At 50.7% G+C, this 72,089-nt stretch overlaps 1 long non-coding RNA gene across 2 annotated transcripts; it reads right to left on the reverse strand.

The window, feature by feature from the left end:
• Positions 1-5,320: 5,320 nt before the first annotated feature.
• Positions 5,321-50,688, reverse strand: LOC144674383 (uncharacterized). 2 transcript variants are annotated; one of them, XR_013574526.1, is made up of 3 exons: positions 50,628-50,688; positions 23,146-23,242; positions 5,321-5,379 (listed from the first exon to the last, which is right to left on the reverse strand). It is a non-coding gene; the product is annotated as an uncharacterized LOC144674383 (long non-coding RNA). The 2 variants fall into 2 exon arrangements; XR_013574527.1 differs by lacking the exon at positions 50,628-50,688 and adding an exon at positions 23,488-23,535.
• Between the last annotated feature and the right edge of the window lie 21,401 nt (positions 50,689-72,089).

The following is a 72,089-nucleotide window of genomic DNA, read 5'->3' on the forward strand; positions in this document are numbered from 1 at the left end:
GGAGGGGACTGAGAGACACCAGTCAGTGTACAGATATCTCAATGAGAGAGGGAGGGGACTGAGAGACACCAGTCAGTGTACAGATATCTCACTGAGAGAGGGAGGGGACTGAGAGACACCAGTCAGTGTACAGATATCTCCCTTAGAAGCAGGGACTGAGAGACACCAGGCAGTGTACAGGTATCTCCCTGAGAGAGAGGGGACTGAGAGACACTAGTCAGTGTACAGATATCTCCCTGAGAGAGAGAGGGGACTGACAGAAACCAGTCAGTGTACAGATATCACCCTGAGAGAGAGAGACTGAGAGACACCAGTCAGTGTTCAGATATCTCCCTGAGAGAGAGAGGGAGACTGAGAGACACCAGTCAGTGTACAGATAACTCCCTGAGAGAGAGAGGGAGACTGAGAGACACCAGTCAGTGTACAGATATCTCCCTGAGAGAGAGAGGGGACTGAGAGACACCAGTCAGTGTACAGATATCTCCCTGAGAGAGAGAGGGGACTGAGAGACACCATTCAGTGTACAGATATATCCCTGAGAGAGAGAGACTGAGAGACACCAGTCAGTGCACAGATATCTCCCTGAGAGAGAGAGAGGACTGAGAGACACCAGTCAGTGTACGGATAACTCCCTCAGAGAGACAGAGGACTGAGAGACACCAGTCAATTTACAGATATCTACCTGAGAGAGAGGGACTGAAAGACACCAGTCAGTGTACAGATATCTCCCTGAGAGAGAGGGGACTGAGAGACACCAGTCAGTGTACAGATATCACCCTGAGAGAGAGAGGGGACGGACAGACACCAGTCAGTGTAGAGATATCTCCCTGAGAGAGATGGGACTGAGAGACACCAGTCAGTGCTGAGATATCTCCCTGAGAGAGAGAGGGAGACTGAGAGACACCAGTTAGCGCTCAGATATCTCCCTGAATGTGAGAGGGGACTGAGAGACACCAGTCAGTGTACAGATAACTCCCTGAGACAGAGAGGGGACTGAGAGACACCAGTCAGTGTACAGATATCTCCCTGAGAGAGAGAGGGGACTGAGAGACACCAGTGAGTGCACAGATAACTCCCTGAGAGAGACAGGGGACTGAGAGACACCAGTCAGTGCACAGATATCTCCCTGAGAGAGAGGAGACTGAGAGACACCAGTCTGTGTACAGATAACTCCCAGAGAGAGAGGGGACTGAGAGAAACCAGTCAGTGCACAGAAATCTACCTGAGAGAATGAGGGGACTGAGAGACACCCGTCAGTGTACAGATATCTCCCTGAGAGAGAGAGGGGACTGAGAGACACCAGTCAGTGTACAGATATCTCCCTGAGAGAGAGAGGGGACTGAGAGACACCAGTCAGTGTACAGATATCTCCCTGAGAGAGAGAGAGGACTGAGACACACCAGTCAGTGTACAGATATCTCCCTGAGAGAGAGAGGGACTGAGAGACACCAGTCAGTGTACAGATATCTCCCTGAGAGGGAGAGGACTGAGAGACACCAGTCAGTGCACAGATATCTCCCTGAGAGAGAGAAACTGAGGTAAACCAGTCAGTGTACAGATATCTCCCTGAGAGAGAAGTGAATGAGAGACACCAGTCAGTGTACAGATTACACCCTGAGTGAGAGAGGGGACTGAACGACACCAGTCAGTGTACAGATATCTCTCTGAGAGAGAGAGGGGACTGAGAGACAACAGTCAGTCTACAGATATCTCCCTGAGAGAGAGAGGGGACTGAGAGACACCAGTCAATGTACAGATATCACCCTGAGAGAGAGAGGGACTGAGAGACACCAGTCAATGTACAGATATCACCCTGAGAGAGAGAGGGAGACTGAGAGACACCAGTCAGTGTACAGATAACTCCCTGAGAGAGAGAGACTGAGGGACACCAGTCAGTGTACAAATATCTCCCTGAGAGAGAGAGGGACTGAGAGACACCAGTCAGTGTACAGATATCTCCCTGAGAGAGAGAGGGGACTGACAGAAACCAGTCAGTGTACAGATATCTCCCTGAGAGAGAGAGGGGACTGAGAGTCACCAGTCAGTGTACAGATATCTCCCTGAGAGAGAGAGGGGACTGACAGAAACCAGTCAGTGTACAGATAACTCCCTGAGAGAGAGAGACTGAGAGACACCAGTCAGTGTTCAGATATCTCCCTGAGAGAGAGAGGGAGACTGAGAGACACCAGTCAGTGTACAGATAACTCCCTGAGAGAGAGAGGGAGACTGAGAGACACCAGTCAGTGTACAGATGTCTCCCTGAGAGAGAGAGGGATTGAGAGACACCAATCAGTGTACAGATATCTCCCTGAGAGAGAGAGGGGACTGAGAGACACCATTCAGTGTACAGATATCTCCCTGAGAGAGAGAGGGGACTGAGAGACACCAGTCAGTGTACAGATATCTCCCTGAGAGAGATGGGACTGAGAGACACCAGTCAGTGCACAGATATCTCCCTCAGAGAGACAGAGGACTGAGAGACACCAGTCAATGTACAGATATCTACCTGAGAGAGAGGGACTGAGAGACACCAGTCAGTGCACAGATATCACCCTGAGAGAGAGAGGGGACGGACAGACACCAGTCAGTGTACAGATATCTCCCTGAGAGAGATGGGACTGAGAGACACCAGTAAGTTTACAGATATCTCCCTGAGAGAGAGAGGGTACTGAGAGACACCAGTCAGTGCTGAGATATCTCCCTGAGAGAGAGAGGGAGACTGAGAGACACCAGTCAGTGCTCAGATATCTCCCTGAATGTGAGAGGGGACTGAGAGACACCAGTCAGTGTACAGATAACTCCCTGAGACAGAGAGGGGACTGAGAGACACCAGTCAGTGTACAGATATCTCCCTGAGAGAGAGAGGGGACTGAGTGACACCAGTGAGTGCACAGATACCTCCCTGAGAGAGAGAGGGGACAGAGAGACACCAGTCAGTGTACAGATATCTCCCTGAGAGAGAGGAGACTGAGAGACACCAGTCTGTGTACAGATAACTCCCTGAGAGAGAGGGGACTGAGAGAAACCAGTCAGTGCACAGATATCTCCCTGAGAGAATGAGGGGACTGAGAGACACCAGTCAGTGTACAGATAACTCCCTGAGAGAGAGAGGGGACTGAGAGACACCAGTCAGTGTACAGATATCTCCCTGAGAGAGAGAGGGGACTGAGAGAAACCAGTCAGTGTACAGATATCACCCTGAGAGACAGAGGGGACTGAGAGACACCAGTCAGTGCACAGATAACTCCCTGAGAGAGAGAGACTGAGAGACACCAGTCAGTGTACAGATATCTCCCTCAGGTAGAGAGGGGACTGAGAGACACCAGTAAGTGAGCAGATATCTCCCTGAGAGAGTGAGGGGACTGAGAGACACCAGTCAGTGTACAGATATCTCCCTGAGAGAGAGAGGGGACTGAGAGACACCAGTCAATGTACAGATATATCCCTGAGAGAGAGAGGTGACTGAGAGACACCAGTCAGTGCACAGATATCTCCCTGAGAGAGAGGGGGGAATGAGAGACACCAGTCAGTGTACAGATATCTCCCTGAGAGAGAGAGGGGACTGAGACACACCAGTCAGTGTACAGATATCTCCCTGAGAGAGAGAGTGGACTGAGACACACCAGTCAGTGTACAGATATCTCCATGAGAGAGAGAGGGACTGAGAGACACCAGTCAGTGTACAGATATCTCCCTGAGAGAGAGAGGACTGAGAGACACCAGTCAGTGTACAGATATCTCCCTGAGAGAGAGAAACTGAGGGAAACCAGTCAGTGCACAGATAACTCCCTGAGAGAGAGAGGGGACTGAGAGAAACCAGTCAGTGTACAGATAACTGCCTGAGAGAGAGAGAGGACTGAGAGACACCAGTCAGTGTACAGATATCTCCCTGAGAGAGAGAGGGACTGAGAGACACCAGTCAGTGTACAGATATCTCCCTGAGAGAGAGAGGACTGAGAGACACCAGTCAGTGTACAGATATCTCCCTGAGAGAGAGAAACTGAGGGAAACCAGTCAGTGCACAGATAACTCCCTGAGAGAGAGAGGGGACTGAGAGAAACCAGTCAGTGTACAGATAACTGCCTGAGAGAGTGAGGGGACTGAGAGACACCAGTCAGTGTACAGATATCTCCCTGAGAGAGAGATAGGGGTCTGTGAGACACCAGTCAGTGTACAGATATTTCCCTGAGAGAGAGAGAGGACTGAGAGACACCAGTCAGTGTACAGATAACTCCCTGAGAGAGAGAGAGGCCTGAGAGACACCAGTCAGTGTACAGATATCTCCCTGAGAGAGAGAGGGACTGAGAGACACCAGTCAGTGTACAGATAACTCCCTGAGAGAGAGAGGGGACTGAGAGACACCAGTCAATTTACAGATATCTCCCTGAGAGAGAGGGGACTGAGAGACACCAGTCAGTGTACAGATATCTCCCTGAGAGAGAGGGGACTGAGAGACACCAGTCAGTGTACAGATATCACCCTGAGAGAGAGAGGGGACTGAGAGACACCAGTCAGTGTACAGATATCACCCTGAGAGAGAGAGACTGAGAGACACCAGTCATGTACAGATATCTCCCTGAAAGAGAGAGGGAGAACGAGAGACACCAGTCAGTGCTCAGATATCTCCCTGAATGTGAGAGGGGACTGAGAGACACCAGTCAGTGTACAGATATCTCCCTGAGAGAGAGAGTGGACTGAGAGACACCAGTGTGTGCACAGATAACTCCCTGAGAGAGAGAGGGGACTGAGAGACACCAGTTAGTGTACAGATATCTCCCTGAGAGAGAGGGGACTGAGAGACACCAGTCACGGTGCAGATATCTCCCTGAGAGAGAGGGGACTGAGAGACACCAGTCAGTGTACAGATATCTCCCTGAGAGAGAGGGGACTGATAGAAACCAGTCAGTGTACAGATATCTCCATGAGAGAGTGAGGGGACTGAGAGACACCAGTCAGTGTACAGATATCTCCCTGAGAGAGACAGGGGACTGAGAGAAACCAGTCAGTGTACAGATATCTCCCTGAGAGGGAGAGGGCTGAGAGACAACAGTCAGTGTACAGATAACTCCCTTAGAGACAGAGGGGACTGAACAACACCAGTCAGTGTACAGATATCTCCCTGAGAGAGAGGGACTGAGAGACACCAGTCAGTGTACAGATAACTCCCTGAGAGACAGAGCGGACTGAACGACACCAGTCAGTGTACAGATATCTCCCTGAGAGAGATGGGACTGAGTGACACCAGTCAATGTACAGATATCACAGTGAGATAGAGAGTGATACTGAGAGACACCAGTCAATGTACAGATATCTCCCTGAGAGTGAGGAATGAGAGACACCAGTCAGTGTATAGATATCTCCCTGAGAGAGATAGGGAGACTGCGAGACACCAGTCAGTGTACAGGTATCTCCCTGAGAGAGAGGGGATTGAGAGACACCAGTCATGTACAGATATCTCCCGGAGAGAGAGAGTGATACTGAGAGACACCAGTCAATGTACAGATATCTCCCTGAGAGAGAGAGGGGACTGAGAAACACCAGTCAGTGTACAGATATCTCCCTGAGAGAGAGAGGGAGACAGAGAGACACCAGTCAGTGTACAGATATCTCCCTGAGAGAGAGGGGACTGAAAGACACCAGTCAGTGTACAGATATCTCCCTGAGAGAGAGGGGACTGAGAGACACCAGTCAGTGTACAGATATCTCCCTGAGAGAGAGAGGGGACTGATAGACACCAGTCAGTGTACTGATAACTCCCTGAGACAGAGAGGGGACTGAGAGACACCAGTCAGTGTACAGTTATCTCCCTGAGAGAGAGAGGGGACTGAGAGACACCAGTCAGTGTACAGATATCTCCCTGAGAGAGAGAGGGGACTGAGAGACACCAGTCAGTGTACAGATATCTCCCTGAGAGAGAGAGAGGACTGAGACACACCAGTCAGTGTACAGATATCTCCCTGAGAGAGAGAGGGACTGAGAGACACCAGTCAGTGTACAGATATCTCCCTGAGAGGGAGAGGACTGAGAGACACCAGTCAGTGCACAGATATCTCCCTGAGAGAGAGAAACTGAGGGAAACCAGTCAGTGTACAGATATCTCCCTGAGAGAGAAGTGAATGAGAGACACCAGTCAGTGTACAGATTACACCCTGAGTGAGAGAGGGGACTGAACGACACCAGTCAGTGTACAGATATCTCTCTGAGAGAGAGAGGGGACTGAGAGACAACAGTCAGTCTACAGATATCTCCCTGAGAGAGAGAGGGGACTGAGAGACACCAGTCAATGTACAGATATCACCCTGAGAGAGAGAGGGACTGAGAGACACCAGTCAATGTACAGATATCACCCTGAGAGAGAGAGGGAGACTGAGAGACACCAGTCAGTGTACAGATAACTCCCTGAGAGAGAGAGACTGAGGGACACCAGTCAGTGTACAGATATCTCCCTGAGAGAGAGAGGGACTGAGAGACACCAGTCAGTGTACAGATATCTCCCTGAGAGAGAGAGGGGACTGACAGAAACCAGTCAGTGTACAGATATCTCCCTGAGAGAGAGAGGGGACTGAGAGTCACCAGTCAGTGTACAGATATCTCCCTGAGAGAGAGAGGGGACTGACAGAAACCAGTCAGTGTACAGATAACTCCCTGAGAGAGAGAGACTGAGAGACACCAGTCAGTGTTCAGATATCTCCCTGAGAGAGAGAGGGAGACTGAGAGACACCAGTCAGTGTACAGATAACTCCCTGAGAGAGAGAGGGAGACTGAGAGACACCAGTCAGTGTACAGATGTCTCCCTGAGAGAGAGAGGGGATTGAGAGACACCAATCAGTGTACAGATATCTCCCTGAGAGAGAGAGGGGACTGAGAGACACCATTCAGTGTACAGGTATATCCCTGAGAGAGAGAGACTGAGAGACACCAGTCAGTGCACAGATATCTCCCTCAGAGAGACAGAGGACTGAGAGACACCAGTCAATGTACAGATATCTACCTGAGAGAGAGGGACTGAGAGACACCAGTCAGTGCACAGATATCACCCTGAGAGAGAGAGGGGACGGACAGACACCAGTCAGTGTACAGATATCTCCCTGAGAGAGATGGGACTGAGAGACACCAGTAAGTTTACAGATATCTCCCTGAGAGAGAGAGGGTACTGAGAGACACCAGTCAGTGCTGAGATATCTCCCTGAGAGAGAGAGGGAGACTGAGAGACACCAGTCAGTGCTCAGATATCTCCCTGAATGTGAGAGGGGACTGAGAGACACCAGTCAGTGTACAGATAACTCCCTGAGACAGAGAGGGGACTGAGAGACACCAGTCAGTGTACAGATATCTCCCTGAGAGAGAGAGGGGACTGAGTGACACCAGTGAGTGCACAGATACCTCCCTGAGAGAGAGAGGGGACAGAGAGACACCAGTCAGTGTACAGATATCTCCCTGAGAGAGAGGAGACTGAGAGACACCAGTCTGTGTACAGATAACTCCCTGAGAGAGAGGGGACTGAGAGAAACCAGTCAGTGCACAGATATCTCCCTGAGAGAATGAGGGGACTGAGAGACACCAGTCAGTGTACAGATAACTCCCTGAGAGAGAGAGGGGACTGAGAGACACCAGTCAGTGTACAGATATCTCCCTGAGAGAGAGAGGGGACTGAGAGAAACCAGTCAGTGTACAGATATCACCCTGAGAGACAGAGGGGACTGAGAGACACCAGTCAGTGCACAGATAACTCCCTGAGAGAGAGAGACTGAGAGACACCAGTCAGTGTACAGATATCTCCCTCAGGTAGAGAGGGGACTGAGAGACACCAGTAAGTGAGCAGATATCTCCCTGAGAGAGTGAGGGGACTGAGAGACACCAGTCAGTGTACAGATATCTCCCTGAGAGAGAGAGGGGACTGAGAGACACCAGTCAATGTACAGATATCTCCCTGAGAGAGAGAGGTGACTGAGAGACACCAGTCAGTGCACAGATATCTCCCTGAGAGAGAGGGGGGACTGAGAGACACCAGTCAGTGTACAGATATCTCCCTGAGAGAGAGAGGGGACTGAGACACACCAGTCAGTGTACAGATATCTCCCTGAGAGAGAGAGTGGACTGAGACACACCAGTCAGTGTACAGATATCTCCCTGAGAGAGAGAGGGACTGAGAGACACCAGTCAGTGTACAGATATCTCCCTGAGAGAGAGAGGACTGAGAGACACCAGTCAGTGTACAGATATCTCCCTGAGAGAGAGAAACTGAGGGAAACCAGTCAGTGCACAGATAACTCCCTGAGAGAGAGAGGGGACTGAGAGAAACCAGTCAGTGTACAGATAACTGCCTGAGAGAGAGAGAGGACTGAGAGACACCAGTCAGTGTACAGATATCTCCCTGAGAGAGAGAGGGACTGAGAGACACCAGTCAGTGTACAGATATCTCCCTGAGAGAGAGAGGACTGAGAGACACCAGTCAGTGTACAGATATCTCCCTGAGAGAGAGAAACTGAGGGAAACCAGTCAGTGCACAGATAACTCCCTGAGAGAGAGAGGGGACTGAGAGAAACCAGTCAGTGTACAGATAACTGCCTGAGAGAGGGAGGGGACTGAGAGACACCAGTCAGTGTACAGATATCTCCCTGAGAGAGAGATAGGGGTCTGTGAGACACCAGTCAGTGTACAGATATTTCCCTGAGAGAGAGAGAGGACTGAGAGACACCAGTCAGTGTACAGATAACTCCCTGAGAGAGAGAGAGGCCTGAGAGACACCAGTCAGTGTACAGATATCTCCCTGAGAGAGAGAGGGACTGAGAGACACCAGTCAGTGTACAGATAACTCCCTGAGAGAGAGAGGGGACTGAGAGACACCAGTCAATTTACAGATATCTCCCTGAGAGAGAGGGGACTGAGAGACACCAGTCAGTGTACAGATATCTCCCTGAGAGAGAGGGGACTGAGAGACACCAGTCAGTGTACAGATATCACCCTGAGAGAGAGAGGGGACTGAGAGACACCAGTCAGTGTACAGATATCACCCTGAGAGAGAGAGACTGAGAGACACCAGTCATGTACAGATATCTCCCTGAAAGAGAGAGGGAGAACGAGAGACACCAGTCAGTGTACAGATATCTCCCTGAGAGAGAGAGTGGACTGAGAGACACCAGTGTGTGCACAGATAACTCCCTGAGAGAGAGAGGGGACTGAGAGACACCAGTTAGTGTACAGATATCTCCCTGAGAGAGAGGGGACTGAGAGACACCAGTCACGGTGCACATATCTCCCTGAGAGAGAGGGGACTGAGAGACACCAGTCAGTGTACAGATATCTCCCTGAGAGAGAGGGGACTGATAGAAACCAGTCAGTGTACAGATATCTCCATGAGAGAGTGAGGGGACTGAGAGACACCAGTTAGTGTACAGATATCTCCCTGAGAGAGACAGGGGACTGAGAGAAACCAGTCAGTGTACAGATATCTCCCTGAGAGGGAGAGGGCTGAGAGACAACAGTCAGTGTACAGATAACTCCCTTAGAGACAGAGGGGACTGAACAACACCAGTCAGTGTACAGATATCTCCCTGAGAGAGAGGGACTGAGAGACACCAGTCAGTGTACAGATAACTCCCTGAGAGACAGAGCGGACTGAACGACACCAGTCAGTGTACAGATATCTCCCTGAGAGAGATGGGACTGAGTGACACCAGTCAATGTACAGATATCACAGTGTGATAGAGAGTGATACTGAGAGACACCAGTCAATGTACAGATATCTCCCTGAGAGTGAGGAATGAGAGACACAAGTCAGTGTATAGATATCTCCCTGAGAGAGATAGGGAGACTGCGAGACACCAGTCAGTGTACAGGTATCTCCCTGAGAGAGAGGGGATTGAGAGACACCAGTCATGTACAGATATCTCCCGGAGAGAGAGAGTGATACTGAGAGACACCAGTCAATGTACAGATATCTCCCTGAGAGAGAGAGGGGACTGAGAAACACCAGTCAGTGTACAGATATCTCCCTGAGAGAGAGAGGGAGACAGAGAGACACCAGTCAGTGTACAGATATCTCCCTGAGAGAGAGGGGACTGAAAGACACCAGTCAGTGTACAGATATCTCCCTGAGAGAGAGGGGACTGAGAGACACCAGTCAGTGTACAGATATCTCCCTGAGAGAGAGAGGGGACTGATAGACACCAGTCAGTGTACTGATAACTCCCTGAGACAGAGAGGGGACTGAGAGACACCAGTCAGTGTACAGTTATCTCCCTGAGAGAGAGATAGGGGTCTGTGAGACACCAGTCAGTGTACAGATATTTCCCTGAGAGAGAGAGAGGACTGAGAGACACCAGTCAGTGTACAGATAACTCCCTGAGAGAGAGAGAGGCCTGAGAGACACCAGTCAGTGTACAGATATCTCCCTGAGAGAGAGAGGGACTGAGAGACACCAGTCAGTGTACAGATAACTCCCTGAGAGAGAGAGGGGACTGAGAGACACCAGTCAATTTACAGATATCTCCCTGAGAGAGAGGGGACTGAGAGACACCAGTCAGTGTACAGATATCTCCCTGAGAGAGAGGGGACTGAGAGACACCAGTCAGTGTACAGATATCACCCTGAGAGAGAGAGGGGACTGAGAGACACCAGTCAGTGTACAGATATCACCCTGAGAGAGAGAGACTGAGAGACACCAGTCATGTACAGATATCTCCCTGAAAGAGAGAGGGAGAACGAGAGACACCAGTCAGTGTACAGATATCTCCCTGAGAGAGAGAGTGGACTGAGAGACACCAGTGTGTGCACAGATAACTCCCTGAGAGAGAGAGGGGACTGAGAGACACCAGTTAGTGTACAGATATCTCCCTGAGAGAGAGGGGACTGAGAGACACCAGTCACGGTGCACATATCTCCCTGAGAGAGAGGGGACTGAGAGACACCAGTCAGTGTACAGATATCTCCCTGAGAGAGAGGGGACTGATAGAAACCAGTCAGTGTACAGATATCTCCATGAGAGAGTGAGGGGACTGAGAGACACCAGTTAGTGTACAGATATCTCCCTGAGAGAGACAGGGGACTGAGAGAAACCAGTCAGTGTACAGATATCTCCCTGAGAGGGAGAGGGCTGAGAGACAACAGTCAGTGTACAGATAACTCCCTTAGAGACAGAGGGGACTGAACAACACCAGTCAGTGTACAGATATCTCCCTGAGAGAGAGGGACTGAGAGACACCAGTCAGTGTACAGATAACTCCCTGAGAGACAGAGCGGACTGAACGACACCAGTCAGTGTACAGATATCTCCCTGAGAGAGATGGGACTGAGTGACACCAGTCAATGTACAGATATCACAGTGTGATAGAGAGTGATACTGAGAGACACCAGTCAATGTACAGATATCTCCCTGAGAGTGAGGAATGAGAGACACAAGTCAGTGTATAGATATCTCCCTGAGAGAGATAGGGAGACTGCGAGACACCAGTCAGTGTACAGGTATCTCCCTGAGAGAGAGGGGATTGAGAGACACCAGTCATGTACAGATATCTCCCGGAGAGAGAGAGTGATACTGAGAGACACCAGTCAATGTACAGATATCTCCCTGAGAGAGAGAGGGGACTGAGAAACACCAGTCAGTGTACAGATATCTCCCTGAGAGAGAGAGGGAGACAGAGAGACACCAGTCAGTGTACAGATATCTCCCTGAGAGAGAGGGGACTGAAAGACACCAGTCAGTGTACAGATATCTCCCTGAGAGAGAGGGGACTGAGAGACACCAGTCAGTGTACAGATATCTCCCTGAGAGAGAGAGGGGACTGATAGACACCAGTCAGTGTACTGATAACTCCCTGAGACAGAGAGGGGACTGAGAGACACCAGTCAGTGTACAGTTATCTCCCTGAGTGAGAGAGGTGACTGAGAGACACCAGTCAGTGTACAGATATCTCCCTGAGAGAGAGGGGACTGAGAGACACCAGTCAGTGTACAGATATCTCCCTGAGGTGTAGAGGGGACAGAGAGACACCAGTAAGTGAGCAGATATCTCCCAGAGAGAGAGAGGGGCCTGAGAGACACCAGTGAGTGTACAGATAATTCCCTGAGAGAGAGAGGGGACTGAGAGACACCAGTCAGTGTACAGATATCTCCCTGAGAGAGAGAGGGGATTGAGAGACACCAGTCAGTGTACAGATATCTCCCTGAGAGAGAGAGGACTGAGAGACACGAGTCAGTGTACAGATATCTGCCTGAGAGAGAGAGACTGAGGGACACCAGTCAGTGTACAGATATCTCCCTAAGAGAGATGGGACTGAGAGACACCAGTCAGTGTACAGGTATCTCCCTGAGAGAGAGTGGTCTGAAAGACACCAGTCATGTACAGATATCTCCCTGAAAGAGAGAGGGAGACTGAGATTCACCAGTCAGTGTACAGATATCTCCCTGAGACAGAGAGGGGACTGAGAGACACCAGTCAGTGTATAGATAACTCCCTGAGAGAGAGAGGGGACTGAGAGACACCAGTCAGTGTACAGATATCTCCCTGAGAGAGAGAGGGGACTGAGAGACACCAGTGAGTGTACAGATATCTCCCTGAGAGAGAGGGGACTGAGAGACACCCGTCAGTGTACAGATATCTCCCTGAGAGAGATAGGGGACTGAGAGACACCAGTCAATGTACAGATATCTCCCTGAGAGAGAGAGGGACTGAGAGACACCAGTCAGTGTACAGATATCTCCCTGAGAGAGAGAGGGACTGAGAGACACCAGTAAGTGTTCAGATATCTCCCTGAGAGAGAGAGGGGACTGAGACACACTAGTCAGTGTGCAGATATCTCCCTGAGAGAGAGAGGGGACTGAGAGACACCAGTCAGTCTACAGATAACTCCCTGAGAGAGAGAGGGGACTGAGAGACACCAGTCAGTGTACAGATAACTCCCTGATAGACAGAGGGGACTGAGAGACACCAGTCAGTGTACAGATATCTCCCTGAGAGAGAGAGTGGACTGAGAGACACCAGTCAGTGTACAGATATCTCCCTGAGATAGAGGGGGGACTGAGAGACACCAGTCAGTGCTCAGATATCTCCCTGAGAGAGAGAGTGAGACTGAGAGACACCAGTCAGTGCACAGATATCTCCCTGAGAGAGAGTGGGGACTGAAAGACACTAGTCGGTGTACTGATAACTCCCTGAGACAGAGAGGGGACTGAGAGACACCAGTCAGTGTACAGATATCTCCCTGAGAGAGAGAGTGGACTGAGAGACACCAGTCAGTGTACAGATATCTCCCTGACAGAGATGGGACTGAGAGACAGCAGTCACTGTACAGATATCTCCCTGAGAGAGATAGGGGACTGAGAGACATCAGTCAGTGTACAGATATCGCCCTCAGGTAGAGAGGGGACTGAGTGACTCCAGTAAGTGAGCAGATATCTCCCTGAGAGAGAGAGGGACTGAGAGACACCAGTCAATGTACAGATATCACCCTGAGAGAGAGAGGGAGACTGAGAGACACCAGACAGTGTACAGATAACTCCCTGAGAGAGAGAGACTGAGGGGCACCAGTCAGTGTACAGATATCTCCCTGAGAGACATGGGACTGAGAGACACCAGTCAATGTACAGATATCGCAGTGAGAGAGAGAGGGGACTGAGAGACACCAGTCAGTGTACAGATATCTACCTGAGAGAGAGAGGGGACTGAGAGATACCAGTCAGTGTACAGATATCTACCTGAGAGAGAGAGGGGACTGAGAGACACCAGTCAGTGTACAGATATCTACCTGAGAGAGAGAGGGGACTGAGAGACACCAGTCAGTGTACAGATATCTACCTGAGAGAGAGAGGGGACTGAGAGATACCAGTCAGTGTACAGATATCTCCCTGAGAGAGAGAGGGGACTGAGAGACACCAGTCAGTGTACAGATATCTCCCTGAGAGAGAGAGGACTGAGAGACACCAGTCAGTGTACCGATATCTCCCTGAGAGTGAGGAATAAGAGACACCAGTCAGTCTATAGATATCTCCCTGAGAGAGCTAGGGAGACTGCGAGACACCAGTCAGTGTACAGGTATCTCCCTGAGAGAGAGGAGACTGAGAGAGATCAGTCATGTACAGATATGTCCCTGAGAGAGAGAGGGAGACTGAGAGACACCAGTCAGTGCTCAGATATCTCCCTGAGAGAGAGATTGAGACTGAGAGACACCAGTCAGTGCACAGATATCTCCCTGAGAGAGAGAGGGGACTGAAAGACACCAGTCAGTGTACTGATAACTCCCTGAGACAGAGAGGGGACTGAGAGACGCCAGTCAGTGTACAGATATCTCCCTGAGAGAGAGGGGACTGATAGACACCAGTCAGTGTACAGATATCACCCTGAGAGAGAGAGGGGACTGAGAGACACCAGTCAGTGTACAGATATCTCCCTGAGAGAGAGAGACTGAGAGACACCAGTCATGTACAGATATCTCCCTGAAAGAGAGAGGGAGAACGAGAGACACCAGTCAGTGTTCAGATATCTCCCTGAGAGAGAGAGGGAGACTGAGAAACACCAGTCAGTGCTCAGATATCTCCCTGAATGTGAGAGGGGACTGAGAGACACCAGTCAGTGTACAGATATCTCCCTAAGAGAGATGGGACTGATATACAGCAGTCAGTGTACAGGTATCGCCCTGAGAGAGAGTGGTTTGAGAGACACCAGTCATGTACAGATATCTCCCTGAAAGAGAGAGGGAGACTGAGAGACACCAGTCAGTGTACAGATATCTCCCTGAGACAGAGAGGGGACTGAGAGACACCAGTCAGTGTACAGATAACTCCCTGAGACAGAGAGGGGACTGAGAGACACCAGTCAGTGTACAGATATCTCCCTGAGAGAGAGAGGGGACTGAGAGACACCAGTGAGTGTACAGATATCTCCCTGAGAGAGAGGGGACTGAGAGACACCAGTCAGTGTACTGATATCTCCCTGAGAGAGAGGGGACTGAAAGACACCAGTCAGTGTACAGATATCTCCCTGAGAGAGAGGGGACTGAGAGACACCAGTCAGTGTACAGATATCTCGCTGAGAGTGAGAGGGGACTGATAGACACCAGTCAGTGTACGGATCACTCCTGAGACAGAGAGGGGACTGAGAGACACCAGTCAGTGTACAGTTATCTCCCTGAGTGAGAGAGGTGACTGAGAGACACCAGTCAGTGTACAGATTGTTCCTTGAGAGAGAGAGAGGGGACTGAGAGACACCAGTCAGTGTACAGAGATCTCCGTGAGAGAGAGGGGACTGAGAGACACCAGTCAGTGTACAGAGATCTCCCTGAGAGAGAGGGGACTGAGAGACACCAGTCAGTGTACAGATAGCTCCTTGAGAGAGAGAGGGACTGAGAGACACCAGTCAGGGTACAGATGTCTCCCTCAGAGAGAGTTGACTGAGAGACACCAGTCAGTGTACAGAGATCTCCTTGAGAGAGAGGGGACTGAGAGACACCAGTCAATGTACAGATATCACCCTGAGAGAGAGAGGGAGATTGAGAGACACCAGTGAGTGTACAGATAACTCCCTGAGAGAGAGAGACTGAGGGACACCAGTCAGTGTACAGATATCTCCCTGAGAGAGAGAGGTACTGAGAGACACCAGTCAATGTACAGATATCACCCTGAGAGAGAGAGACTGAGAGACACCAGTCAGTGTACAGATAACTGCCTGAGAGAGAGGGGACTGAGAGAAACCAGTCAGTGTACAGATATCTCCCTGAGAGGGAGATGTCTGAGAGACAACAGTCAGTGTACAGATATCTCCCTGAGAGAGAGAGACTGAGAGACACCAGTCCGTGTACAGATATCTCCCTGAGAGAGAGAGAGGGGTCTGTGAGACACCAGTCAGTGTACAGATATTTCCCTGAGCGAGAGAGGGGACTGAGAGACACCAGTCAGTGTACAGATATATCCCTGAGAGAGAGGGGACTGAGAGACACCAGTCAGTGTACAGATATCTCCCTGAGAGAGAGAGACTGAGAGACACCAGTCACTGTACAGATATCTCCCTGGGAGAGAGAGAGGGGTCTGTGAGACACCAGTCAGTGTTCAGATATTTCCCTGAGAGAGAGAGGGGACTGAGTTACATCAGTCAGTGTACAGATATCTCCCTGAGAGAAAGGGGAATGAGAGTCACCAGTCAGTGTACAGATATATCCCTGAGAGAGAGAGGGGACTGAGAGACACCAGTCAGTGTACAAATAACTCCCAGAGAGAGAGAGGGGACTGAGAGACACCAGTCAGTGTGCAGATATCTCCCTGAGAGAGAGAGGGGACTGAGTGACACCAGTCAGTGTACAGATATCTCCCTGAGAGAGAGAGAGGGAGACTGAGAGACACCAGTCAGTGTACAGATATCTCCCTCAGGTAGAGAGGGGTATGAGAGACACCAGTAAGTGAGCAGATATCTCCCTCTGAGAGAGAGAGGGGACTGAGAGACAACAGTCAGTGTACAGATATCTCCCTCAGGTAGAGAGGGGTCTGAGAGACACCAGTAAGTGAGCAGATATCTCCCTGAGATACATGGGACTGAGAGACACCAGTCAATGCACAGATATCGCATTGAGTGAGTGAGTGATACTGAGAGACACCAGTCAGTGTACAGATATCTCCCTGAGAGTGAGGACTAATTGTCACCAGTCAGTGTACAGATATCACCCTGAGAGAGAGAGTGGGAGACTGAGAGACACCAGTCAGTGCTCAGATATCTCCCTGAGAGAGAGAGGGAGACTGAGAGACACCAGTCAGTGTACAGATATCTCCCTGAGAGAGAGAGGGGACTGAGAGACACCAGTCACTGTACTGATAACTCCCTGAGACAGAGAGGGGACTGAGAGACACTAGTCAGTGTACAGATATGTCCCTGAGTGAGATAGGGGACTGAGAGACACCAGTCAGTGTACAGATATCTCCCTGAGAGAGAGGGGACTGAGAGACACCAGTCAGTGTACAGATATCTCCCTCAGGTAGAGAGGGGTCTGAGAGACACCAGTAAGTGAGCAGATATCTCCCTGAGAGAGAGAGGGGACTGAGAGAGACCAGTCAGTGTACAGATATCTCCCTGAGAGAGAGAGGGGACTGAGAGACACCCGTCAGTGTACAGATATCTCCCTGAGAGAGAGAGGGGACTGAGAGACACCAGTCAGTGTACAGATATCTCCCTGAGAGAGAGAGGTGACTGAGAGACACCAGTCAGTGCACAGATATCTCCCAGAGAGAGAGAGGGGACTGAGACACACCAGTCAGTGTACAGATATCTCCCTGAGAGAGAGAGGGGTTGAGAGACACCAGTCAGTGTACAGATATCTCCCTGAGAGAGAGAGGGGACTGAGAGACACCAGTCAGTGTACAGATAACTCCCTGACAGACAGAGGGGACTGAGAGACACCAGTCAGTGTACAGATATCTCCCTGAGAGCGAGTGGGGACTGAGAGACACCAGTCAGTGTACAGATATCTCTCAGAGAGAGAGAGGGGACTGAGAGACACCAGTCAGTGTACAGATATCTCCCTGAGATAGAGGGGACTGAGAGACACCAGTCAGTGTACAGATATCTCCCTGAGAGAGAGAGGGGATGAGAGACACCAGTCAGCGTACAGATATCTCCCTGAGATAGAGAGGGGACTGAGAGACACCAGTCAGTGTACAGATATCACCCTGAGAGAGAGAGGGGACTGAGAGACACCAGTCAGTGTACGGATATCTCCCTGAGAGAGAGAGGGGACTGAAAGACACCAGTCAGTGTACTGATAACTCCCTCAGACAGAGAGGGGACTGAGAGACACCAGTCAGTGTTCAGAAATCACCCTGAGTGAGAGAGTGGACTGAGAGACACCAGTCAGTGTACAGATATCTCCCTGAGAGAGAGGGGACTGAGAGACATCAGTCAGTGTACAGATATCTCCCTCAGGTAGAGAGGGGAATGAGAGACACCAGTAAGTGAGCAGATATCTCCCTGAGAGAGAGAGGGGACTGAGAGACACCAGTCAGTGTACAGATATCTCCCTGAGAGAGAGAGTGGACTGAGACACACCAGTCAGTGTACAGATATCTCCCTGAGCGAGAGAGGGTAATGAGACACACTAGTCAGTGTACAGATATCTCCCGGAGAGAGAGAGGGGACTGAGAGACACCAGTCAATGTACAGATAACTCCTTGACAGACAGAGGGGACTGAGAGACACCAGTCAGTGTACAGATATCTCCCTGAGAGAGAGAGGGGACTGAGAGACACAAGTCAGTGTACAGATATCTCCCTGAGAGAGAGAGGGGACTGAGATACACCAGTCAGTGTACAGATATCTCCCTAAGAGAGAGGGGCTGAAGACACCAGTCAGTGTACAGATATCTCCCTGAGAGAGGGGGGACTGAGATACACCAGTCAGTGTACAGATCACTCCCTGAGAGAGAGGGGACTGAGAGACACCAGTCAGTGTACAGATATCTCCCTGAGAGAGAGAGGGGAATGAGAGACACCAGTCAGTGTACAGATATCTCCCTGAGAAAGAGGGGACTGAGAGACACCAGTCAGTGTACAGATATCTCCCTGAGAGGGAGAGGACTGCTAGACACCAGTCAGTGTACAGATATCTCCCTGATGACAGAGGGTCTGAGAGACACCCGTCAGTGCACAGATAAATCCCTGAGAGAGAGAGGGGACTGAGAGACACCCGTCAGTGTACAGATATCTCCCTGAGAGAGAGAGGGGACTGAGAGACACCCGTCAGTGTACAGATATCTCCCTGAGAGAGAGAGGGGACTGTGAGACACCAGTCAGTGTACAGATATCTCCCTGAGAGAGAGAGGGGACTGAGAGACACCAGTCAGTGCACAGATATCTCCCTGAGAGAGAGAGGGGATTGAGACACACCAGTCAGTGTGCAGATATCTCCATGAGAGAGAGAGGGGACTGAGAGACACCAGTCAGTGTACAGATATCTCCCTGAGAGAGAGAGGGGACTGAGAGACACCAGTCATTGTACAGATATCTCCATGAGAGAGAGAGGGGACTGAGACACACGAATCAGTGTACAGATAACTCCCTGAGAGAGAGAGGGGACTGAGAGACACCAGTCAGTGTACAGATATCTCCCTGACAGACAGAGGGGACTGAGAGACACCAGTCAGTGTACAGATATCTCCCTGAGAGCGAGTGGGGACTGAGAGACACCAGTCAGTCAACAGATATCTCTCTGAGAGAGAGAGGGGACGGAGAGAGACCAGTCAGTGTACAGATATCTCCCTGAGAGAGAGGGGACTGAGAGACACCAGTCAGTGTACAGATATCTCCCTGAGAGAGAGAGGGGACTGAGAGACACCAGTCAGTGTACAGATATCTCCCTGAGAGAGAGAGGGGATGAGAGACACCAGTCAGCGTACAGATATCTCCCTGAGATAGAGAAGGAATTAAGAGACAACAGTCAGTGTACAGATATCACCCTGAGAGAGAGAGGGGACTGAGAGACACCAGTCAGTGTACGGATATCTCCCTGAGAGAGAGAGGGGACTGAAGGACACCAGTCAGTGTACTGATAACTCCCTCAGACAGAGAGGGGACTGAGAGACACCAGTCAGTGTTCAGATATCTCCCTGAGTGAGAGAGTGGACTGAGAGACACCAGTCAGTGTACAGATATCTCCCTGAGAGAGAGGGGACTGAGAGACATCAGTCAGTGTACAGATATCTCCCTCAGGTAGAGAAGGGAATGAGAGACACCAGTAAGTGAGCAGATATCTCCATGAGAGAGAGAGGGGACTGAGAGACATCAGTCAGTGTACAGATATCTCCCTGAGAGAGAGAGGGGACTGAGAGACACCAGTCAGTGTACAGATATCTCCCTGAGAGAGAGAGTGGACTGAGAGACACCAGTCAGCGCACAGATATCTCCCTGAGAGAGAGAGGGGACTGAGACACACCAGTCAGTGTACAGATATCTCCCTGAGAGAGAGAGGGTACTGAGACACAATGGTAGGTGTTCAGATAACTCCCTGAGAGAGAGAGGGGACTGAGAGACACCAGTCAGTGTACAGATAACTCCTTGACAGACAGAGGGGTCTGAGAGACACCAGTCAGTGTACCGATATCTCCCTGACAGAGAGAGGGGACTGAGAGACACCAGTCAGTGTACAGATATCTCCCTGAGAGAGAGAGGGGACTGAGATACACCAGTCAGTGTTCAGATATCTCCCTAAGAGAGAGTGGCTTAGAGACACCAGTCAGTGTACAGATCTCTCCCTGATAGAGGGGGGAATGAGATACACCAGTCAGTGTACAGATATCTCCCTGAGAGAGAGGGGACTGAGAGACACCAGTCAGTGTACAGATATCTCCCTGATAGAGAGAGGGGAATGAGAGACACCAGTCAGTGTACAGATATCTCCCTGAGAGAGAGGGGACTGAGAGACACCAGTCAGTGTACAGATATCTCCCTGAGAGGGAGAGGACTGCTAGACACCAGTCAGTGTACAGATATCTCCCTGAGAGAGAGAGGGTCTGAGAGACACCCGTCAGTGCACAGATAAATCCCTGAGAGAGAGAGGGGACTGAGAGACACCAGTCAGTGTACAGATATCTCCCTGAGAGAGAGGGACTGGGAGACACCAGTCAGTGTACAGATATCTCCCTGAGAGAGAGAGAGCGAGAGACACCTGTCAGTGTACAGATAACTCCCTGAGAGAGAGAGACTGAGGGACACCAGTCAGTGTACAGATATCTCCCTGAGAGAGAGAGGCAGACTGAGAGACACTAGTCAGTGTACAGATAACTCCCTGAGAGAGAGGGGACTGAGAGAAACCAGTCAGTGTACAGATATCTCCCTGAGAGGGAGAGGGCTGTGAGACAACAGTCAGTGTACAGATATCTCCCTGATAGAGAGAGACTGAGAGACACCAGTCTGTGTACAGATATCTCCCTGAGAGAGAGAGAGGTGTCTGTGAGACACCAGTCAGTGTACAGATATTTCCCTGAGAGAGAGAGGGGACTGAGAGACACCAGTCAGTGTACAGATATCTCCCTGAGAGGGAGAGGACTGCTAGACACCAGTCAGTGTACAGATATCTCCCTGATGAGAGAGGGTCTGAGAGACACCCGTCAGTGCACAGATAAATCCCTGAGAGAGAGAGGGGACTGAGAGACACCCGTCAGTGTACAGATATCTCCCTGAGAGAGAGAGGGGACTGAGAGACACCCGTCAGTGTACAGATATCTCCCTGAGAGAGAGAGGGGACTGAGAGACACCAGTCAGTGTACAGATATCTCCCTGAGAGAGAGAGGGGACTGAGAGACACCAGTCAGTGCACAGATATCTCCCTGAGAGAGAGAGGGGATTGAGACACACCAGTCAGTGTGCAGATATCTCCATGAGAGAGAGAGGGGACTGAGAGACACCAGTCAGTGTACAGATATCTCCCTGAGAGAGAGAGGGGACTGAGAGACACCAGTCAGTGTACAGATATCTCCATGAGAGAGAGAGGGGACTGAGACACACGAATCAGTGTACAGATAACTCCCTGAGAGAGAGAGCGGACTGATAGACACCAGTCAGTGTACAGAAACCTCCCTGACAGACAGAGGGGACTGAGAGACACCAGTCAGTGTACAGATATCTCCCTGAGAGCGAGTGGGGACTGAGAGACACCAGTCAGTCAACAGATATCTCTCTGAGAGAGAGAGGGGACGGAGAGAGACCAGTCAGTGTACAGATATCTCCCTGAGAGAGAGGGGACTGAGAGACACCAGTCAGTGTACAGATATCTCCCTGAGAGAGAGAGGGGACTGAGAGACACCAGTCAGTGTACAGATATCTCCCTGAGAGAGAGAGGGGATGAGAGACACCAGTCAGCGTACAGATATCTCCCTGAGATAGAGAAGGAATTAAGAGACAACAGTCAGTGTACAGATATCACCCTGAGAGAGAGAGGGGACTGAGAGACACCAGTCAGTGTACGGATATCTCCCTGAGAGAGAGAGGGGACTGAAGGACACCAGTCAGTGTACTGATAACTCCCTCAGACAGAGAGGGGACTGAGAGACACCAGTCAGTGTTCAGATATCTCCCTGAGTGAGAGAGTGGACTGAGAGACACCAGTCAGTGTACAGATATCTCCCTGAGAGAGAGGGGACTGAGAGACATCAGTCAGTGTACAGATATCTCCCTCAGGTAGAGAAGGGAATGAGAGACACCAGTAAGTTAGCAGATATCTCCATGAGAGAGAGAGGGGACTGAGAGACATCAGTCAGTGTACAGATATCTCCCTGAGAGAGAGAGGGGACTGAGAGACACCAGTCAGTGTACAGATATCTCCCTGAGAGAGAGAGTGGACTGAGAGACACCAGTCATCGCACAGATATCTCCCTGAGAGAGAGAGGGGACTGAGACACACCAGTCAGTGCACAGATATCTCCCTGAGAGAGAGAGGGTACTGAGACACACTAGTAGGTGTTCAGATAACTCCCTGAGAGAGAGAGGGTTCTGAGAGACACCAGTCAGTGTACAGATAACTCCTTGACAGACAGAGGGGTCTGAGAGACACCAGTCAGTGTACCGATATCTCCCTGACAGAGAGAGGGGACTGAGAGACACCAGTCAGTGTACAGATATCTCCCTGAGAGAGAGAGGGGACTGAGATACACCAGTCAGTGTTCAGATATCTCCCTAAGAGAGAGTGGCTTAGAGACATCAGTCAGTGTACAGATATCTCCCTGAGAGAGGGGGGAATGAGATACACCAGTCAGTGTACAGATATCTCCCTGAGAGAGAGGGGATTGAGAGACACCAGTCAGTGTACAGATATCTCCCTGAGAGAGAGAGGGTCTGAGAGACACCCGTCAGTGCACAGATAAATCCCTGAGAGAGAGAGGGGACTGAGAGACACCAGTCAGTGTACAGATATCTCCCTGAGAGAGAGGGACTGGGAGACACCAGTCAGTGTACAGATATCTCCCTGAGAGAGAGAGAGCGAGAGACACCTGTCAGTGTACAGATAACTCCCTGAGAGAGAGAGACTGAGGGACACCAGTCAGTGTACAGATATCTCCCTGAGAGAGAGAGGGACTGAGAGAAACCAGTCAATGTACAGATATCTCCCTGAGAGGGAGAGGGGACTGAGAGACACCAGTCAGTGTACAGATATCTCCCTGAGAGAGAGAGGCAGACTGAGAGACACTAGTCAGTGTACAGATATCTCTCTGAGAGAGAGAGGGGACTGAGAGAAACCAGTCAGTGTACAGATATCTCCCTGAGAGGGAGAGGGCTGTGAGACAACAGTCAGTGTACAGATATCTCCCTGATAGAGAGAGACTGAGAGACACCAGTCTGTGTACAGATATCTCCCTGAGAGAGAGAGAGGTGTCTGTGAGACACCAGTCAGTGTACAGATATTTCCCTGAGAGAGAGAGGGGACTGAGAGACACCAGTCAGTGTACAGATATCTCCCTGAGAGAGAGGGGACTGAGAGACACCAGTCAGTGTACAGATATCTCCCTGAGAGAGAGAGACTGAGAGACACCAGTCAGTTTACAGATATCTCCCTGAGAGAGAGAGTGGGGTCTGTGAGACACCAGTAAGTGTTCAGATATTTCCCTGAGAGAGAGAGGGGACTGAGATACACCTGTCAGTGTACAGATATCTCCCTGAGAGAAAGGGGAATGAGAGTCACCAGTCAGTGTACAGATATATCCCTGAGAGAGAGAGGGGACTGAGAGACACCAGTAAGTGTACAAATAACTCCCAGAGAGAGAGAGGGGACTGAGAGACACCAGTCAGTGTACAGATATCTCCCTGAGAGAGAGAGGGGACTGAGAGACACCAGTCAGTGTACAGATATCTCCCTGAGAGAGAGAGAGGGAGACTGAGAGACACCAGTCAGTGTACAGATATCTCCCTCAGGTAGAGAGGGGTCTGAGAGACACCAGTAAGTGAGCAGATATCTCCCTCTGAGAGAGAGAGGGGCTGAGAGACACCAGTCAGTGTACAGATATCTCCCTCAGGTAGAGAGGTGTCTGAGAGACACCAGTAAGTGAGCAGATATCTCCCTGAGAGACATGGGACAGAGAGACACCAGTCAATGCACAGATATCGCAGTGAGTGAGTAAGTGATACTGAGAGACACCAGTCAGTGTACAGATATCACCCTGAGAGAGAGAGAGGGAGACTGTGAGACACCAGTCAGTGCTCAGATATCTACCTGATAGAGAGAGGGGACTGAAAGACACCAGTCACTGTACTGTTAACTCCCTGAGACAGAGAGGGGACTGAGAGACACCAGTCAGTGTACAGATATCTCCCTGAGTGAGAGAGGGGACTGAGAGACACCAGTCAGTGTACAGATATCTCCCTGAGAGAGAGGGGTCTGAGAGACACCAGTCAGTGTACAGATATCTCCCTCAGGTAGAGAGGGGTCTGAGAGACACCAGTAAGTGAGCAGATATCTCCCTGAGAGAGAGAGAGGGGACTGAGAGAGACCAGTCAGTGTACAGATATCTCCCTGAGAGAGAGAGGGGACTGAGAGACACCCGTCAGTGTACAGATATCTCCCTGAGAGAGAGAGGGGACTGAAAGACACCAGTCAGTGTACAGATATCTCCCTGAGAGAGAGAGGGGACTGAGAGACACCAGTCAGTGCACAGATATCTCCCAGAGAGAGAGAGGGGACTGAGACACACCAGTCAGTGTACAGATATCTCCCTGAGAGAGAGAGGGGACTGAGAGTCACCAGTCAGTGTACAGATATCTCCCTGAGAGAGAGAGGGGACTGAGAGACACCAGTCAGTGTACAGATATCTCCATGAGATAGAGAGGGGACTGAGACACACTAATCAGTGTACAGATAACTCCCTGAGAGAGAGAGGGGACTGAGAGACACCAGTCAGTGTACAGATAACTCCATGACAGACAGAGGGGACTGAGAGACTCCAGTCAGTGTACAGATATCTCCCTGAGAGAGAGTGGGGACTGAGAGACACCAGTCAGTGTACAGATATCTCCCTGAGAGCGAGTGGGGACTGAGAGACACCAGTCAGTGTACAGATATCTCTCTGAGAGAGAGAGGGGACTGAGAGACACCAGTCAGTGTACAGATATCTCCCTGAGAGAGAGGGGACTGAGAGACACCATTCAGTGTACAGATATCTCCCTGAGAGAGAGAGGGGACTGAGAGACACCAGTCAGTGTACACATATCTCCCTGAGAGAAAAAGAGGGGATGAGAGACACCAGTCAGCGTACAGCTATCTCCCTGAGATAGCGAGGGGACTTGGAGACACCAGTCAGTGTACAGATATCACCCTGAGAGAGAGAGGGGACTGAGAGACACCAGTCAGAGTACGGATATCTCCCTGAGAGAGAGAGGGGACTGAAAGACACAAGTCAGTGTACTGATAACTCCCTCAGACAGAGAGGGGACTGAGAGACACCAGTCAGTGTTCAGATATCTCCCTGAGTGAGAGAGTGGACTGAGAGACACCAGTCAGTGTACAGATATCTCCCTGAGAGAGAGGGGACTGAGAGACATCAGTCAGTGTACAGATATCTCCCTCAGGTAGAGAGGGGAATGAGAGACACCAGTAAGTGAGCAGATATCTCCCTGAGAGAGAGAGGGGACTGAGAGACACCAGTCAGTGTACAGATATCTCCCTGAGAGAGAGAGGAGACTGAGAGACACCAGTCAGTGTACAGATATCTCCCTGAGAGAGAGAGTGGACTGAGACACACTAGTCAGTGTACAGATAACTCCGTGAGAGAGAGAGGACTGAGAAACACCAGTCAGTGTACAGATAACTCCTTGACAGACAGAGGGGACTGAGAGACACCAGTCAGTGTACAGATATCTCCCTGAGAAAGAGGGGACTGAGAGACACCAGTCAGTGTACAGATATCTCCCTGAGAGGGAGTGGACTGTTAGACACCAGTCAGTGTACAGATATCTCCCTCATGAGAGTGGGTCTGAGAGACACCCGTCAGTGCACAGATAAATCCCTGAGAGAGAGAGGGGACTGAGAGACACCAGTCAGTGTACAGATATCTCCCTGACAGAGAGAGGGGACTGAGAGTCACCCGTCAGTGTACAGATATCTCCCTGAGAGAGAGAGGGGACTGAGAGACACCAGTCAGTGTACAGATATCTCCCTGAGAGAGAGAGGGGACTGAGAGACACCAGTCAGTGCACAGATATCTCCCTGAGAGAGAGAGGGGACTGAGACACACCAGTCAGTGTACAGATATCTCCCTGACAGAGAGAGGGGACTGAGAGAACACCAGTCAGTGTACAGATATCTCCCTGAGAGAGAGAGGGGACTGAGAGTCACCAGTCAGTGTACAGATATCTCTCTGAGAGAGAGAGGGGAATGAGAGACACCAGTAAGTGAGCAGATATCTCCCTGAGAGAGAGAGGGGACTGAGAGACACCAGTCAGTGTACAGATATCTCCCTGAGAGAGAAAGTGGACTGAGAGACACCAGTCAGCGCACAGATATCTCCCTGAGAGAGAGAGGGGACTGAGACACACCAGTCAGTGTACAGATATCTCCCTGAGAGAGAGAGGGTACTGAGACACACTAGTCAGTGTACAGATAACTCCGTGAGAGAGAGAGGGGACTGAGAGACACCAGTCAGTGTACAGATAACTCCTTGACAGACAGAGGGGACTGAGAGACACCAGTCAGTGTACAGATATCTCCCTGAGAGAGAGAGGGGACTGAGAGACACCAGTCAGTGTACAGATATCTCCCTGAGAGAGAGAGGGGACTGAGATACACCAGTCAGTGTACAGATATCTCCCTAAGAGAGAGGGGCTGAGAGACACCAGTCAGTGTACAGATATCTCCCTGAGAGAGGGGGGACTGAGATACACCAGTCAGTGTACAGATATCTCCCTGAGAGAGAGGGGACTGAGAGACACCAGTCAGTGTACAGATATCTCCCTGAGAGAGAGAGGGGAATGAGAGACACCAGTCAGTGTACAGATATCTCCCTGAGAAAGAGGGGACTGAGAGACACCAGTCAGTGTACAGATATCTCATTGAGAGGGAGAGGACTGCTAGACACCAGTCAGTTTACAGATATCTCCCTGAGAGAGAGAGAGGGGTCTGTGAGACACCAGTAAGTGTTCAGATATTTCCCTGAGAGAGAGAGGGGACTGAGATACACCTGTCAGTGTACAGATATCTCCCTGAGAGAAAGGGGAATGAGAGTCACCAGTCAGTGTACAGATATATCCCTGAGAGAGAGAGGGGACTGAGAGACACCAGTAAGTGTACAAATAACTCCCAGAGAGAGAGAGGGGACTGAGAGACACCAGTCAGTGTACAGATATCTCCCTGAGAGAGAGAGGGGACTGAGAGACACCAGTCAGTGTACAGATATCTCCCTGAGAGAGAGAGTGGACTGAGAGACACCAGTCATCGCACAGATATCTCCCTGAGAGAGAGAGGGGACTGAGACACACCAGTCAGTGTACAGATATCTCCCTGAGAGAGAGAGGGTACTGAGACACACTAGTCAGTGTACAGATAACTCCGTGAGAGAGAGAGGACTGAGAAACACCAGTCAGTGTACAGATAACTCCTTGACAGACAGAGGGGACTGAGAGACACCAGTCAGTGTACAGATATCTCCCTGAGAAAGAGGGGACTGAGAGACACCAGTCAGTGTACAGATATCTCCCTGAGAGGGAGTGGACTGTTAGACACCAGTCAGTGTACAGATATCTCCCTGATGAGAGTGGGTCTGAGAGACACCCGTCAGTGCACAGATAAATCCCTGAGAGAGAGAGGGGACTGAGAGACACCAGTCAGTGTACAGATATCTCCCTGAGAGAGAGAGGGGACTGAGAGACACCCGTCAGTGTACAGATATCTCCCTGAGAGAGAGAGGGGACTGAGAGACACCAGTCAGTGTACAGATATCTCCCTGAGAGAGAGAGGGGACTGAGAGACACCAGTCAGTGCACAGATATCTCCCTGAGAGAGAGAGGGGACTGAGACACACCAGTCAGTGTACAGATATCTCCCTGACAGAGAGAGGGGACTGAGAGAACACCAGTCAGTGTACAGATATCTCCCTGAGAGAGAGAGGGGACTGAGAGTCACCAGTCAGTGTACAGATATCTCCATGAGAGAGAGAGGGGACTGAGACACACTAATCAGTGTACAGATAACTCCCTGAGAGTGAGAGGGGACTGAGAGACACCAGTCAGTGTACAGATAACTCCCTGACAGACAGAGGGGACTGAGAGACACCAGTCAGTGTACAGATATCTCCCTGAGAGCGAGTGGGGACTGAGAGACACCAGTCAGTGTACAGATATCTCTCTGAGAGAGAGAGGGGAATGAGAGACACCAGTCAGTGTACAGATATCTCATTGAGAGGGAGAGGACTGCTAGACACCAGTCAGTTTACAGATATCTCCCTGAGAGAGAGAGAGGGGTCTGTGAGACACCAGTAAGTGTTCAGATATTTCCCTGAGAGAGAGAGGGGACTGAGATACACCTGTCAGTGTACAGATATCTCCCTGAGAGAAAGGGGAATGAGAGTCACCAGTCAGTGTACAGATATCTCCCTGAGAGAGAGAGGGTACTGAGACACACTAGTCAGTGTACAGATAACTCCGTGAGAGAGAGAGGGGACTGAGAGACACCAGTCAGTGTACAGATAACTCCTTGACAGACAGAGGGGACTGAGAGACACCAGTCAGTGTACAGATATCTCCCTGAGAGAGAGAGGGGACTGAGAGACACCAGTCAGTGTACAGATATCTCCCTGAGAGAGAGAGGGGACTGAGATACACCAGTCAGTGTACAGATATCTCCCTAAGAGAGAGGGGCTGAGAGACACCAGTCAGTGTACAGATATCTCCCTGAGAGAGGGGGGACTGAGATACACCAGTCAGTGTACAGATATCTCCCTGAGAGAGAGGGGACTGAGAGACACCAGTCAGTGTACAGATATCTCCCTGAGAGAGAGAGGGGAATGAGAGACACCAGTCAGTGTACAGATATCTCCCTGAGAAAGAGGGGACTGAGAGACACCAGTCAGTGTACAGATATCTCATTGAGAGGGAGAGGACTGCTAGACACCTGTCAGTGTACAGATATCTCCCTGATGAGAGAGGGTCTGAGAGACACCCGTCAGTGCACAGATAAATCCCTGAGAGAGAGAGGGGACTGAGAGACACCAGTCAGTGTACAGATATCTCCCTGAGAGAGAGAGGGGACTGAGAGACACCCGTCAGTGTACAGATATCTCCATGAGAGAGAGAGGGGACTGAGAGAACACCAGTCAGTGTACAGATATCTCCCTGAGAGAGAGAGGGGATGAGAGACACCAGTCAGCGTACAGATATCTCCCTGAGATAGAGAGGGGACTGAGAGACACCAGTCAGTGTACAGATATCACCCTGAGAGAGAGAGGGGACTGAGAGACACCAGTCAGTGTACGGATATCTCCCTGAGAGAGAGAGGGGACTGAAAGACACCAGTCAGTGTACTGATAACTCCCTGAGACAGAGAGGGGACTGAGAGACACCAGTCAGTGTTCAGATATCTCCCTGAGTGAGAGAGTGGACTGAGAGACACCAGTCAGTGTACAGATATCTCCCTGAGAGAGAGGGGACTGAGAGACACCAGTAAGTGTACAGATATCTCCCTCAGGTAGAGAGGGGTCTGAGAGACAACAGTAAGTGAGCAGATATCTCCCTGGGAGAGAGAGTGGACTGAGAGAGACCAGTCAGTGCACAGATATCTCCCTGAGAGAGAGAGGGGACTGAGAGACTCCCGTCGGTGTACAGATATCTCCCTGAGAGAGAGAGGGGACTGAGAGACACCAGTCAGTGTACAGATATCTCCCTGAGAGAGAGAGGGGACTGAGAGACACCAGTCAGTGCACAGATATCTCCCAGAGAGAGAGAGGGGACTGAGACACACCAGTCAGTGTACAGATATCTCCCTGAGAGAGAGAGGGGACTGAGAGACACCAGTCAGTGTACAGATATCTCCCTGAGAGAGAGAGGGGACTGAGAGACACCAGTCAGTGTACAGATATCTCCATGAGAGAGAGAGGGGACTGAGACACACTAATCAGTGTACAGATAACTCCCTGAGAGAGAGAGGGGACTGAGAGACACCAGTCAGTGTACAGATAACTCCATGACAGACAGAGGGGACTGAGAGACACCAGTCAGTGTACAGATATCTCCCTGAGAGCGAGTGGGGACTGAGAAACTCCAGTCAGTGTACAGATATCTCTCTGAGAGAGAGAGGGGACTGAGAGACACCAGTCAGTGTACAGATATCTCCCTGAGAGAGAGGGGACTGAGAGACACCATTCAGTGTACAGATATCTCCCTGAGAGAGAGAGGGGACTGAGAGACACAAGTCAGTGTTCAGATATCTCCCTGAGTGAGAGAGTGGACTGAGAGACACCAGTCAGTGTACAGATATCTCCCTAAGAGAGAGGGGACTGAGAGACATCAGTCAGTGTACAGATATCTCCCTCAGGTAGAGAGGGGAATGAGAGACACCAGTAAGTGAGCAGATATCTCCCTGAGAGAGAGAGGGGACTGAGAGACACCAGTCAGTGTACAGATATCTCCCTGAGAGAGAGAGGGGACTGAGAGACACCAGTCAGTGTACAGATATCTCCCTGAGAGAGAGAGGGGACTGAGACACACCAGTCAGTGTACAGATATCTCCCTGAGAGAGAGAGGGTACTGAGACACACTAGTCAGTGTACAGATAACTCCGTGAGAGAGAGAGGGGACTGAGAGACACCAGTCAGTGTACAGATAACTCCTTGACAGACAGAGGGGACTGAGAGACACCAGTCAGTGTACAGATATCTCCCTGAGAGAGAGAGGGGACTGAGAGACACCAGTCAGTGTACAGATATCTCCCTGAGAGAGAGAGGGGACTGAGATACACCAGTCAGTGTACAGATATCTCCCTGAGAGAGAGGGGACTGAGAGACACCAGTCAGTGTACAGATATCTCCCTGAGAGAGAGAGGGGATGAGAGACACCAGTCAGCGTACAGATATCTCCCTGAGATAGAGAGGGGACTGAGAGACACCAGTCAGTGTACAGATATCACCCTGAGAGAGAGAGGGGACTGAGAGACACCAGTCAGTGTACGGATATCACCCTGAGAGAGAGAGGGGACTGAAAGACACCAGTCAGTGTACTGATAACTCCCTCAGACAGAGAGGGGATTGAGAGACACCAGTCAGTGTACAGATATCTCCCTGAGAGACAGGGGACTGAGAGACATCAGTCAGTGTACAGATATCTCCCTCAGGTAGAGAGGGGAATGAGAGACACCAGTAAGTGAGCAGATATCTCCCTGAGAGAGAGGGGACTGAGAGACACCAGTCAGGGTACAGATATCTCCCTGAGAGAGATAGGGACTGAGAGACACCAGTCAGTGTACAGAGATCTCTCTGAGAGAGAGAGGGACTGAGAGACAGCAGTCAGTGTACAGATATCTCCCTGAGAGAGAGAGGGACTGACACACAGCAGTCAGTGTACAGATATCTCCCTGAGAGAGAGAGGGGACTGAGAGACACCAGTCAGTGTACAGATAACTCCTTGACAGACAGAGGGGACTGAGAGACACCAGTCAGTGTACAGATATCTCCCTGAGAGAGAGAGGGGACTGAGAGACACCAGTCAGTGTACAGATATCTCCCTGAGAGAGAGAGTGGACTGAGATACACCAGTCAGTGTACAGATATCTCCCTAAGAGAGAGGGGCTGAGAGACACCAGTCAGTGTACAGATATCTCCCTGAGAGAGGGGGGACTGAGATACACCAGTCAGTGTACAGATATCTCCCTGAGAGAGAGGGGACTGAGAGACACCAGTCAGTGTACAGATATCTCCCTGAGAGAGAGAGGGGAATGAGAGACACCAGTCAGTGTACAGATATCTCCCTGAGAAAGAGGGGACTGAGAGACACCAGTCAGTGTACAGATATCTCATTGAGAGGGAGAGGACTGCTAGACACCTGTCAGTGTACAGATATCTCCCTGATGAGAGAGGGTCTGAGAGACACCCGTCAGTGCACAGATAAATCCCTGAGAGAGAGAGGGGACTGAGAGACACCAGTCAGTGTACAGATATCTCCCTGAGAGAGAGAGGGGACTGAGAGACACCCGTCAGTGTACAGATATCTCCCTGAGAGAGAGAGGGGACTGAGAGTCACCAGTCAGTGTACAGATATCTCCATGAGAGAGAGAGGGGACTGAGAGAACACCAGTCAGTGTACAGATATCTCCCTGAGAGAGAGAGGGGATGAGAGACACCAGTCAGCGTACAGATATCTCCCTGAGATAGAGAGGGGACTGAGAGACACCAGTCAGTGTACAGATATCACCCTGAGAGAGAGAGGGGACTGAGAGACACCAGTCAGTGTACGGATATCTCCCTGAGAGAGAGAGGGGACTGAAAGACACCAGTCAGTGTACTGATAACTCCCTGAGACAGAGAGGGGACTGAGAGACACCAGTCAGTGTTCAGATATCTCCCTGAGTGAGAGAGTGGACTGAGAGACACCAGTCAGTGTACAGATATCTCCCTGAGAGAGAGGGGACTGAGAGACACCAGTAAGTGTACAGATATCTCCCTCAGGTAGAGAGGGGTCTGAGAGACAACAGTAAGTGAGCAGATATCTCCCTGAGAGAGAGAGTGGACTGAGAGAGACCAGTCAGTGTACAGATATCTCCCTGAGAGAGAGAGGGGACTGAGAGACTCCCGTCGGTGTACAGATATCTCCCTGAGAGAGAGAGGGGACTGAGAGACACCAGTCAGTGTACAGATATCTCCCTGAGAGAGAGAGGGGACTGAGAGACACCAGTCAGTGCACAGATATCTCCCAGAGAGAGAGAGGGGACTGAGATACACCAGTCAGTGTACAGATATCTCCCTGAGAGAGAGAGGGGACTGAGAGACACCAGTCAGTGTACAGATATCTCCCTGAGAGAGAGAGGGGACTGAGAGACACCAGACAGTGTACAGATATCTCCATGAGAGAGAGAGGGGACTGAGACACACTAATCAGTGTACAGATAACTCCCTGAGAGAGAGAGGGGACTGAGAGACACCAGTCAGTGTACAGATAACTCCATGACAGACAGAGGGGACTGAGAGACACCAGTCAGTGTACAGATATCTCCCTGAGAGCGAGTGGGGACTGAGAAACTCCAGTCAGTGTACAGATATCTCTCTGAGAGAGAGAGGGGACTGAGAGACACCAGTCAGTGTACAGATATCTCCCTGAGAGAGAGGGGACTGAGAGACACCATTCAGTGTACAGATATCTCCCTGAGAGAGAGAGGGGACTGAGAGACACCAGTCAGTGTTCAGATATCTCCCTGAGTGAGAGAGTGGACTGAGAGACACCAGTCAGTGTACAGATATCTCCCTAAGAGAGAGGGGACTGAGAGACATCAGTCAGTGTACAGATATCTCCCTCAGGTAGAGAGGGGAATGAGAGACACCAGTAAGTGAGCAGATATCTCCCTGAGAGAGAGAGGGGACTGAGAGACACCAGTCAGTGTACAGATATCTCCCTGAGAGAGAGAGGGGACTGAGAGACACCAGTCAGTGTACAGATATCTCCCTGAGAGAGAGAGGGGACTGAGACACACCAGTCAGTGTACAGATATCTCCCTGAGAGAGAGAGGGTACTGAGACACACTAGTCAGTGTACAGATAACTCCGTGAGAGAGAGAGGGGACTGAGAGACACCAGTCAGTGTACAGATAACTCCTTGACAGACAGAGGGGACTGAGAGACACCAGTCAGTGTACAGATATCTCCCTGAGAGAGAGAGGGGACTGAGAGACACCAGTCAGTGTACAGATATCTCCCTGAGAGAGAGAGGGGACTGAGATACACCAGTCAGTGTACAGATATCTCCCTGAGAGAGAGGGGACTGAGAGACACCAGTCAGTGTACAGATATCTCCCTGAGAGAGAGAGGGGATGAGAGACACCAGTCAGCGTACAGATATCTCCCTGAGATAGAGAGGGGACTGAGAGACACCAGTCAGTGTACAGATATCACCCTGAGAGAGAGAGGGGACTGAGAGACACCAGTCAGTGTACGGATATCACCCTGAGAGAGAGAGGGGACTGAAAGACACCAGTCAGTGTACTGATAACTCCCTCAGACAGAGAGGGGATTGAGAGACACCAGTCAGTGTACAGATATCTCCCTGAGAGACAGGGGACTGAGAGACATCAGTCAGTGTACAGATATCTCCCTCAGGTAGAGAGGGGAATGAGAGACACCAGTAAGTGAGCAGATATCTCCCTGAGAGAGAGGGGACTGAGAGACACCAGTCAGGGTACAGATATCTCCCTGAGAGAGATAGGGACTGAGAGACACCAGTCAGTGTACAGAGATCTCCCTGAGAGAGAGAGGGACTGAGAGACAGCAGTCAGTGTACAGATATCTCCCTGAGAGAGAGAGGGACTGACACACAGCAGTCAGTGTACAGATATCTCCCTGAGAGAGAGAGGGGACTGAGAGACACCAGTCAGTGTACAGATATCTCCCTGAGAGAGAGAGGGGACTGAGAGACACCAGTCAGTGTACAGATAACTCCCTGAGAGAGAGAGTGGACTGAGAGAAACCAGTCAGCGCACAGATATCTCCCTGAGAGAGAGAGGAGACTGAGACACACCAGTCAGTGTACAGATATCTCCCTGAGAGAGAGAGGGTACTGAGACACACTAGTCAGTGTACCGATATCTCCCTGAGAGAGAGAGGGGACTGAGAGATACCAGTCAGTGTACAGATATCTCCCTGAGAGAGAGAGGGGACTGAGAGACACCAGTCAGTGTTCAGATATCTCCCTAAGAGAGAGGGGACTGAGAGACACCAGTCAGTGTACAGATATCTTCCTGAGAGGGAGAGGACTGCTAGACACCAGTCAGTGTACAGATATCTCTCTGAGAGAGAGAGGGTCTGAGAGACACCCGTCAGTGCACAGATAAATCCCTGAGAGAGAGAGGGGACTGAGAGACACCAGTCAGTGTGCAGATATCTCCCTGAGAGAGAGGGACTGGGAGACACCAGTTAGAGTACAGATATCTCCCTGAGAGAGAGAGGGGACTGAGAGACACCAGTCAGTTTACAGATATCTCCCTGAGAGAGAGAGAGCGAGAGACACCTGTCAGTGGACAGATATCTCCCTGAGAGAGAGGGGACTGAGAGACACCAGTCAGTGAGCAGATAACTCCCTGAGAGAGAGAGGGGACTGAACGACACCAGTCAGTGTACAGATATCTCCCTGAGAGAGAGAGAGCTGACTGAGAGTCACCAGTCAGTGTACAGATATCTCCCTGAGAGAGAGAGAGAGACTGAGAGACACCAGTCAGTGTACAGATAACTCCCAGAGAGAGAGAGGGACTGAGAGACACCAGTCAATGTACAGATATCACCCTGAGAGAGAGAGGGAGACGGAGAGACACTAGTCAGTGTACAGATAACTCCCTGAGAGAGAGAGGGCTGTGAGACAACAGTCAGTGTACAGATATCTCCCTGATAGAGAGAGACTGAGAGACACCAGTCTGTGTACAGATATCTCCCTGAGAGAGAGAGAGGGGTCTGTGAGACACCAGTCAGTGTACAGATATTTCCCTGAGAGAGAGAGGGGACTGAGAGACACCAGTCAGTGTACAGATATCTCCCTGAGAGAGAGAGTTGACTGCGAGACACCAGTTATTGTACAGATATCTCCCTGAGATAGAGAGGGGACTGAGAGACACCAGTCAGTGTACAGATATCACCCTGAGAGAGAGAGGGGACTGAGAGACACCAGTCAGTGTACGGATATCACCCTGAGAGAGAGAGGGGACTGAAAGACACCAGTCAGTGTACTGATAACTCCCTCAGACAGAGAGGGGATTGAGAGACACCAGTCAGTGTACAGATATCTCCCTGAGAGACAGGGGACTGAGAGACATCAGTCAGTGTACAGATATCTCCCTCAGGTAGAGAGGGGAATGAGAGACACCAGTAAGTGAGCAGATATCTCCCTGAGAGAGAGGGGACTGAGAGACACCAGTCAGGGTACAGATATCTCCCTGAGAGAGATAGGGACTGAGAGACACCAGTCAGTGTACAGAGATCTCCCTGAGAGAGAGAGGGACTGAGAGACAGCAGTCAGTGTACAGATATCTCCCTGAGAGAGAGAGGGACTGACACACAGCAGTCAATGTACAGATATCTCCCTGAGAGAGAGAGGGGACTGAGAGACACCAGTCAGTGTACAGATATCTCCCTGAGAGAGAGAGGGGACTGAGAGACACCAGTCAGTGTACAGATAACTCCCTGAGAGAGAGAGTGGACTGAGAGAAACCAGTCAGCGCACAGATATCTCCCTGAGAGAGAGAGGGGACTGAGACACACCAGTCAGTGTACAGATATCTCCCTGAGAGAGAGAGGGTACTGAGACACACTAGTCAGTGTACCGATATCTCCCTGAGAGAGAGAGGGGACTGAGAGATACCAGTCAGTGTACAGATATCTCCCTGAGAGAGAGAGGGGACTGAGATACACCAGTCAGTGTTCAGATATCTCCCTAAGAGAGAGGGGACTGAGAGACACCAGTCAGTGTACAGATATCTTCCTGAGCGGGAGAGGACTGCTAGACACCAGTCAGTGTACAGATATCTCCCTGAGAGAGAGAGGGTCTGAGAGACACCCGTCAGTGCACAGATAAATCCCTGAGAGAGAGAGGGGACTGAGAGACACCAGTCAGTGTGCAGATATCTCCCTGAGAGAGAGGGACTGGGAGACACCAGTTAGAGTACAGATATCTCCCTGAGAGAGAGAGGGGACTGAGAGACACCAGTCAGTGTACAGATATCTCCCTGAGAGAGAGAGAGCGAGAGACACCTGTCAGTGTACAGATATCTCCCTGAGAGAGAGGGGACTGAGAGACACCAGTCAGTGAGCAGATAACTCCCTGAGAGAGAGAGGGGACTGAACGACACCAGTCAGTGTACAGATATCTCCCTGAGAGAGAGAGAGCTGACTGAGAGTCACCAGTCAGTGTACAGATATCTCCCTGAGAGAGAGGAGACTGAGAGACACCAGTCAATGTACAGATATCTCCCTGAGAGAGAGAGGGAGACTGAGAGACACCAGTCAGTGTACAGATAACTCCCAGAGAGAGAGAGGGACTGAGAGACACCAGTCAATGTACAGATATCACCCTGAGAGAGAGAGGGAGACGGAGAGACACTAGTCAGTGTACAGATAACTCCCTGAGAGAGAGGGGACTGAGAGAAACCAGTCAATGTACAGATATCTCCCTGAGAGGGAGAGGGCTGTGAGACAACAGTCAGTGTACAGATATCTCCCTGATAGAGAGAGACTGAGAGACACCAGTCTGTGTACAGATATCTCCCTGAGAGAGAGAGAGGGGTCTGTGAGACACCAGTCAGTGTACAGATATTTCCCTGAGAGAGAGAGGGGACTGAGAGACACCAGTCAGTGTACAGATATCTCCCTGAGAGAGAGAGTTGACTGCGAGACACCAGTTATTGTACAGATATCTCCCTGAGAGAGAGAGGGGACTGAGAGACACCAGTCAGTGTACAGATATCACCCTGAGAGAGAGGGGACTGAGAGAAACCAGTCTTGGGGCGAAAGGGATCAAAGGGTATGGGGAGAAAGCGGGAGCAGGCTATGGAGTTGGATGATCAGCCATGATCATAATGAATGGCGGAGCAGACTCGAAGGGCCGAATGGCCTACTCCTGCTCCTAGTTTCCATGTTGCTATGAAAGCAGAGTCGGCTGATCAGGATGGAGGCTCAACCGGGAACCCGCCCACAGTGCGGAGGCCGAGTGAGAATCCTGCCCCGAGCAATGACGCGCACTTGTGTAGCGCCGGGTGAGCGCCTGAGAGAGAGAGGGGACTGAGAGACACCAGTCAGTGTACAGATATTTCCCTGAGAGAGAGTGTCTGAGAGACACCAGTCAGTGTACAGATATCTCCCTGAGAGAGAGAGGGGACTGAGAGACACCAGTCAGTGTACAGATATCTCCCTGAGAGAGAGAGGGGACTGAGAGACACCAGTCAGTCTACAGATATTTCCCTGAGAGAGAGAGGGGACTGAGAGACACCAGTCAGTGTACAGATATCTCCCTGAGAGAGAGAGGGGACTGAGAGACACCAGTCAGTGTACAGATATCTCCCTGAGAGAGAGAGGGGACTGACACACACGTCAGTGTACAGATATCTCCCTGAGAGAGAGGGGACTGAGAAACACTAGTCAGTGTACAGATACCTCCCTGAGAGAGAGAGGGGACTGAGAGAAACCAGTCAGTGTACAGATAACTCCCTGACAGACAGAGGGGACTGAGAGACACCAGTCAGTGTACAGATATCTCCCTGAGAGAGAGAGGGGACTGAGAGACACCAGTCAGTGTACAGATATCTCCCTGACAGACAGAGGGGACTGAGAGACACCAGTCAGTGTACAGATATCTCCCTGAGAGAGAGAGGGGACTGAGAGACACCAGTCAGTGTACAGATACCTCCCTGAGTGAGAGAGGGGACTGAGAGACATCAGTCATTGTACAGATATCTCCCTGAGAGAGAGAGGGGACTGAGAGACACCAGTCAGTGTACAGATATCTCCCTGAGAGAGAGAGGGGACTGAGAGACACCAGTCAGTGAACAGATATCACCCTGAGAGAGAGTGGACTGAGAGACACCAGTCAGTGTACAGATATCTCCCTGAGAGAGAGAGGGGACTGAGAGACACCAGTCAGTGTACAGATATCTCCCTGAGAGAGACAGGGGACTGAGAGACACCAGTCAGTTTTCAGATATCTCCCTGAGATAGAGAGGGGACTGAGAGACACCAGACAGTGTACAGATATCATCCTGAGATAGAGAGGCGACTGAGAGACACCAGTCAGTGTACAGATATCTCCCTGAGAGAGAGAGGGGACTGAGAGACACCAGTCATGTACGGATATCTCCCTGAGATAGAGAGGGAGACTGAGAGTCACCAGTCTGTTCTCAGATATCTCCCTGAGTAAGAGTGGGAGACTGAGAGACACCAGTCAGTGCACAGATATCACCCTGAGAGAGAGAGGGAACTGAAAAACACCAGTCAGTGTAGTGATAACTCCCTGAGACAGAGAGGGGACTGAGAGACACCAGTCAGTGTACAGATATCTCCCTGAGAGAGAGAGGGGACTGAGAGACAACAGTCAGTGTACAGATATATCCCTGAGAGTGAGGGGACTGAGAGACACCAGTCAGTGTACAGATAACTCCCTCAGGTAGAGAGAGGACTGAGAGTCGACAGTAAGTGAGCAGATATCTCCCTGAGACAGAGAGGGGACTGAGAGACACCAGTCAATGTACAGATATCACCCTGAGAGAGAGCGGGAGACTGAGAGACACCAGTCAGTTTACAGATAACTCCCTGAGAGAGGGAGACTGAGGGACACCAGTCAGTGTACAGATATCTCCCAGAGAGACATGGGACTGAGAGACACCAGTCAATGCACAGATATCGCAGTGAGTGAGAGAGTGATACTGAGAGACAAGAGTCAGTGTACAGATATCTCCCTGAGTGTGAGGACTAAGAGACACCAGTCAGTGTATAGATATCTCCCTGAGAGAGAGGGGACTGAGAGACACCAGTCAGTGTACAGATATCTCCCTGAGTGAGATAGGGGACTGAGAGACACCAGTCAGTTTACAGATATCTCCCTGAGAGAGAGGGGACTGAGACACACCAGTCAGTGTACAGATATCTCCCTCAGGTAGAGAGGGGTCTGAGAGACACCAGTAAGTGAGCAGATATCTCCCTGAGAGAGAGAGGGGACTGAGAGACACCAGTCAGTGTACAGATATCTCCCTGAGAGAGAGAGGGGACTGAGAGACACCAGTCAGTGTACAGATAACTCCCTGACAGACAGAGGGGATTGAGAGACACCAGTCAGTGTACAGATATCTCCCTGAGAGAGAGTGGGGACTGAGAGACACCAGTCAGTGTACAGATATCTCCCTGAGAGAGAGAGGGGACTGAGAGACACCAGTCAGTGTACAGATATATCCCTGAGAGAGAGAGGGGACTGAGAGACACCAGTCAGTGCACAGATATCTCCCTGAGAGAGAGAGGGGACTGAGACACACCAGTCAGTGTACAGATATCTCCCAGAGAGAGAGAGGGGACTGAGACACACTAGTCAGTGTACAGATAACTCCCTGAGAGAGAGAGGGGACTGAGAGACACCAGTCAGTGTACAGATATCTCTCTGAGAGAGAGAGGGGACTGAGAGACACCAGTCAGTGTACAGATATCTCCCTGAGAGAGAGAGGGGACTGAGAGACACCAGTCAGTCTACAGAAAACTCCCTGAGAGAGAGAGGGTACTGAGAGACACCAATCAGCGTACAGATATCTCCCTGAGATAGAGAGGGGATTGAGAGACACCAGTCAGTGTACAGATATCACCCTGAGAGAGAGAGGGGACTGAGAGACACCAGTCAGTGTACGGAGATCTCCCTGAGAGAGAGAGGGGACTGAAAGACACCAGTCAGTTTACTGATAACTCCCTCAGAGAGAGAGGGGACTGAGAGACACCAGTCAGTGTACAGATATCTCCCTGAGTGAGAGAGGGGACTGAGAGACACCAGTCAGTGTACAGATATCTCCCTGAGAGAGAGGGGACTGAGAGACATCAGTCAGTGTACAGATATCTCCCTCAGGTAGAGAGTGGACTGAGAGACACCAGTAAGTGAGCAGATATCTCCCTGAGAGAGAGAGGGGACTGAGAGACACCAGTCAGTGTACAGATATCTCCCTGAGAGAGGGGGGCTGAGAGACACCAGTCAGTGTACAGATATCTCCCTGATAGAGAGGGGACTGAGAGACACCAGTCAGTGTACAGATATCTCCCTGAGAGAGAGAGGGTCTGAGAGACACCCGTCAGTGCACAGATAACTCCCTGAGAAAGAGAGGGGACTGAGAGACACCAGTCAGTGCACAGATATCTCCCTGAGAGAGAGGGACTGGGAGACACCAGTTAGTGTACAGATATCTCCCTGAGAGAGAGAGGGGACTGAGAGACACCAGTCAGTGTACAGATATCTCCCTGAGAGAGAGAGGGGACTGAGAGACACCAGTCAGTGTACAGATATCTCATTGAGAGAGAGAGGCCGAGTGACACCTGTCAGTGTACAGATATCTCCCTGAGAGAGAGGGGACTGAGAGACACCAGTCAGTGTACAGATATCTCCCTGAGAGAGAGGGGACTGAGAGACACCAGTCAGTGTACAGATATCACCCTGAGAGAGAGAGGGTACTGAGAGACACCAGTCAGTCTACAAATAACTCCCAGAGAGAGAGACGGGACTGAGAGACACCAGTCAGTGTACAGATATCTCCCTGAGAGAGAGAGGGGAATGAGAGACACCAGTCAGTGTACAGATATCTCCCTGAGAAAGAGGGGACTGAGAGACACCAGTCAGTGTACAGATATCTCATTGAGAGGGAGAGGACTGCTAGACACCTGTCAGTGTACAGATATCTCCCTGATGAGAGAGGGTCTGAGAGACACCCGTCAGTGCACAGATAAATCCCTGAGAGAGAGAGGGGACTGAGAGACACCAGTCAGTGTACAGATATCTCCCTGAGAGAGAGAGGGGACTGAGAGACACCCGTCAGTGTACAGATATCTCCCTGAGAGAGAGAGGGGACTGAGAGTCACCAGTCAGTGTACAGATATCTCCATGAGAGAGAGAGGGGACTGAGAGAACACCAGTCAGTGTACAGATATCTCCCTGAGAGAGAGAGGGGATGAGAGACACCAGTCAGCGTACAGATATCTCCCTGAGATAGAGAGGGGACTGAGAGACACCAGTCAGTGTACAGATATCACCCTGAGAGAGAGAGGGGACTGAGAGACACCAGTCAGTGTACGGATATCTCCCTGAGAGAGAGAGGGGACTGAAAGACACCAGTCAGTGTACTGATAACTCCCTGAGACAGAGAGGGGACTGAGAGACACCAGTCAGTGTTCAGATATCTCCCTGAGTGAGAGAGTGGACTGAGAGACACCAGTCAGTGTACAGATATCTCCCTGAGAGAGAGGGGACTGAGAGACACCAGTAAGTGTACAGATATCTCCCTCAGGTAGAGAGGGGTCTGAGAGACAACAGTAAGTTAGCAGATATCTCCCTGAGAGAGAGAGTGGACTGAGAGAGACCAGTCAGTGTACAGATATCTCCCTGAGAGAGAGAGGGGACTGAGAGACTCCCGTCGGTGTACAGATATCTCCCTGAGAGAGAGAGGGGACTGAGAGACACCAGTCAGTGCACAGATATCTCCCAGAGAGAGAGAGGGGACTGAGACACAACAGTCAGTGTACAGATATCTCCCTGAGAGAGAGAGGGGACTGAGAGACACCAGTCAGTGTACAGATATCTCCCTGAGAGAGAGGGGACTGAGAGACACCAGTAAGTGTACAGATATCTCCCTCAGGTAGAGAGGGGTCTGAGAGACAACAGTAAGTGAGCAGATATCTCCCTGAGAGAGAGAGTGGACTGAGAGAGACCAGTCAGTGTACAGATATCTCCCTGAGAGAGAGAGGGGACTGAGAGACTCCCGTCGGTGTACAGATATCTCCCTGAGAGAGAGAGGGGACTGAGAGACACCAGTCAGTGCACAGATATCTCCCAGAGAGAGAGAGGGGACTGAGACACACCAGTCAGTGTACAGATATCTCCCTGAGAGAGAGAGGGGACTGAGAGACACCAGTCAGTGTACAGATATCTCCCTGAGAGAGAGAGGGGACTGAGAGACACCAGTCAGTGTACAGATATCTCCATGAGAGAGAGAGGGGACTGTGACACACTAATCAGTGTACAGATAACTCCCTGAGAGAGAGAGGGGACTGAGAGACACCAGTCAGTGTACAGATATCTCCCTGAGAGCGAGTGGGGACTGAGAGACTCCAGTCAGTGTACAGATATCTCTCTGAGAGAGAGAGGGGACTGAGAGACACCAGTCAGTGTACAGATATCTCCCTGAGAGAGAGGGGACTGAGAGACACCATTCAGTGTACAGATATCTCCCTGAGAGAGAGAGGGGACTGAGAGACACCAGTCTGTGTACAGATATCTCCCTGAGAGTGAGAGAGGGGTCTGTGAGACACCAGTCAGTGTACAGATATTTCCCTGAGAGAGAGAGGGGACTGAGAGACACCAGTCAGTGTACAGATATCTCCCTGAGAGAGAGAGTTGACTGCGAGACACCAGTTATTGTACAGATATCTCCCTGAGATAGAGAGGGGACTGAGAGACACCAGTCAGTGCACAGATATCTCCCAGAGAGAGAGAGGGGACTGAGACACACCAGCAGTGTACAGATATCTCCCTGAGAGAGAGAGGGGACTGAGAGACACCAGTCAGTGTACAGATATCTCCCTGAGAGAGAGGGGACTGAGAGACACCAGTAAGTGTACAGATATCTCCCTCAGGTAGAGAGGGGTCTGAGAGACAACAGTAAGTGAGCAGATATCTCCCTGAGAGAGAGAGTGGACTGAGAGAGACCAGTCAGTGTACAGATATCTCCCTGAGAGAGAGAGGGGACTGAGAGACTCCCGTCGGTGTACAGATATCTCCCTGAGAGAGAGAGGGGACTGAGAGACACCAGTCAGTGCACAGATATCTCCCAGAGAGAGAGAGGGGACTGAGACACACCAGTCAGTGTACAGATATCTCCCTGAGAGAGAGAGGGGACTGAGAGACACCAGTCAGTGTACAGATATCTCCCTGAGAGAGAGAGGGGACTGAGAGACACCAGTCAGTGTACAGATATCTCCATGAGAGAGAGAGGGGACTGTGACACACTAATCAGTGTACAGATAACTCCCTGAGAGAGAGAGGGGACTGAGAGACACCAGTCAGTGTACAGATAACTCCATGACAGACAGAGGGGACTGAGAGACACCAGTCAGTGTACAGATATCTCCCTGAGAGCGAGTGGGGACTGAGAGACTCCAGTCAGTGTACAGATATCTCTCTGAGAGAGAGAGGGGACTGAGAGACACCAGTCAGTGTACAGATATCTCCCTGAGAGAGAGGGGACTGAGAGACACCATTCAGTGTACAGATATCTCCCTGAGAGAGAGAGGGGACTGAGAGACACCAGTCTGTGTACAGATATCTCCCTGAGAGAGAGAGAGGGGTCTGTGAGACACCAGTCAGTGTACAGATATTTCCCTGAGAGAGAGAGGGGACTGAGAGACACCAGTCAGTGTACAGATATCTCCCTGAGAGAGAGAGTTGACTGCGAGACACCAGTTATTGTACAGATATCTCCCTGAGATAGAGAGGGGACTGAGAGACACCAGTCAGTGTACGGATATCACCCTGAGAGAGAGAGGGGACTGAAAGACACCAGTCAGTGTACTGATAACTCCCTCAGACAGAGAGGGGATTGAGAGACACCAGTCAGTGTACAGATATCTCCCTGAGAGACAGGGGACTGAGAGACATCAGTCAGTGTACAGATATCTCCCTCAGGTAGAGAGGGGAATGAGAGACACCAGTAAGTGAGCAGATATCTCCCTGAGAGAGAGGGGACTGAGAGACACCAGTCAGGGTACAGATATCTCCCTGAGAGAGATAGGGACTGAGAGACACCAGTCAGTGTACAGAGATCTCCCTGAGAGAGAGAGGGACTGAGAGACAGCAGTCAGTGTACAGATATCTCCCTGAGAGAGAGAGGGACTGACACACAGCAGTCAGTGTACAGATATCTCCCTGAGAGAGAGAGGGGACTGAGAGACAACAGTCAGTGTACAGATATCTCCCTGAGAGAGAGAGGGGACTGAGAGACACCAGTCAGTGTACAGATAACTCCCTGAGAGAGAGAGTGGACTGAGAGAAACCAGTCAGCGCACAGATATCTCCCTGAGAGAGAGAGGGGACTGAGACACACCAGTCAGTGTACAGATATCTCCCTGAGAGAGAGAGGGTACTGAGACACACTAGTCAGTGTACCGATATCTCCCTGAGAGAGAGAGGGGACTGAGAGATACCAGTCAGTGTACAGATATCTCCCTGAGAGAGAGAGGGGACTGAGATACACCAGTCAGTGTTCAGATATCTCCCTAAGAGAGAGGGGACTGAGAGACACCAGTCAGTGTACAGATATCTTCCTGAGAGGGAGAGGACTGCTAGACACCAGTCAGTGTACAGATATCTCCCTGAGAGAGAGAGGGTCTGAGAGACACCCGTCAGTGCACAGATAAATCCCTGAGAGAGAGAGGGGACTGAGAGACACCAGTCAGTGTGCAGATATCTCCCTGAGAGAGAGGGACTGGGAGACACCAGTTAGAGTACAGATATCTCCCTGAGAGAGAGAGGGGACTGAGAGACACCAGTCAGTGTACTGATATCTCCCTGAGAGAGAGAGAGCGAGAGACACCTGTCAGTGTACAGATATCTCCCTGAGAGAGAGGGGACTGAGAGACACCAGTCAGTGAGCAGATAACTCCCTGAGAGAGAGAGGGGACTGAACGACACCAGTCAGTGTATAGATATCTCCCTGAGAGAGAGAGAGCTGACTGAGAGTCACCAGTCAGTGTACAGATATCTCCCTGAGAGAGAGGAGACTGAGAGACACCAGTCAATGTACAGATATCTCCCTGAGAGAGAGAGGGAGACTGAGAGACACCAGTCAGTGTACAGATAACTCCCAGAGAGAGAGAGGGACTGAGAGACACCAGTCAATGTACAGATATCACCCTGAGAGAGAGAGGGAGACGGAGAGACACTAGTCAGTGTACAGATAACTCCCTGAGAGAGAGGGGACTGAGAGAAACCAGTCAATGTACAGATATCTCCCTGAGAGGGAGAGGTCTGTGAGACAACAGTCAGTGTACAGATATCTCCCTGATAGAGAGAGACTGAGAGACACCAGTCTGTGTACAGATATCTCCCTGAGAGAGAGAGAGGGGTCTGTGAGACACCAGTCAGTGTACAGATATTTCCCTGAGAGAGAGAGGGGACTGAGAGACACCAGTCAGTGTACAGATATCTCCCTGAGAGAGAGAGTTGACTGCGAGACACCAGTTATTGTACAGATATCTCCCTGAGAGAGAGAGGGGACTGAGAGACACCAGTCAGTGTACAGATATCACCCTGAGAGAGAGGGGACTGAGAGAAACCAGTCTTGGGGCGAAAGGGATCAAAGGGTATGGGGAGAAAGCGGGAGCAGGCTATGGAGTTGGATGATCAGCAATGATCATAATGAATGGCGGAGCAGACTCGAAGGGCCGAATGGCCTACTCCTGCTCCTAGTTTCCATGTTGCTATGAAAGCAGAGTCGGCTGATCAGGATGGAGGCTCAACCGGGAACCCGCCCACAGTGCGGAGGCCGAGTGAGAATCCTGCCCCGAGCAATGACGCGCACTTGTGTAGCGCCGGGTGAGCGCCTGAGAGAGAGAGGGGACTGAGAGACACCAGTCAGTGTACAGATATTTCCCTGAGAGAGAGTGTCTGAGAGACACCAGTCAGTGTACAGATATCTCCCTGAGAGAGAGAGGGGACTGAGAGACACCAGTCAGTGTACAGATATTTCCCTGAGAGAGAGAGGGGACTGAGAGACACCAGTCAGTGTACAGATATCTCCCTGAGAGAGAGAGGGGACTGAGAGACACCAGTCAGTGTACAGATATCTCCCTGAGAGAGAGAGGGGACTGACACACACGTCAGTGTACAGATATCTCCCTGAGAGAGAGGGGACTGAGAAACACTAGTCAGTGTACAGATACCTCCATGAGAGAGAGAGGGGACTGAGAGAAACCAGTCAGTGTACAGATAACTCCCTGACAGACAGAGGGGACTGAGAGACACCAGTCAGTGTACAGATATCTCCCTGAGAGAGAGAGGGGACTGAGAGACACCAGTCAGTGTACAGATATCTCCCTGACAGACAGAGGGGACTGAGAGACACCAGTCAGTGTACAGATATCTCCCTGAGAGAGAGAGGGGACTGAGAGACACCAGTCAGTGTACAGATACCTCCCTGAGTGAGAGAGGGGACTGAGAGACATCAGTCATTGTACAGATATCTCCCTGAGAGAGAGAGGGGACTGAGAGACACCAGTCAGTGTACAGATATCTCCCTGAGAGAGAGAGGGGACTGAGAGACACCAGTCAGTGAACAGATATCACCCTGAGAGAGAGTGGACTGAGAGACACCAGTCAGTGTACAGATATCTCCCTGAGAGAGAGAGGGGACTGAGAGACACCAGTCAGTGTACAGATATCTCCCTGAGAGAGACAGGGGACTGAGAGACACCAGTCAGTTTTCAGATATCTCCCTGAGATAGAGAGGGGACTGAGAGACACCAGACAGTGTACAGATATCATCCTGAGATAGAGAGGCGACTGAGAGACACCAGTCAGTGTACAGATATCTCCCTGAGAGAGAGAGGGGACTGAGAGACACCAGTCATGTACAGATAACTCCCTGAGATAGAGAGGGAGACTGAGAGTCACCAGTCTGTTCTCAGATATCTCCCTGAGTAAGAGTGGGAGACTGAGAGACACCAGTCAGTGCACAGATATCACCCTGAGAGAGAGAGGGGACTGAAAGACACCAGTCAGTGTAGTGATAACTCCCTGAGACAGAGAGGGGACTGAGAGACACCAGTCAGTGTACAGATATCTCCCTGAGAGAGAGAGGGGACTGAGAGACAACAGTCAGTGTACAGATATATCCCTGAGAGTGAGGGGACTGAGAGACACCAGTCAGTGTACAGATAACTCCCTCAGGTAGAGAGAGGACTGAGAGTCGACAGTAAGTGAGCAGATATCTCCCTGAGACAGAGAGGGGACTGAGAGACACCAGTCAATGTACAGATATCACCCTGAGAGAGAGCGGGAGACTGAGAGACACCAGTCAGTTTACAGATAACTCCCTGAGAGAGGGAGACTGAGGGACACCAGTCAGTGTACAGATATCTCCCAGAGAGACATGGGACTGAGAGACACCAGTCAATGCACAGATATCGCAGTGAGTGAGAGAGTGATACTGAGAGACAAGAGTCAGTGTACAGATATCTCCCTGAGTGTGAGGACTAAGAGACACCAGTCAGTGTATAGATATCTCCCTGAGAGAGAGGGGACTGAGAGATACCAGTCATGTACAGATATCTCCCTGAGAGAGAGAGAGGGAGACTGAGAGACAGCAGTCAGTGCCCAGATATCTCCCTGAGAGAGAGAGGGGACTGAAAGACACCAGTCAGTGTACAGATATCTCCCTGAGAGAGAGGGGACTGAGAGACACCAGTCAGTGTACAGATATCTCCCTGAGTGAGATAGGGGACTGAGAGACACCAGTCAGTTTACAGATATCTCCCTGAGAGAGAGGGGACTGAGACACACCAGTCAGTGTACAGATATCTCCCTCAGGTAGAGAGGGGTCTGAGAGACACCAGTAAGTGAGCAGATATCTCCCTGAGAGAGAGAGGGGACTGAGAGACACCAGTCAGTGTACAGATATCTCCCTGAGAGAGAGAGGGGACTGAGAGACACCAGTCAGTGTACAGATAACTCCCTGACAGACAGAGGGGATTGAGAGACACCAGTCAGTGTACAGATATCTCCCTGAGAGAGAGTGGGGACTGAGAGACACCAGTCAGTGTACAGATATCTCCCTGAGAGAGAGAGGGGACTGAGAGACACCAGTCAGTGTACAGATATATCCCTGAGAGAGAGAGGGGACTGAGACACACCAGTCAGTGTACAGATATCTCCCTGAGAGAGAGAGGGGACTGAGACACACCAGTCAGTGTACAGATATCTCCCAGAGAGAGAGAGGGGACTGAGGCACACTAGTCAGTGTACAGATAACTCCCTGAGAGAGAGAGGGGACTGAGAGACACCAGTCAGTGTACAGATAACTCCCTGACAGACAGAGGGGATTGAGAGACACCAGTCAGTGTACAGATATCTCCCTGAGAGAGAGTGGGTACTGAGAGACACCAGTCAGTGTACAGATATCTCTCTGAGAGAGAGAGGGGACTGAGAGACACCAGTCAGTGTACAGATATCTCCCTGAGAGAGAGAGGGGACTGAGAGACACCAGTCAGTCTACAGAAAACTCCCTGAGAGAGAGAGGGTACTGAGAGACACCAATCAGCGTACAGATATCTCCCTGAGATAGAGAGGGGATTGAGAGACACCAGTCAGTGTACAGATATCACCCTGAGAGAGAGAGGGGACTGAGAGACACCAGTCAGTGTACGGAGATCTCCCTGAGAGAGAGAGGGGACTGAAAGACACCAGTCAGTTTACTGATAACTCCCTCAGAGAGAGAGGGGACTGAGAGACACCAGTCAGTGTACAGATATCTCCCTGAGTGAGAGAGGGGACTGAGAGACACCAGTCAGTGTACAGATATCTCCCTGAGAGAGAGGGGACTGAGAGACATCAGTCAGTGTACAGATATCTCCCTCAGGTAGAGAGTGGACTGAGAGACACCAGTAAGTGAGCAGATATCTCCCTGAGAGAGAGAGGGGACTGAGAGACACCAGTCAGTGTACAGATATCTCCCTGAGAGAGGGGGGCTGAGAGACACCAGTCAGTGTACAGATATCTCCCTGATAGAGAGGGGACTGAGAGACACCAGTCAGTGTACAGATATCTCCCTGAGAGAGAGAGGGTCTGAGAGACACCCATCAGTGCACAGATAACTCCCTGAGAAAGAGAGGGGACTGAGAGACACCAGTCAGTGTACAGATATCTCCCTGAGAGAGAGGGACTGGGAGACACCAGTTAGTGTACAGATATCTCCCTGAGAGAGAGAGGGGACTGAGAGACACCAGTCAGTGTACAGATATCTCCCTGAGAGAGAGAGGGGACTGAGAGACACCAGTCAGTGTACAGATATCTCATTGAGAGAGAGAGGCCGAGTGACACCTGTCAGTGTACAGATATCTCCCTGAGAGAGAGGGGACTGAGAGACACCAGTCAGTGTACAGATATCTCCCTGAGAGAGAGGGGACTGAGAGACACCAGTCAGTGTACAGATATCACCCTGAGAGAGAGAGGGTACTGAGAGACACCAGTCAGTCTACAAATAACTCCCAGAGAGAGAGACGGGACTGAGAGACACCAGTCTATGTACAGATATCTCCCTGAGAGAGAGGGGACTGAGAGACACCAGTCAGTGTACAGATAGCTCCTTGAGAGAGAGAGGGTCTGAGATACAACAGTCAGTGTGCAGATATCTCCCTGAGAGAGAGGGACTAAGAGACACCAGTCAGTGTACAGATATCTCCCTGAGGGAGAGAGGGGACTGAGAGACACCAGTCAGTCTACAGATATCTCCCTGAGAGAGAGAGGGGACTGACAGACACGAGTCAGTGTACAGATATCTCCCTGAGAGAGAGGGGACTGAGAGACACCAGTCAGTGTACAGATATTTCCCTGAGAGAGAAGGTCTTAGAGACACCAGTCAGTGTACAGATATCTCCCTGAGAGAGAAAGAAGGGACTGAGAGAAACCAGTCAGTGTACAGATATCTCCCAGAGAGAGAGGTTTCTGAGAGACACCAGTCAGTGTACAGATATCTCCCTGAGAGAGAGAGAGACTGAGAGACACCAGTCAGTGTACAGATATCTCCCTGAGAGAGAGAGGGGACTGAGAGACACCAGTCAGTGAACAGATATCTCCCTGAGAGGGAGAGGACTGAGAGACTCCTGTCAGCGTACAGATATCTCCCTGAGAGAGAGAGAGGGGTCTGTGAGACACCAGTAAGTGTACAGATATCTCCCTGAGAGAGAGAGGGGACTGAGAAACACTAGTCAGTGTACAGATAACTCCCTGAGAGAGAGAGGGGATTGAGAGAAACCAGTCAGTGTACAGATAACTCCCTGACAGACAGAGGGGACTGAGAGACACCAGTCAGTGTACAGATATCTCCCTGAGAGAGAGAGTTGACTGAGAGACACCAGTCATTGTACAGATATGTCCCTGAGAGAGAGAGGGGACTGAGAGACACCAGTCATTGTACAGATATCTCCCTGAAATAGAGAGAGGGGACTGAGAGACACGAGTCAGTGTACAGATATCTCCTTGAGAGAACAGGGACTGAGAGACACCAGTCAGTGTACACATATCTCCCTGATAGAGAGAGGGGACTGAGAGACACCAGTCAGTGTACAGATATCTCACTGAGAGTACGGGGACTGAGAGACACCAGTCAGTGTACAGATATCTCCCTGAGAGAGAGAGGGGACTGAGAGACACCAGTCAGTGTACAGATGTCTCCCTGAGAGAGAGAGGGGCCTGAGAGACACCAGTCAGTGTACAGATATCTCCCTGAGAGAGAGGGGACTGAGAGACACCAGTCAGTGTACAGATATCTCCCTCAGAGAGAGTGGACTGAGAGACACCAGTCAGTGTGCAGATATGTCCCTAAGAGAGACGGGTCTGAGAGACACCAGTCAGTGTACAGATATCACCCTGTGAGAGAGAGGGAGTCTGAGAGACAACAGTCAGTGTACAGATATCTCACTGAGAGGGAGAGGGCTGAGAGACACCAGTCAGTGTACAGATATCTCCCTGTGAGAGTGGGGACTGAGAGACACCAGTCTGTGTACCGATAACTCCCTGAGAGAGAGGGGACTGAGAGAAACCAGTCAGTGTACAGATATCTCACTGAGAGGGAGAGGGCTGAGAGAAAACAGTCAGTGTACAGATAACTCCCTGAGAGAGTGAGGGGACTGAACGACACCAGTCAGTGTACAGATATCTCCCTGAGAGAGAGAGACTGAGAGACACCAGTCAGTGTTCAGATATCTCCCTTTTAGAGAGGGACTGGGAGACACAAGTCAGTGTACAGATTTCTCCCTGAGAAGGAGAGGGGACTGAGAGACACCAGTCAGTGTACAGATATCTCCCTGAGAGAGAGAGGACTGAGAGACACCAGTCAGTGTACAGATATCTCCCTGAGAGAGAGAGGACTGAGAGACAACAGTCAGTGTACAGATATCTCCCTGAGAGAGTGAAGGACTGATAGACACCAGTCAGTGTACAGATATCTCCCAGAGAGAGAGATACTGAGTGACACCAGTCAGTGTACAGATATCTCCCTGAGAGAGAGAGGGGACTGAGAGACACCAGTCAGTGTACAGATAGCTCCCTGAGAGAGAGAGGGGACTGAGAGACACCAGTCAGTGCACAGATATCTCCCTGAGAGAGAGAGGGGACTGAAAGACCCCAGTCAGTGTACAGATATCTCCCTGAGAGAGAGAGGGGACTGAGAGACACCAGTCAGTGCACAGATATCTCCCTGAGAGAGAGAGGGGACTGAGTGACACCAGTCATTGTACAGATATCTCCCTGAGAGAGAGAGGGGACTGAGAGACACCAGTCAGTGTACAGATAACTCCCTCAGGTAGAGAGGGGACTGAGAGACACCAGTCAGTGTACAGATATCTCCCTGAGATTTAGAGGGGCCTGAGAGACACCAGTAAGTGAGCAGATATCTCCCTGAGAGAGAGAGGGGCCTGAGAGACACCAGTGAGTGTACAGATAACTCCCTGAGAGAGAGAGGGGACTGAGAGACACCAGTCAGTGTATAGATGTCTCCCTGAGAGAGAGAGGGGATTGAGAGACACCAGTCAGTGTACAGATAACTCCCTGAGAGAGAGAGGGGACTGATAGACACCAGTCAGTGTACAGATATCTCCCTGAGAGAGAGAGGACTGAGAGACACCAGTCAGTGTACAGATATCTACCTGAGAGAGAGAGACTGAGGGACACCAGTCAGTGTACAGATATCTCCCTAAGAGAGATGGGACTGAGAGACACCAATCAGTGTACAGATATCTCCCTGAGAGAGAGGGGACTGAGAGACACCAGTCATGTACAGATATCTCCCTGAAAGAGAGAGGGAGACTGAGAGACACCAGTCAGTGTATAGATATCTCCCTGTATGTGAGAGGGGACTGAGAGACACCAGTCAGTGTACAGATAACTCCCTGAGACAGAGAGGGGACTGAGAGACACCAGTCAGTGTACAGATATCTCCCTGAAAGATAGAGGGAGACTGAGAGACACCAGTCAGTGTATAGATATCTCCCTGTATGTGAGAGGGAGACTGAGAGACACCAGTCAATGTACAGATATCACCCTGAGAGAGAGAGGGGACTGAGAGACACCAGTCAGTGTACAGATATCTCCCTGAGAGGGTGAGGGGACTGAGAGACACCAGTCAGTGTACAGATATCTCCCTGAGAGAGAGAGGGAGACTGAGAGACACCAGTCAGTGTACAGATATCTCCCTGAGAGAGAGTGGGAGACTGAGAGACACCAGTCAGTGTACAGATATCTCCCTGAGAGAGAGGAGACTGAGAGACAAAAGTCAATGTACAGATATCTCCCTGAGAGAGAGAGAGACTGAGAGACACCAGTCAATGTACAGATATCACCCTGAGAGAGAGAGGGAGACTGAGAGACACCAGTCAGTGTACAGATAACTCCCTGAGAGAGAGAGACTGAGCGACACCAGACAGTGTACAGATATCTCCCTGAGAGACATGGGACTGAGAGACACCAGTCAGTGTACAGATATCTCCCTGAGAGAGAGAGGGGTCTGAGACACACAATTCATTGAACAGATATCTCCCTGAGAGAGAGGGGACTGAGAGACACCAGTCAGTGTACAGATAACACCCTGAGAGAGAGAGGGGACTGAGAGACACCAGTCAGTGTACTGATAACTCCCTGACAGACAGAGGGGACTGAGAGACAACAGTCAGTGTACAGATATCTTCCTGAGAGAGAGAGTGGACTGAGAGACACCAGTCAGTGTACAGATGTCTCCCTGAGAGAGAGTGGGGACTGAGAGACACCAGTAAATGTACAGATATCTCCCTGAGAGAGAGAGGGGACTGAGAGACACCAGTCCGTGTACAGATATCTCCCTGAGAGAGAGAGGGGATTGAGAGACACCAGTCAGTGTACAGATCACTCCCTGAGAGAGAGAGGGGACTGAGAGACACCAGTCAGTGTACAGATATCTCCCTGAGAGAGAGAGGACTGAGAGAAACCAGTCAGTGCACAGATATCTACCTGAGAGAGAGAGACTGAGGGACACCAGTCAGTGTACAGATATCTCCCTAAGAGAGATGGGACTGAGAGACACCAATCAGTGTACAGATATCTCCCTGAGAGAGAGGGGACTGAGAGACACCAGTCATGTACAGATATCTCCCTGAAAGAGAGAGGGAGACTGAGAGACACCAGTCAGTGTACAGTTATCTCCCTGTATGTGAGAGGGGACTGAGAGACACCAGTCGGTGTACAGATAACTCCCTGAGACAGAGAGGGGACTGAGAGACACCAGTCAGTGTACAGATATCTCCCTGAGAGAGAGAGGGGACTGAGAGACACCAGTGAGTGTACAGATATCTCCCTCAGAGGGAGAGGGGGCTGAGAGACACCAATCAATGTACAGATATCACCCTGAGAGAGAGAGGAGACTGAGAGACACCAGTCAGTGTACAGATATCTCCCTGAGAGGGAGAGGGGACTTAGAGACACCAGTCTGTGTACAGATATCTCCCTGAGAGAGAGAGGGAGACTGAGAGACACCAGTCAGTGTACAGATATCTCCCTGAGCGAGAGAGGGAGACTGAGAGACACCAGTCAGTGTACAGATATCTCCCTGAGAGAGAGGAGACTGAGAGACAAAAGTCAATGTACAGATATCTCCCTGAGAGAGAGAGGGAGACTGAGAGACACCAGTCAGTGTTCAGATAACTCCCTGAGAGAGAGAGACTGAGGGACACCAGACAGTGTACAGATATCTCCCTGAGAGACATGGGACTGAGAGACACCAGTCAGTGTACAGATATCTCCCTGAGAGACATGGGACTGAGAGACACCAGTCAGTGTACAGATATCTCCCTGAGAGACATGGGACTGAGAGACACCAGTCAATGTACAGATATCGCAGTGAGAGAGAGAGTGATACTGAGAGACACCAGTCAGTGTACAGATATCTACCTGAGAGAGAGAGACTGAGGGACACCAGACAGTGTACAGATATCTCCCTAAGAGAGATGGGACTTAGAGACACCAGTCAGTGTACAGATATCTCCCTGAGAGAGAGGGACTGAGAGACACCAGTCAGTGTACAGATATCTCCCTGAGAGAGAGGGGACTGAGAGACACCAGTCATGTACAGATATCTCCCTGAAAGAGAGAGGGAGACTGAGAGACACCAGTCAGTGTACAGATATCTCCCTGTATGTGAGAGGGGACAAAGAGACACCAGTCAGTGTACAGATAACTCCCTGAGACAGAGAGGGGACTGAGAGACACCAGTCAGTGTACAGATATCTCCTTGAGAGAGAGAGGGGACTGAGAGACACCAGTGAGTGTACAGATATCTCCCTGAGAGGGAGAGGGGGCTGAGAGACACCAGTCAATGTACAGATATCACCCTGAGAGAGAGAGGGGACTGAGAGACACCTGTCAGTGTACAGATATCTCCCTGAGAGAGAGAGGGGACTGAGAGACACCAGTCAGTGTACAGATACCTCCCTGAGTGAGAGAGGGGACTGAGAGACATCAGTCATTGTACAGATATCTCCCTGAGAGAGAGAGGGGACTGAGAGACACCAGTCAGTGTACAGATATCTCCCTGAGAGAGAGAGGGGACTGAGAGACACCAGTCAGTGAACAGATATCACCCTGAGAGAGATTGGACTGAGAGACACCAGTCAGTGTACAGATATCTCCCTGATAGAGAGAGGGGACTGAGATACACCAGTCAGTGTTCAGATATCTCCCTAAGAGAGAGGGGACTGAGAGACACCAGTCAGTGTACAGATATCTCCCTGAGAGGGAGAGGACTGCTAGACACCAGTCAGTGTACAGATATCTCCCTGAGAGAGAGAGGGTCTGAGAGACACCCGTCAGTGCACAGATAAATCCCTGAGAGAGAGAGGGGACTGAGAGACACCAGTCAGTGTACAGATATCTCCCTGAGAGAGAGGGACTGGGAGACACCAGTTAGAGTACAGATATCTCCCTGAGAGAGAGAGGGGACTGAGAGACACCAGTCAGTGTACAGATATCTCCCTGAGAGAGAGAGAGCGAGAGACACCTGTCAGTGTACAGATATCTCCCTGAGAGACAGGGGACTGAGAGACACCAGTCAGTGAGCAGATAACTCCCTGAGAGAGAGAGGGGACTGAACGACACCAGTCAGTGTACAGATATCTCCCTGAGAGAGAGAGAGCTGACTGAGAGTCACCAGTCAGTGTACAGATATCTCCCTGAGAGAGAGAGGGAGACTGAGAGACACCAGTCAGTGTACAGATAACTCCCAGAGAGAGAGAGGGACTGAGAGACACCAGTCAATGTACAGATATCACCCTGAGAGAGAGAGGGAGACGGAGAGACACTAGTCAGTGTACAGATAACTCCCTGAGAGAGAGGGGACTGAGAGAAACCAGTCAATGTACAGATATCTCCCTGAGAGGGAGAGGGCTGTGAGACAACAGTCAGTGTACAGATATCAACCTGATTGAGAGAGACTGAGAGACACCAGTCTGTGTACAGATATCTCCCTGAGAGAGAGAGAGGGGTCTGTGAGACACCAGTCAGTGTACAGATATTTCCCTGAGAGAGAGAGGGGACTGAGAGACACCAGTCAGTGTACAGATATCTCCCTGAGAGAGAGAGTGTACTGAGAGACACCAGTCAGTGTACAAATAACTCCCAGAGAGAGAGAGGGGACTGAGAGACACCAGTCTATGTACAGATACCTCCCTGAGAGAGAGGGGACTGAGAGACACCAGTCAGTGTACAGATATCTCCCTGAGAGAGAGAGGGGCCTGACAGACACCAGTCAGTGTACAGATATCTCCCTGAGAGAGAGGGGACTGAGAGACACCCGTCAGTGTACAGATATTTCCCTGAGAGAGAAGGTCTGAGAGACACCAGTCAGTGTACAGATATCTCCCTGAGAGAGAAAGACGGGACTGTGAGAAACCAGTCAGTGTACAGATATCTCGCAGAGAGAGAGTGTCTGAGAGACACCAGTCAGTGTACAGATATCTCCCTGAGAGAGAGAGAGACTGAGAGACACCAGTCAGTGTACAGATATCTCCCTGAGAGAGAGAGGGGACTGTGAGACACCAGTCAGTGAACAGATATCTCCCTGAGAGGGAGAGGACTGAGAGACACCTGTCAGCGTACAGATATCTCCCTGAGAGAGAGAGAGGGGTCTGTGAGACACCAGTAAGTGTACAGATATCTCCCTGAGAGAGAGACGGGACTGAGAAACACTATTCAGTGTACAGATAACTCCCTGAGAGAGAGAGGGGACTTAGAGAAACCAGTCAGTGTACAGATAACTCCCTGACAGACAGAGGGGACTGAGAGACACCAGTCAGTGTACAGATATCTCCCTGAGAGGGAGAGGGGGCTGAGAGACACCAGTCAATGTACAGATATCACCCTGAGAGAGAGAGGGGACTGAGAGACACCTGTCAGTGTACAGATATCTCCCTGAGAGAGAGAGGGGACTGAGAGACACCAGTCAGTGTACAGATACCTCCCTGAGTGAGAGAGGGGACTGAGAGACATCAGTCATTGTACAGATATCTCCCTGAGAGAGAGAGGGGACTGAGAGACACCAGTCAGTGTACAGATATCTCCCTGAGAGAGAGAGGGGACTGAGAGACACCAGTCAGTGAACAGATATCACCCTGAGAGAGATTGGACTGAGAGACACCAGTCAGTGTACAGATATCTCCCTGATAGAGAGAGGGGACTGAGATACACCAGTCAGTGTTCAGATATCTCCCTAAGAGAGAGGGGACTGAGAGACACCAGTCAGTGTACAGATATCTCCCTGAGAGGGAGAGGACTGCTAGACACCAGTCAGTGTACAGATATCTCCCTGAGAGAGAGAGGGTCTGAGAGACACCCGTCAGTGCACAGATAAATCCCTGAGAGAGAGAGGGGACTGAGAGACACCAGTCAGTGTACAGATATCTCCCTGAGAGAGAGGGACTGGGAGACACCAGTTAGAGTACAGATATCTCCCTGAGAGAGAGAGGGGACTGAGAGACACCAGTCAGTGTACAGATATCTCCCTGAGAGAGAGAGAGCGAGAGACACCTGTCAGTGTACAGATATCTCCCTGAGAGACAGGGGACTGAGAGACACCAGTCAGTGAGCAGATAACTCCCTGAGAGAGAGAGGGGACTGAACGACACCAGTCAGTGTACAGATATCTCCCTGAGAGAGAGAGAGCTGACTGAGAGTCACCAGTCAGTGTACAGATATCTCCCTGAGAGAGAGAGGGAGACTGAGAGACACCAGTCAGTGTACAGATAACTCCCAGAGAGAGAGAGGGACTGAGAGACACCAGTCAATGTACAGATATCACCCTGAGAGAGAGAGGGAGACGGAGAGACACTAGTCAGTGTACAGATAACTCCCTGAGAGAGAGGGGACTGAGAGAAACCAGTCAATGTACAGATATCTCCCTGAGAGGGAGAGGGCTGTGAGACAACAGTCAGTGTACAGATATCAACCTGATTGAGAGAGACTGAGAGACACCAGTCTGTGTACAGATATCTCCCTGAGAGAGAGAGAGGGGTCTGTGAGACACCAGTCAGTGTACAGATATTTCCCTGAGAGAGAGAGGGGACTGAGAGACACCAGTCAGTGTACAGATATCTCCCTGAGAGAGAGAGTGTACTGAGAGACACCAGTCAGTGTACAAATAACTCCCAGAGAGAGAGAGGGGACTGAGAGACACCAGTCTATGTACAGATACCTCCCTGAGAGAGAGGGGACTGAGAGACACCAGTCAGTGTACAGATATCTCCCTGAGAAAGAGAGGGGCCTGACAGACACCAGTCAGTGTACAGATATCTCCCTGAGAGAGAGGGGACTGAGAGACACCCGTCAGTGTACAGATATTTCCCTGAGAGAGAAGGTCTGAGAGACACCAGTCAGTGTACAGATATCTCCCTGAGAGAGAAAGACGGGACTGTGAGAAACCAGTCAGTGTACAGATATCTCGCAGAGAGAGAGTGTCTGAGAGACACCAGTCAGTGTACAGATATCTCCCTGAGAGAGAGAGAGACTGAGAGACACCAGTCAGTGTACAGATATCTCCCTGAGAGAGAGAGGGGACTGTGAGACACCAGTCAGTGAACAGATATCTCCCTGAGAGGGAGAGGACTGAGAGACACCTGTCAGCGTACAGATATCTCCCTGAGAGAGAGAGAGGGGTCTGTGAGACACCAGTAAGTGTACAGATATCTCCCTGAGAGAGAGACGGGACTGAGAAACACTATTCAGTGTACAGATAACTCCCTGAGAGAGAGAGGGGACTTAGAGAAACCAGTCAGTGTACAGATAACTCCCTGACAGACAGAGGGGACTGAGAGACACCAGTCAGTGTACAGATATCTCCCTGAGAGAGAGAGTTGACTGCGAGACACCAGTTATTGTACAGATATCTCCCTGAGAGAGAGAGGGGACTGAGAGACACCAGTCAGTGTACAGATATCACCCTGAGAGAGAGGGGACTGAGAGAAACCAGTCTTGGGGCGAAAGGGATCAAAGGGTATGGGGAGAAAGCGGGAGCAGGCTATGGAGTTGGATGATCAGCCATGATCATAATGAATGGCGGAGCAGACTCGAAGGGCCGAATGGCCTACTCCTGCTCCTAGTTTCCATGTTGCTATGAAAGCAGAGTCGGCTGATCAGGATGGAGGCTCAACCGGGAACCCGCCCACAGTGCGGAGGCCGAGTGAGAATCCTGCCCCGAGCAATGACGCGCACTTGTGTAGCGCCGGGTGAGCGCCTGAGAGAGAGAGGGGACTGAGAGACACCAGTCAGTGTACAGATATTTCCCTGAGAGAGAGTGTCTGAGAGACACCAGTCAGTGTACAGATATCTCCCTGAGAGAGAGAGGGGACTGAGAGACACCAGTCAGTGTACAGATATCTCCCTGAGAGAGAGAGGGGACTGACACACACGTCAGTGTACAGATATCTCCCTGAGAGAGAGGGGACTGAGAGAACACCAGTCAGTGTACAGATATCTCCCTGAGAGAGAGGGGACTGAGAAACACTAGTCAGTGTACAGATACCTCCCTGAGAGAGAGAGGGGACTGAGAGAAACCAGTCAGTGTACAGATAACTCCCTGACAGACAGAGGGGACTGAGAGACACCAGTCAGTGTACAGATATCTCCCTGAGAGAGAGAGGGGACTGAGAGACACCAGTCAGTGTACAGATATCTCCCTGACAGACAGAGGGGACTGAGAGACACCAGTCAGTGTACAGATATCTCCCTGAGAGAGAGAGGGGACTGAGAGACACCAGTCAGTGTACAGATACCTCCCTGAGTGAGAGAGGGGACTGAGAGACATCAGTCATTGTACAGATATCTCCCTGAGAGAGAGAGGGGACTGAGAGACACCAGTCAGTGTACAGATATCTCCCTGAGAGAGAGAGGGGACTGAGAGACACCAGTCAGTGAACAGATATCACCCTGAGAGAGAGTGGACTGAGAGACACCAGTCAGTGTACAGATATCTCCCTGAGAGAGAGAGGGGACTGAGAGACACCAGTCAGTGTACAGATATCTCCCTGAGAGAGACAGGGGACTGAGAGACACCAGTCAGTTTTCAGATATCTCCCTGAGATAGAGAGGGGACTGAGAGACACCAGACAGTGTACAGATATCATCCTGAGATAGAGAGGCGACTGAGAGACACCAGTCAGTGTACAGATATCTCCCTGAGAGAGAGAGGGGACTGAGAGACACCAGTCATGTACAGATATCTCCCTGAGATAGAGAGGGAGACTGAGAGTCACCAGTCTGTTCTCAGATATCTCCCTGAGTAAGAGTGGGAGACTGAGAGACACCAGTCAGTGCACAGATATCACCCTGAGAGAGAGAGGGGACTGAAAGACACCAGTCAGTGTAGTGATAACTCCCTGAGACAGAGAGGGGACTGAGAGACACCAGTCAGTGTACAGATATCTCCCTGAGAGAGAGAGGGGACTGAGAGACAACAGTCAGTGTACAGATATATCCCTGAGAGTGAGGGGACTGAGAGACACCAGTCAGTGTACAGATAACTCCCTCAGGTAGAGAGAGGACTGAGAGTCGACAGTAAGTGAGCAGATATCTCCCTGAGACAGAGAGGGGACTGAGAGACACCAGTCAATGTACAGATATCACCCTGAGAGAGAGCGGGAGACTGAGAGACACCAGTCAGTTTACAGATAACTCCCTGAGAGAGGGAGACTGAGGGACACCAGTCAGTGTACAGATATCTCCCAGAGAGACATGGGACTGAGAGACACCAGTCAATGCACAGATATCGCAGTGAGTGAGAGAGTGATACTGAGAGACACCAGTCAGTGTACAGATATCTCCCTGAGTGTGAGGACTAAGAGACACCAGTCAGTGTATAGATATCTCCCTGAGAGAGAGGGGACTGAGAGATACCAGTCATGTACAGATATCTCCCTGAGAGAGAGAGAGGGAGACTGAGAGACAGCAGTCAGTGCCCAGATATCTCCCTGAGAGAGAGAGGGGACTGAACGACACCAGTCAGTGTACAGATATCTCCCTGAGAGAGAGGGGACTGAGAGACACCAGTCAGTGTACAGATATCTCCCTGAGTGAGATAGGGGACTGAGAGACACCAGTCAGTTTACAGATATCTCCCTGAGAGAGAGGGGACTGAGACACACCAGTCAGTGTACACATATCTCCCTCAGGTAGAGAGGGGTCTGAGAGACACCAGTAAGTGAGCAGATATCTCCCTGAGAGAGAGAGGGGACTGAGAGACACCAGTCAGTGTACAGATATCTCCCTGAGAGAGAGAGGGGACTGAGAGACACCAGTCAGTGTACAGATAACTCCCTGACAGACAGAGGGGATTGAGAGACACCAGTCAGTGTACAGATATCTCCCTGAGAGAGAGTGGGGACTGAGAGACACCAGTCAGTGTACAGATATCTCCCTGAGAGAGAGAGGGGACTGAGAGACACCAGTCAGTGTACAGATATATCCCTGAGAGAGAGAGGGGACTGAGAGACACCAGTAATTGCACAGATATCTCCCTGAGAGAGAGAGGGGACTGAGACACACCAGTCAGTGTACAGATATCTCCCAGAGAGAGAGAGGGGACTGAGACACACTAGTCAGTGTACAGATAACTCCCTGAGAGAGAGAGGGGACTGAGAGACACCAGTCAGTGTACAGATAACTCCCTGACAGACAGAGGGGATTGAGAGACACCAGTCAGTGTACAGATATCTCCCTGAGAGAGAGTGGGTACTGAGAGACACCAGTCAGTGTACAGATATCTCTCTGAGAGAGAGAGGGGACTGAGAGACACCAGTCAGTGTACAGATATCTCCCTGAGAGAGAGAGGGGACTGAGAGACACCAGTCAGTCTACAGAAAACTCCCTGAGAGAGAGAGGGTACTGAGAGACACCAATCAGCGTACAGATATCTCCCTGAGATAGAGAGGGGATTGAGAGACACCAGTCAGTGTACAGATATCACCCTGAGAGAGAGAGGGGACTGAGAGACACCAGTCAGTGTACAGATATCTCCCTGAGAGAGAGGGGACTGAGAGAAATCAGTCAGTGTACAGATATCTCCCTCAGGTAGAGAGTGGACTGAGAGACACCAGTAAGTGAGCAGATATCTCCCTGAGAGAGAGAGGGGACTGAGAGACACCAGTCAGTGTACAGATATCTCCCTGAGAGAGGGGGGCTGAGAGACACCAGTTAGTGAGCAGATATCTCCCTGAGAGAGAGAGTGGACTGAGAGACACCAGTCAGTGTACAGATATCTCCCTGAGAGAGGGGGGCTGAGAGACACCAGTCAGTGTACAGATATCTCCCTGATAGAGAGGGGACTGAGAGACACCAGTCAGTGTACAGATATCTCCCTGAGAGAGAGAGGGTCTGAGAGACACCCATCAGTGCACAGATAACTCCCTGAGAAAGAGAGGGGACTGAGAGACACCAGTCAGTGTACAGATATCTCCCTGAGAGAGAGGGACTGGGAGACACCAGTTAGTGTACAGATATCTCCCTGAGAGAGAGAGGGGACTGAGAGACACCAGTCAGTGTACAGATATCTCCCTGAGAGAGAGAGGGGACTGAGAGACACCAGTCAGTGTACAGATATCTCATTGAGAGAGAGAGGCCGAGTGACACCTGTCAGTGTACAGATATCTCCCTGAGAGAGAGGGGACTGAGAGACACCAGTCAGTGTACAGATATCTCCCTGAGAGAGAGGGGACTGAGAGACACCAGTCAGTGTACAGATATCACCCTGAGAGAGAGAGGGTACTGAGAGACACCAGTCAGTCTACAAATAACTCCCAGAGAGAGAGACGGGACTGAGAGACACCAGTCTATGTACAGATATCTCCCTGAGAGAGAGGGGACTGAGAGACACCAGTCAGTGTACAGATAGCTCCTTGAGAGAGAGAGGGTCTGAGATACAACAGTCAGTGTGCAGATATCTCCCTGAGAGAGAGGGACTAAGAGACACCAGTCAGTGTACAGATATCTCCCTGAGGGAGAGAGGGGACTGAGAGACACCAGTCAGTCTACAGATATCTCCCTGAGAGAGAGAGGGGACTGACAGACACGAGTCAGTGTACAGATATCTCCCTGAGAGAGAGGGGACTGAGAGACACCAGTCAGTGTACAGATATTTCCCTGAGAGAGAAGGTCTTAGAGACACCAGTCAGTGTACAGATATCTCCCTGAGAGAGAAAGAAGGGACTGAGAGAAACCAGTCAGTGTACAGATATCTCCCAGAGAGAGAGGTTTCTGAGAGACACCAGTCAGTGTACAGATATCTCCCTGAGAGAGAGAGAGACTGAGAGACACCAGTCAGTGTACAGATATCTCCCTGAGAGAGAGAGGGGACTGAGAGACACCAGTCAGTGAACAGATATCTCCCTGAGAGGGAGAGGACTGAGAGACTCCTGTCAGCGTACAGATATCTCCCTGAGAGAGAGAGAGGGGTCTGTGAGACACCAGTAAGTGTACAGATATCTCCCTGAGAGAGAGAGGGGACTGAGAAACACTAGTCAGTGTACAGATAACTCCCTGAGAGAGAGAGGGGATTGAGAGAAACCAGTCAGTGTACAGATAACTCCCTGACAGACAGAGGGGACTGAGAGACACCAGTCAGTGTACAGATATCTCCCTGAGAGAGAGAGTTGACTGAGAGACACCAGTCATTGTACAGATATGTCCCTGAGAGAGAGAGGGGACTGAGAGACACCAGTCATTGTACAGATATCTCCCTGAAATAGAGAGAGGGGACTGAGAGACACGAGTCATTGTACAGATATCTCCTTGAGAGAACAGGGACTGCGAGACACCAGTCAGTGTACACATATCTCCCTGATAGAGGGAGGGGACTGAGAGACACCAGTCAGTGTACAGATATCTCACTGAGAGTACGGGGACTGAGAGACACCAGTCAGTGTACAGATATCTCCCTGAGAGAGAGAGGGGACTGAGAGACACCAGTCAGTGTACAGATGTCTCCCTGAGAGAGAGAGGGGCCTGAGAGACACCAGTCAGTGTACAGATATCTCCCTGAGAGAGAGGGGACTGAGAGACACCAGTCAGTGTACAGATATCTCCCTCAGAGAGAGTGGACTGAGAGACACCAGTCAGTGTGCAGATATGTCCCTAAGAGAGACGGGTCTGAGAGACACCAGTCAGTGTACAGATATCACCCTGTGAGAGAGAGGGAGTCTGAGAGACAACAGTCAGTGTACAGATATCTCACTGAGAGGGAGAGGGCTGAGAGACACCAGTCAGTGTACAGATATCTCCCTGTGAGAGTGGGGACTGAGAGACACCAGTCTGTGTACCGATAACTCCCTGAGAGAGAGGGGACTGAGAGAAACCAGTCAGTGTACAGATATCTCACTGAGAGGGAGAGGGCTGAGAGAAAACAGTCAGTGTACAGATAACTCCCTGAGAGAGTGAGGGGACTGAACGACACCAGTCAGTGTACAGATATCTCCCTGAGAGAGAGAGACTGAGAGACACCAGTCAGTGTTCAGATATCTCCCTTTTAGAGAGGGACTGGGAGACACAAGTCAGTGTACAGATTTCTCCCTGAGAAGGAGAGGGGACTGAGAGACACCAGTCAGTGTACAGATATCTCCCTGAGAGAGAGAGGACTGAGAGACACCAGTCAGTGTACAGATATCTCCCTGAGAGAGAGAGGACTGAGAGACAACAGTCAGTGTACAGATATCTCCCTGAGAGAGTGAAGGACTGATAGACACCAGTCAGTGTACAGATATCTCCCAGAGAGAGAGATACTGAGTGACACCAGTCAGTGTACAGATATCTCCCTGAGAGAGAGAGGGGACTGAGAGACACCAGTCAGTGTACAGATAGCTCCCTGAGAGAGAGAGGGGACTGAGAGACACCAGTCAGTGCACAGATATCTCCCTGAGAGAGAGAGGGGACTGAAAGACCCCAGTCAGTGTACAGATATCTCCCTGAGAGAGAGAGGGGACTGAGAGACACCAGTCAGTGCACAGATATCTCCCTGAGAGAGAGAGGGGACTGAGTGACACCAGTCATTGTACAGATATCTCCCTGAGAGAGAGAGGGGACTGAGAGACACCAGTCAGTGTACAGATAACTCCCTCAGGTAGAGAGGGGACTGAGAGACACCAGTCAGTGTACAGATATCTCCCTGAGATTTAGAGGGGCCTGAGAGACACCAGTAAGTGAGCAGATATCTCCCTGAGAGAGAGAGGGGCCTGAGAGACACCAGTGAGTGTACAGATAACTCCCTGAGAGAGAGAGGGGACTGAGAGACATCAGTCAGTGTATAGATGTCTCCCTGAGAGAGAGAGGGGATTGAGAGACACCAGTCAGTGTACAGATAACTCCCTGAGAGAGAGAGGGGACTGATAGACACCAGTCAGTGTACAGATATCTCCCTGAGAGAGAGAGGACTGAGAGACACCAGTCAGTGTACAGATATCTACCTGAGAGAGAGAGACTGAGGGACACCAGTCAGTGTACAGATATCTCCCTAAGAGAGATGGGACTGAGAGACACCAATCAGTGTACAGATATCTCCCTGAGAGAGAGGGGACTGAGAGACACCAGTCATGTACAGATATCTCCCTGAAAGAGAGAGGGAGACTGAGAGACACCAGTCAGTGTATAGATATCTCCCTGTATGTGAGAGGGGACTGAGAGACACCAGTCAGTGTACAGATAACTCCCTGAGACAGAGAGGGGACTGAGAGACACCAGTCAGTGTACAGATATCTCCCTGAAAGATAGAGGGAGACTGAGAGACACCAGTCAGTGTATAGATATCTCCCTGTATGTGAGAGGGAGACTGAGAGACACCAGTCAATGTACAGATATCACCCTGAGAGAGAGAGGGGACTGAGAGACACCAGTCAGTGTACAGATATCTCCCTGAGAGGGTGAGGGGACTGAGAGACACCAGTCAGTGTACAGATATCTCCCTGAGAGAGAGAGGGAGACTGAGAGACACCAGTCAGTGTACAGATATCTCCCTGAGAGAGAGTGGGAGACTGAGAGACACCAGTCAGTGTACAGATATCTCCCTGAGAGAGAGGAGACTGAGAGACAAAAGTCAATGTACAGATATCTCCCTGAGAGAGAGAGAGACTGAGAGACACCAGTCAATGTACAGATATCACCCTGAGAGAGAGAGGGAGACTGAGAGACACCAGTCAGTGTACAGATAACTCCCTGAGAGAGAGAGACTGAGCGACACCAGACAGTGTACAGATATCTCCCTGAGAGACATGGGACTGAGAGACACCAGTCAGTGTACAGATATCTCCCTGAGAGACATAGGACTGAGAGACACCAGTCAGTGTACAGATATCTCCCTGAGAGACATGGGACTGAGAGACACCAGTCAATGTACAGATATCGCAGTGAGAGAGAGAGTGATACTGAGAGACACCAGTCAGTGTACAGATATCTACCTGAGAGAGAGAGACTGAGGGACACCAGTCAGAGTACAGATATCTCCCTGAGAGAGAGGGGACTGAGAGACACCAGTCATGTACAGATATATCCCTGAAAGAGAGAGGGAGACTGAGAGACACCAGTCAGTGTACAGATATCTCCCTGTATGTGAGAGGGGACTGAGAGACACCAGTCAGTGTACAGATAACTCCCTGAGACAGAGAGGGGACTGAGAGACACCAGTCAGTGTACAGATATCTCCCTGAGAGAGAGAGGGGACTGAGAGACACCAGTGAGTGTACAGATATCTCCCTGAGAGGGAGAGTGGGCTGAGAGACACCAGTCAATGTACAGATATCACCCTGAGAGAGAGAGGGGACTGAGAGACACCTGTCAGTGCACAGATATCTCCCTGAGAGGGAGAGGGGACTGATAGACACCAGTCAATGTACAGATATCTCCCTGAGAGAGAGAGGGAGACCGAGAGACACCAGTCAGTGTACAGATATCTCCCTGAGAGAGAGAGGGAGACTGAGAGACAACAGTCAGTGTACAGATATCTCCCTGAGAGAGAGGAGACTGAGAGACAAAAGTCAATGTACAGATATCTCCCAGAGAGAGAGGGGACTGAGAGACACCAGTCAATGTACAGATATCTCCCTGAGAGAGAGAGGGGACTGACACACACGTCAGTGTACAGATATCTCCCTGAGAGAGAGGGGACTGAGAGACACCAGTCAGTGTACAGATATTTCCCTGAGAGAGAAGGTCTTAGAGACACCAGTCAGTGTACAGATATCTCCCTGAGAGAGAAAGAAGGGACTGAGAGAAACCAGTCAGTGTACAGATATCTCCCAGAGAGAGAGGTTTCTGAGAGACACCAGTCAGTGTACAGATATCTCCCTGAGAGAGACAGAGACTGAGAGACACCAGTCAGTGTACAGATATCTCCCTGAGAGAGAGAGGGGACTGAGAGACACCAGTCAGTGAACAGATATCTCCCTGAGAGGGAGAGGACTGAGAGACTCCTGTCAGCGTACAGATATCTCCCTGAGAGAGAGAGAGGGGTCTGTGAGACACCAGTAAGTGTACAGATATCTCCCTGAGATTTAGAGGGGCCTGAGAGACACCAGTAAGTGAGCAGATATCTCCCTGAGAGAGAGAGGGGCCTGAGAGACACCAGTGAGTGTACAGATAACTCCCTGAGAGAGAGAGGGGACTGAGAGACACCAGTCAGTGTATAGATGTCTCCCTGAGAGAGAGAGGGGATTGAGAGACACCAGTCAGTGTACAGATAACTCCCTGAGAGAGAGAGGGGACTGATAGACACCAGTCAGTGTACAGATATCTCCCTGAGAGAGAGAGGACTGAGAGACACCAGTCAGTGTACAGATATCTACCTGAGAGAGAGAGACTGAGGGACACCAGTCAGTGTACAGATATCTCCCTGTATGTGAGAGAGAGTTGACTGCGAGACACCAGTTATTGTACAGATATCTCCCTGAGAGAGAGGGGACTGAGAGACACCAGTCATGTACAGATATCTCCCTGAAAGAGAGAGGGAGACTGAGAGACACCAGTCAGTGTACAGTTATCTCCCTGTATGTGAGAGGGGACTGAGAGACACCAGTCGGTGTACAGATAACTCCCTGAGACAGAGAGGGGACTGAGAGACACCAGTCAGTGTACAGATATCTCCCTGAGAGAGAGAGAGACTGAGAGACACCAGTCAGTGTACAGATATCTCCCTGAGAGAGAGAGGGGACTGTGAGACACCAGTCAGTGAACAGATATCTCCCTGAGAGGGAGAGGACTGAGAGACACCTGTCAGCGTACAGATATCTCCCTGAGAGAGAGAGAGGGGTCTGTGAGACACCAGTCAGTGTACAGATATCTCCCTGAGAGAGAGTGGGGACTGAGAGACACCAGTAAATGTACAGATATCTCCCTGAGAGAGAGAGGGGACTGAGAGACACCAGTCCGTGTACAGATATCTCCCTGAGAGAGAGAGGGGATTGAGAGACACCAGTCAGTGTACAGATCACTCCCTGAGAGAGAGAGGGGACTGAGAGACACCAGTCAGTGTACAGATATCTCCCTGAGAGAGAGAGGACTGAGAGACACCAGTCAGTGTACAGATATCTCCCTGAGAGAGAGGGGACTGAGAGACACCAGTCATGTACAGATATCTCCCTGAAAGAGAGAGGGAGACTGAGAGACACCAGTCAGTGCACAGATATCTACCTGAGAGAGAGAGACTGAGGGACACCAGTCAGTGTACAGATATCTACCTAAGAGAGATGGGACTGAGAGACACCAATCAGTGTACAGATATCTCCCTGAGAGAGAGGGGACTGAGAGACACCAGTCATGTACAGATATCTCCCTGAAAGAGAGAGGGAGACTGAGAGACACCAGTCAGTGTACAGTTATCTCCCTGTATGTGAGAGGGGACAAAGAGACACCAGTCAGTGTACAGATAACTCCCTGAGACAGAGAGGGGACTGAGAGACACCAGTCAGTGTACAGATATCTCCCTGAGAGGGAGAGGGGACTTAGAGACACCAGTCAGTGTACAGATATCTCCCTCAGAGAGAGAGGGAGACTGAGAGACACCAGTCAGTGTACAGATATCTCCCTGAGAGAGAGAGGGAGACTGAGAGACACCAGTCAGTGTACAGATATCTCCCTGAGAGAGAGGAGACTGAGAGACAAAAGTCAATGTACAGATATCTCCCTGAGAGAGAGAGGGACTGAGAGACACCAGTCAATGTACAGATATCACCCTGAGAGAGAGAGGGAGACTGAGAGACACCAGTCAGTGTTCAGATAACTCCCTGAGAGAGAGAGACTGAGGGACACCAGACAGTGTACAGATATCTCCCTGAGAGACATGGGACTGAGAGATACCAGTCAGTGTACAGATATCTCCCTGAGAGACATGGGACTGAGAGACACCAGTCAGTGTACAGATATCTCCCTGAGAGACATGGGACTGAGAGACACCAGTCAATGTACAGATATCGCAGTGAGAGAGAGAGTGATACTGAGAGACACCAGTCAGTGTACAGATATCTACCTGAGAGAGAGAGACTGAGGGACACCAGACAGTGTACAGATATCTCCCTAAGAGAGATGGGACTTAGAGACACCAGTCAGTGTACAGATATCTCCCTGAGAGAGAGGGACTGAGAGACACCAGTCAGTGTACAGATATCTCCCTGAGAGAGAGGGGACTGAGAGACACCAGTCATGTACAGATATCTCCCTGAAAGAGAGAGGGAGACTGAGAGACACCAGTCAGTGTACAGATATCTCCCTGTATGTGAGAGGGGACAAAGAGACACCAGTCAGTGTACAGATAACTCCCTGAGACAGAGAGGGGACTGAGAGACACCAGTCAGTGTACAGATATCTCCTTGAGAGAGAGAGGGGACTGAGAGACACCAGTGAGTGTACAGATATCTCCCTGAGAGGGAGAGGGGGCTGAGAGACACCAGTCAATGTACAGATATCACCCTGAGAGAGAGAGGGGACTGAGAGACACCTGTCAGTGTACAGATATCTCCCTGAGAGGGAGAGGGGACTGAGAGACACCAGTCAATGTACAGATATCTCCCTGAGAGAGAGAGGGAGACTGAGAGACACCAGTCAGTGTACAGATATCTCCCGGAGAGAGAGAGGGAGACTGAGAGACACCAGTCAGTGTACAGATATCTCCCTGAGAGAGAGGAGACTGAGAGACAAAAGTCAATGTACAGATATCTCCCTGAGAGAGAGAGGGGACTGAGAGACACCAGTCAATGTACTGATATCACCCTGAGAGAGAGATGGAGACTGAGAGACACAAGTCAGTGTACAGATAACTCCCTGAGAGAGAGAGACTGAGGGACACTAGTGAGTGTACAGATATCTACCTGAGGTTTAGAGGGGACTGAAAGACACCAGTAAGTGAGCAGATATCTCCCTGAGAGAGAGAGGGGCCTGAGAGACACCAGTGAGTGTACAGATAACTCCCTGAGAGAGAGAGGGGACTGAGAGACACCAGTCAGTGTACAGATATTTCCCTGAGAGAGAGAGGGGATTGAGAGACACCAGTCAGTGTACAGATAACTCCCTGAGAGAGAGAGCGGACTGAGAGACACCAGTCAGTGTACAGATATCTCCCGGAGAGAGAGAGGACTGAGAGACACCAGTCAGTGTACAGATATCTACCTGAGAGAGAGAGACTGAGGGACACCAGTCAGTGTACAGATATCTCCCTAAGAGAGATGGGACTGAGATACACCAATCAGTGTACAGATATCTCCCTGAGAGAGAGGGGACTGAGAGACACCAGTCATGTACAGATATCTCCCTGAAAGAGAGAGGGAGACTGAGAGACACCAGTCAGTGTACAGATATCTCCCTGAGAGAGAGAGGGGACTGAGAGACACCAGTGAGTGTACAGATATCTCCCTCAGTGGGAGAGGGGGCTGAGAGACACCAATCAGTGTACAGATATCTCCCTGAGAGAGAGAGGGAGACTGAGAGACACCAGTCAGTGTACAGATAACTCCCTGAGAGAGAGAGGGAGACTGAGAGACACCAGTCAGTGTACAGATATCTCCCTGAGAGAGAGGAGACTGAGAGACAAAAGTCAGTGCACAGATATCTCCCTGTATGTGAGAGGGGACAAAGAGACACCAGTCAGTGTACTGATAACTCCCTGAGAGAGAGAGGGACTGAGAGACACCAGTCAATGTACAGATATCACCCTGAGAGAGAGAGGGAGACTGAGAGACACCAGTCAGTGTACAGATAACTCCCTGAGAGAGAGAGACTGAGGGACACCAGACAGTGTACAGATATCTCCCTGAGAGACATGGGACTGAGAGACACCAGTCAGTGTACAGATATCTCCCTGAGAGACATGGGACTGAGAGACACCAGTCAGTGTACAGATATCTCCCTGAGAGACATGGGACTGAGAGACACCAATCAGTGTACAGATATCTCCCTGAGAGAGAGGGGACTGAGAGACA

Source organism: Cetorhinus maximus, unplaced genomic scaffold, assembly GCF_964194155.1.
Source record: "Cetorhinus maximus unplaced genomic scaffold, sCetMax3.hap1.1 HAP1_SCAFFOLD_649, whole genome shotgun sequence".
Classification (NCBI taxonomy): domain Eukaryota; kingdom Metazoa; phylum Chordata; class Chondrichthyes; order Lamniformes; family Cetorhinidae; genus Cetorhinus; species Cetorhinus maximus.